The sequence below is a fragment of the Arvicola amphibius genome, chromosome 6 (genome assembly GCF_903992535.2).
Source record: "Arvicola amphibius chromosome 6, mArvAmp1.2, whole genome shotgun sequence".
Lineage (NCBI taxonomy): Eukaryota > Metazoa > Chordata > Mammalia > Rodentia > Cricetidae > Arvicola > Arvicola amphibius.
This window is the reverse complement of record NC_052052.2, coordinates 146,792,748-146,864,836: the sequence shown is the minus strand read 5'-3', so window position 1 is coordinate 146,864,836 and position 72,089 is coordinate 146,792,748.

Below are 72,089 nucleotides of genomic sequence, written 5' to 3'. Positions count from 1 at the left end.
AAAGGGAGTTTCTCGACCCCAGGCTGAGAGTTGTACTGATATGAACATAAATGTTTAGAAAGCAGTTGGACAATTTGTTTATTTAGGGCAGCAAATGACAATACTGAAGTCCCATTCTTAGATTTATAAGAAATCTCTATCCATACTGATTTCCAAAGTAGCTGTATCAGTATGCGTTCCTACCAACAGTGGCTAAGGGTTCTGCTTTGCCCACAGTCTCACTAGCAACTGTTCTCATTTTATTTTGTCCTTTAGTTTCTACGAATAATATTATTATCAACCTGCAATTAATAGAAATGAAAACACATCAGGTCCCTAACAAGTATTTTGGAAAACATCAATATAGACAGAAACAACAACAACAACAACAAAAACACAAACAACAACAACAAAACAAACCGCTGATGTCAGGAGATGGCGGTGCAGGAAAATTCCTCAGAGAGAGGTGAGGGGGACTTGGAACAAAATAACTAAAGACACAGAAGTAAAGACTAAATAAATGTTAAATGAAAAAACTCACATGGGAAAAATAAGCAAACAATAAACAAAGTAAAAACAACAGAGAGAGAGAGAGAGAGAGAGAGAGAGAGAGAGAGAGAGAGAGAGAGAGAGAGAGAGAGAGAGAGAGAGAGAGAGAGAAAGAGCTTTGACTTTTAACCAGTCGTGTTCAGTTCTCTCCTAGGTCTCTGGGCTACCCAGCCTCCATCCTCCAGGCAGTATCAGAGGTAGGCTTCCTATTGTGGCATGGGACTCAGGCTGGACCAGTCATTGGTTGACCACTGCTACAATTCCAGTGCCACCCTCACCCCATCACATCTTGTGGGCAGGACTAAGTGTTCCAATCCCTCCACTGGAAGTCTTGCCTGGTTACAGGAAATGACCAGTTCAGGGTACATATTCCCTATTGTTAGGAGTCTTAGCTAGGGTTACCCTTGTAGAGTTCTGGGAATTTTCATTGCACTGGGTTTCTACCTCACTCTGAAATGCACCCCCCATTCCAGTTATCTCTTCTGATAGATACTGAGTATCTTTAAAAGGTTTGTTTTCCTTATATAGTTGTTGAATTTTGGTCAAGTTTCTCTTCAGAATCTTGCCTGTTTTCCTTTCCTTACTCTGCTTTCTGTTTTGTTTTGTTTTGGGATTATTGCACATGCCACCATGCCTGGCTTGTTTGGGTGCTTTCTCATTTAAGGTTTTATTTTATTTTATTTTATTTTGGTTTTTCGAGACAGGGTTTCTCTGCAGCTTTTTTAGAGCCTGTCCTGGAACTAGCTCTTGTAGACCAGGCTGGCCTCGAACTCACAGAGATGCGCCTGCCTCTGCCTCCCGAGTGCTGGGATTAAAGGCGTGCGCCACCACCACCCAGCTCATTTAAGGTTTTAAAACCATTTATGTATTCTAGATACAAGTTATTTATCATTTGTGTGAAAGGCAAGTATGTATTCCATTGAGTAGTTTGGGTTTTCTTCCATAAGAGTCTTTTACATAGCATAGTTTTTCATCTGAATAGTATTTAATTAATCAGATTTTAAATGTTAAGGGCTGGAAAGATGGTGCTTTGTCCAGGGACTCACCTTCAAATCCGTCATCATGAAGATTTCCCCCTACACTTATTTCCTTGTGCTTTTAATGTTTTTCATTTTATGTTTCAGTCTGTTATCCATATTGAGTTAATTTCCACTTTTATATATATCATAACAAATACAGAGAGTTCATATGGTCACCTGCTTGTTCCAAGCTATCTGTTGAAGACACTCTACTATATTGCCTTATGCCCTTGTCAAAAACCAACTGACTGTATTTGTGTTTTCTCATTTTCGGACACTGAATTCTAGTTCAATGGTCAGTTTGTCTATCTTTTTGGAAAAAGGTCACTGTATCCGAGTTATCATAGTTTCTACTAAGTTTTGACGTGGGGTAGGGTGAGCTGCATACTTTCTTTTTGGGAACTACTCTGATCATCAGGTTATTTTTCTAGTCTACCACGCAACATCACCAGAGTCAAAGCCACCCTTGCAAAAGCCAAGGCAGCTGCTATTGTGTTCTGTGACATCGTTCCATTTACAATCCGCTAAAGAACAGCGCTTGTTAGCACACAAACTGTGGTAGAAGACTTTCTTCTGTAGATGCTAGCTGTTATCACTATCATACGATAGCATCATCAGCTCTACCCTACAGGACTGATAACAACAATTCAATTGTAATATGTCAAGCTGCTTGGAAACTGGAGGAAGCCATGTGAGTGCTATTTTTCTGTCTTCTCTTTTGAGATCAGTGCTTACCACATGCAGTTCATATATATGTGAATGGAAACAAATGTTCCCACTGATAAAGCAAGAGAATATCCTTAAGACTTTAGGGTGAGAAAATATTTATTGAATAGTTCACAAAATTATAATAATCTTGCCAAAGAAGAAAAACAACTGATAAATAGATGAGAACAGAAGTCAGAATTCTGTTCATTAAAATGTATTTTTGAAACCTTATGTGTATGTATCTGTATCCTTGTGTTTGTGTGTGTGTGAATGTGGGGGGGCATGCAGGTACATGTTGGGGTCAGAATACTATCTCAGGTGTCAGTTTTTACCTTTCACCTTGTTTGTTTCTTGTTTGCCATTGTTTTCATCAGGCTCATTGACCCCCGAGCTTCTGGAGTTTTTCTGTCTCCGCCCCCGACCTTTCTATAGGAGTGTTGTACTTACAGATGCGTTCCTCTGGACTCTGCATCCAGTTTTAGGTAGGTCCTGGGAACTCCTGTTTTCATGCTTATGCCAGTCATCCATTGGTATGTTTTATAGGAAAGTTATACTTTGGTAAAAGATTTATAGGCTCTTAATCATCTCCAAAGACAGCTTCTGTGGTTGGCTGCGCAGTCCTGACTTAGATATCTCTGTTCATCTAATGAAATTTATCTACCAAAAATTAGATGAGACCAATAAGGCAGGCTACCACCTTATAATCTTTTGTTGCTGCTATTTAATTTAAAATTTTTGAGACCATTTTTTGGTTTTTGTTTCTTTTTAAAGGTATTAAGCTTATTGTTATTTAAGTGTAGATAGATGCCACAAAGTAACTAATACATCAGGAACCCCTTATGTTTATCAAGTTATTTAGGTTAAGTGTTGATTCCACAGGTAACTAATACATCAGAAACTTTTGTGCCTGTCTTTTCTTTTGACTTGTAGGATGCTATGTGGACTTATCTTTGAAAAAGGAAAAGGCAAGAGAACCCATGGTCCAATTGGTGCTCGTCTGGATGCTACATCCTCCTCTAAATCTCCACTCTTCTCGTGGCTCCCTCATCTTTGCATCTTGTCTCTTTACATGTAGCCCAGAGTAGCCTCAACTCACGAACCTCATGCCCCTGCCTCTTGGTCTTTTAAATTTTAAATTAATTCCAGGGACACAACATTGATCTTAAACAAAGGAGTCCTTGGGACAGTGAGATGACTCAGTGGGCAAAGACACTTGTCACCACACCTTGAAGACCCGACATCAACTGACAGGACCCATATGGGAGGAGAGAGCTGATGCCTTCAGGAGTTCCTCTGACCTCCACCATGAACTGTAACACACTTACACATACACATACACACACATACACACTATATATGTATATATATACACATATATGTATATATGTATGTATGTATGTATATATGTATATGTGTATTAAAGAGTTCTTTTATTCATAAGAAACACTTAAAATTTAAATGAGTGTTAGCCAGTTTAGAAGCTGTTCCCAGAAACACTTCCATTATCTTTGCTGCCGTAGGAGTTTCCTGGTGAAAAACTGAACCAGCAATTAGAGACGTTACAGATGAGGAATACACACGTCCCCTGCCTGGTATCTGTTGCGGTTGCCCTTTCTTCAATCACCCACAGCTGGAGTAATTGGATCTTTAGGCACAGGTTAATGGGATAATTAGGCAAACACGATCAAACTTGTACACTGTGAGGAAATGGATGAGTGCTGTCTCCCAGCCTCCTGTTGGATGCCGCGCTTCCTGCAACCTGTTCTTCATTTCTATGGGCAATAAAGTAGCAGATGGATTAGCTCTGAGTGATTTCGTCTGTCAGTGGGCAGAAGTGGGGCTTGATTTAAATGATTTTTTTGTAAAGCGGTGGCTACTGGAAGAAGTAGCTGGAGATGAAATGGATGGGGCACACCTCGTTCATAAGGAAGCCAATGCAGTTTGGCCCCCACACTTCACAAAGTACACTGGATAGGATGCTCCCTTTAGTGTCATAGTAGGAAGCTTATCGGGGATGCTCTTTTGTCATAGGTCTTTCCAAAGAAACAGAAAATGACGCGATTTCATGGAAGGATGTTGAGTGGGCTCAGCAGCGATCAGCAAATAGAGCAGTTCATGAAGCAGAAAAGACCATTGGCTCTGTCTTCTGAAGACTAATATGTCATTACTTTCTCAGGTCTTTATTGCTGAGTTCTGACTACATAAGACTGTGTTACAAGACCTCTTGGGAAATATAGTGATTGAGTTTATAATGCCTTTTCTGAAAAAATCTACCTGCTTTGTGTACATGATAGTAGAAGCGGCATAGAGGCCAATTATCAGTCCATCTGAGTGTGTGTCTGCTAGTGAGCTCCACCCTCTTCTTCTTGTCTGACAATACCACTAAGGGAGTCTCTGAATGACAGAAACTTGAGAATGACGTCACTAGGCAAGAACAATAGACTCTGCTCAGAAAAAGGTGCTGAGAGGGGTCAGTGAGATAGGGTGTGTGTGTGTGTGTGCAAGTGTGCAAGTGTGCATGTGTGTGTGTGTGTCATGTAAAGGCTCATCGTATCAAGTTTACCAACCTGAGTTTGAGTCCCAGGACCCATACAGTAGAAGGCATGTGTGCTGCAGCTTTTGGGTGGAGGTCAGGGCAGCTTCATAGAGCTGGTTCTCTCCTTCCAACTTTGGGAGTGACTCAGGTCGACAGATTTTGCAGCAGGTGTGTTCACCTGTTGAGCCATCTGCTTGACCTCAATTATGAGCACTGGTCAAGTATTTTGTGGGAAGATCCTTAACTGGGACCATCAGGTGTCTTTCTCATGGTTGAACAGGGGTTATAAAATGTGATGACAAATCAAGGGCACATGCTGTCTGTCAATCAAACTTACCACTACTGAGGCTGACCTGAGAACGCCCATTCGCCAACTATAAGGTAGTATTTTTTCAAGGTTTTCCACTGTGAAAATTACTCTTTTCCCCTCTCTTACTCAGTTCTCCTTGGCTTGGAAGAAGGTACTTTGTATAGCTCACACCCAGAGAGTGAAATGTACTAGCAGGTACTTCTGGATAGTCCATTATATTTTGTGTTACTGTCAAGTAATAAGCCAATATCATTTTATTAACGTTTGGAGGGTTTTGCCCTCTTCACTCCCATCCTCTCCTCCCTCCTTTCTCCTCTCCCTTGCTTTCCTCCCTCCTTTCCTCTATGCCTCCCTCCCTTCCTTATCTCTTTTCTTCCTTTCTTCTTCATCTCCTTCCTTCCTTCTAATACAAGAGTCACTGTCATCCATACATGCTTTCATCTCCACTTTGAGAACAACCCATTTGCTAAGTAACCCTTTAATTAGAGAATTGCACTAGAAACATTATTCTGGGCGTTTGGAATGCTTGCTGTTTGTAGGTCGCCATTATTACTAGCACATTTCAGCAAACCAAGTAGGAAATAGGTATATGTATAGTAACACATTTACTTATGGATGTAACTACGTATCTGAGAGCATGCTGACTTTGTTTCTTTATTATGCTGTGAAGAGTCATCATGACCACAGTAACCTACTGAAGAATGTGTTCAGGCAGTGAGTCCTTGACCATCACAGTGGGACACGGCAGCAGGCAGGCAGGAATGATGCTGGAGCAGTATCTGAGAGTTTACATTTTATCAGTTTTAGGAGGTTCCATTTATTAATTGTTTCTATCAGTGTCTCTGCTACTGGGGTTATGTTTAGGAAGTGGTCTCCTATGCCACTGCATTCAAGAAGCAACCTAAATGCCCTTGACTAAAGAATGCATAAAGAAGATGTGGTACATTTACACAATGGAGCTACTACACTGTGGGAAAAAATAATGACATCTTGAAATTTTCAGGCAAATGGATGGATCTAGAAAACATCATATTGAGTGAGGTAACTCAGACCCAGAAAGACAAATATAATATGTACTCACTTATGAGTGGAATTTAGACATAAAGCAAAGAAAAACCAGCCTACAATCCATAATTTTAAAGAACCTAGACAACAAAGGGGACCCTAAAATGGATCTAATCTAATCTACATGGGAAGTAGAAAAAGATAAGATCTTCTGAGTAAATTGGGAGGGCAGAAGGGGATGCGAGGGTGGAGGAGAAAAATATATAGTCCAATGAAAACAATAAAAAGGTGGTCTGAGGATGGCCATGCTAAGCCAACACAGGGAAAGTTCCCTAGAGCAGATATGGGAACATTTCTTTATCTCAGCGTATAATTCCTCAGACTACAACAATCGCAGGCTTGCTTATAATGTACCCATTAATATATGCAAATATACCTATTGCTAATTGCTTCTAGACATCGGGCTAGAATATTGAGATGTATAAACTGGTCTCAAAATTGATGATTATCATTTGTTTCTAAGTTCTCTTCTAGAGAAAAAAATCCACTGTTTCCAGGGAAGCAATTATTGAGAGTGTACTTCTAACTGCAGGGGGAGGCAGTGTTCTGTTATAGAAGGCTGGGGTTGTGTTTGGATGTTTTGAAGTGAGATATGGGCAATACAAAGGACAGCCTGGAACGCTGGGCTTTCAGTAGTTTTTTTTTTTTTTTAATGACTTCTTATCCTGAGGCTTTTCAGCTGGAAAGACTGAGGCGAGCCACATCTGGATGCAGAACATTCTGTCTTACTTCTAGAGATGTTATTAACGTTCTTTCACTGACAAAAAGTGAAGTCCAGGCTGAATTAACTGACAAGATGCAGAAGTAACTGGGGCTGGACAGGGAGAAAGTGCAATGGGATCACAGGTTACAGCAGTCAGAGACACAATTGCAGACAGTCAGTCTACTTGTAGATAAAGTCCTAGTTCATTTCCTTTTTATTTCTTCTATTGGTTGAACTGTCCCTTTTATACACGTGGTACACAAAGGGCACACAGGGTAGTGAACACCTATAGAAGTGGTGTTTAAAGCAGAAGAGAGTGGAAGTAGATAACGTATAAAAAGGTCTAATAAACTATTAAAAAGCCAGCTAGCCCCTCTTTATTGCACACACGCATTAGTTCCTTTTTTCTCATCACTGAAACTCAGTACCTGGCAACTTTGGGAAGCACAGGTTTATTTGGGCTTACAGTTTGAGGGTATAGTCTACGACATTGGGGGAAGCATGGCCGGAGAAGGGTGCACATTGCAGTCAGGAAGAAGAGAGTAACTGAGTGCTGGTGATTTGCTCATTTCTCCTTTTTGCTCAGTCTGGAATCTCTGCCAATGCTACCCCCATTTATGGTGGGTCTCCCCTCTTCAGTTAAAGTTGTCTAGAAATTCTCTCGTAGATATACTCCGAAGTCATTCCCCATGGTGATTCTAAATCCAGTCAAGTCGTCATTGAAGATTCAGAACACGCAAATATCACTATTCATGCAGAAGGAGAGATGTAGAGATGGGGATTTGGCCATATTGGGGCCCGGGCTGGTAGGTTGTGCCAGTTTTAAGTGAAAGTATAATACACAAATGCAGGGCATTTGCACTGTCTCCAGCCTCCACGTGTTCGACACCAGAGTGCATTGCCAGGGAGGGATCTAAAAGTGATTTGGGTGCCTGAAATCACTCGTATTTGTAATTTTGTGGTCGGTTTATTTCACACGCAGTGACATCCTACAGGACCATCCGTGCTGTGACATGTGTGTAAATTTCCGTTACAGATCTCAGTGGTGGCCTAGTGCATAGATCGTTGCTCATTCATGGATAAACATTTGGGAAGCTTTTAGTTTTTGCCATTGTGAATAATTCTGCTGCAGATATGGGCAGACAAAGACTTTTGTAAGAACTCACTTTGTCTCTTTGGAGTTACTCTGAAACAAAATTGCTTAATCATATAATAATTCGCTTTAAAGTTCTCCTAGAAATGAATATGCTTCTTTCTCTAGCACCTCTACTGTAGAGGTACTCTCCTCTACAGTATGTACAGTATGTACAGTATGTACTCTCACATTCTGTTTGGAGAACTTTTATGTATTCTGGGTACATATATATTTTTTATGATATATTTTTTATGATATATTTGGCTTGCATCACTCAACTTCTCACGCAACAGTTTCTTCTGAAGATTAAAATTTTGTTAATATTTGGGTTGTATTTTCTTTTTTAAAAATTTGCTACATGTTATATACATTACCATATTCTGCTTTATAGCCTCAACTATTTCATACTCTTTTCTCCTACATGTTTTATAGTTTTATTTCTTGCATTTAGTTCTTGATTCACTTTAGGTTAATTGTACATCTGGTTTGTATGTATGTTAGTTTCTACCATCAAAGTATACACGGGCTTGCACATGCTTGCATGCATGTATGAGTGCATGTGTGCGTGCGTGTGTGTATGTGCGTGTGAAACACTGTCTTACGTATCCCAGAGAGGAGAGGCAGAGGAGAGGCAGAGACTGGGTTTCCCCCATCTCCTTAAATGGCAGCTGCCTAAGGATCTTCAAAACAGCCTTACTTGCTGAAGATTCCACTACCTGATGACTAGACCATTCTAAGGTCTATGTTTTATACACTGACTTGGTCGTTTAAGAGAAAAAACGATATCAGCTTGCACTCCCACCAGCATGCAGGAGTGTCCCCTTTCCCCACAACCTCTCCAGCATAAGTTGTCATCAATGTTTTTGATCTTGGCCATTCTTACAGATGTAAGATGGAATCTCAGAGTTGTTTTGATTTGCATTTCTCTGATGGCTAAGGATACTGAGCATTTCCTTAAGTATCTTTCAGCCATTTTAGATTCCTCTGTTGAGAGTTCTCTGTTTAGGTTTGTACCCCATTTTTATTGGATTATTTGTTCTTTTGATGACCAGTTTCTTGAATTCTGTGTATATTTTGGAGATCAACCCTCTGTCTAGAGTGCAAATTGGTACAGCCACTTTGGAAATCAGTATGGCATTTTCTCAGAAAACTAGGAAACAACCTACCTCAAGGCCCAGCAATACCACTTTGGGATATATACCCAACAAAGGATGCTCAATGATACCACAAGGACATGTACTCAACTATGTTCATAGTAGCATTATTTATAATAGCCAGAACCTAGAAACAACCTAAATGCCCCTCAACATAAGAATGGATAAAGAAAATATGGTACATTTATACAATGGAGTACTACACAGCAGAAAAAATGACATCTTGAAATTCATGGGCAAATGGATGGATCTAGAAAACACCATATTGAGTGAGATAACACAGACCCAGAAAGACAAATATAACATGTACTCACTCGTAAGTGGCTTTTAGATATAAAGCAAATAAAAAAGACAGCCTATAATTCACAAGCCCAGAGAACCTAGACAACAATGAGGACCCCCAAGACAGACATACATGGACCTAAAAACTACATGGAAAGTAGAAAAAGACAAGCTCTCCTGAGTAAATTGGGAGCATGGGTATCATAGGAGGGGTTAGAAGGGGAGGGGGGAGGAAGGGAGGGGAGCAGAGAAAAATATGTATCTCAATAAAAACAATAATAAATAAATAAATTCTAAATAAATAAAAGAGAGACAAGCTATACTGCATTTGTCTTTCTGAGTCTGGGTTACCTCACTCAGGATATTTTTTTCTAGTTGCATTCATTTGTCTTCAAATTTCATGATGTCATTCTTTTTGAGAGCTGAGAAATAATCCATTGTGGAAATGTTCCACATTTTCTTTATCCATTCTTTGGTTGCTGGGCGTCTAGGTTGTTTCCAGGTTCTGGCTATTCGGACTAATGCTGCTATGAACATTGTTGAGCAAGTTTCCTTGTTGTATGATTAAGCATCCTTTGTATATATGCCCAGGAGTGGTATTGCTGGGTCTTGATGTAGACTGATTCTCAATTGTTTGATAAACCACCATACTGATTTCCAAAGTGGTGAGGGAGGTCAAGATCATGATGGAGAAATCTACAGAGACAGCTGAACTAAGCTCATGGAAACTCATGAACTCTAAACTGACAGCCATGAAGCCTCTATGGGACCAAACCAGACCCTCTATGTGTGGGAGACAGTGGTGAAGTTTGGATTCTGAGGGGGCAATGACAGTAGGACCAGGCTCTATCCCTGGTGCCTGAGTTAACCTTGTTGGAGCCCATTCCCTATGGTGGGGTGCAATGCTCAGCCTTGATGTAGGGAGGAGGAGCTTGGTCCTGCCCCAACTTAATGTGCCAGACTTTGTTGACTTACCCGTTGGGAAGAGTGGATGGAGGGTGGCTGGGGGTGGCTGGGGATGGCTGGGGGGAGACAAGGCAGGGTGAGAGAGGAGCTGTGGGAGGAAGAACTGTGGTTGGAATGTAAAATGAAATTTAAAAAATAAATAGAAAGAGAGACAAACTACAATGGTGTGAGATACAGGTTACAGATTGAACTATAGTGTTTCCTATAGATGTTCAGTTGGTCCCACAATAGTGAACTTTTCAGACCACAAAAATAGTATATTATCCCTTGAAGGTACTCCTACATTCTCTTTCCCACTAATGTCTGTAAGTATGTATTTCATACATTTTGTTACTTATTTTTAAATATCTTATGCTTCTTTTCAGTCTACTATGACTTAGTCTAAAATTTTCTATTTTCCACACATGTGCTGCCAATTTATAGGCATACAATTTATCTTATATTTTAATCTGATCTCCTGCAACTCTTATAATCAGTTGCCATTCCAAGAAGATGCCTGGGATCTTTGTCCCTGATGATTATGTCATCTGCTGGTGGGAAAACAGAAAATGATTGCTTCTTTCTTCATGGTCTGTATTTGTTGTTATCTTATTGCAATGGCCAATGCCTCCACTTTTACAGATTCGTTTTTTTTTTTTATGCCTATGTGCGCACTGTTCATGTCAGTGTGGTGTCTACAAAGGCCAGAAGGTTGGGTCCCTTGGAGATCCAGACACAAGTGGTTGTAACTAATGTGGGTTCTGGGATGCTACCCTCTGATTCTCTGCAAGAACAGTACATGCTGTTAACACACCTTCCTTGGACTAAAACCACACATGGTGAAGCTATGTATCCTTGCCTTGTTTCTGATCTCAGGGAGCTGCATTTCGGGCTTTCGCCCACCCAGAGGATATTAGCTACCTGCATCTGAGGATGTCCCTTTTCACTTCAAAGCTGTGGCTACTGTTTACTTACTGGCTGAGAGATTTTATAATGAGTTTTGTTGAATAGTGAACATGCTTCTGTAGAAATGACTAATGGAGTTTCTCTTTCATCTTGCTAAAACAGTGAATTACTTTGATTTTCAAATGTCAAGGTGGCCTTGAATTCCTATGATTAATAGGAAGTCCTGGCGAGATGCATTATTAGATCAATTTTCTCCTATTTTAAGGAGTTTTATACCTATGTGCAGAAAGTAATTTGGGAACTATTTCCTCCTCTCTTTTATCATGAATTTGCTGTGAAATTTGTGCTTTTTACTTTGCTGTTTCCCGGAACCACCAGTGAATGCTTAGTACCTTCTCATTAAAGCATTTGATCCTTGTATTGTTCTGCTATTACCGGTGATTGAAACCACCGCTGACTTCCCAGTTGTTCAGACTGGAAATCAAAGATAATTGTTTTCAACATAACCACCGTTCATTTTAACCATGCGGCACTGGGTACCTTCAGCAGCATCTTCTGTGTGTCCAGCTTCCCTCCTCACTGCCCTCCCCATCAAGCTTGCAGCACTGCCAACTTGGGCTTAGCAACATTTTACAGACAAATTACCAGGTTTATTCATATAAAAAACTGATTCTGTACATTGCTATAGAGACATTTAAACCCCAGCATGGTTCCTCCATTGAATGTACATCAACCAGCATGCCCTTCCTGACTATCTTTACTTAGATGAGACATTAATGACTTTTATAACAAATTGATTCTAAAACTTTTTTAACTCTACCTTCTAAGTCCTCCTTTTCTTGTAACCCTTCATTCATCAGTTATTTGTTTGAATCCCTCAGGCACAGGATGGAACAGCACACATTAATGGCTTTGTTTAATTTCTGTATTCAGATTAATGTTGGATTTATTTTCCTTCAGCCCTCACAGATTTAATAGGCACTGCCATTATTTCAGTAATGCAGGACATCACACTCATAGTAAGAAATGTGATTGCTCATTATACCAACATTATTTCCGTGTATGGTAAACCTAACTTGTGTGTTTTGACCCCTGCCTGTCCCTAGCACACATTTTTCTTGAGTCTGACGACTGTCTATTTCCCCTAGAAAAGTCAGTGGTAGTAAATTGTTCCCTCTATGCAGACTGTGGTCCTCAACAAAGCCCATAACATGTGTTTAGCTTAATCAACTGTTATTGGAAATGGGAACCATTTTCAAATTGCTTCAAAGAAAAACAAACCAACAAACTGGTAAATATGCACTTGGCACAGAAATTCAGCTTCAGTGAACTGAACATTTAAATCGAGAGAGTCGAGAGAGAGCCCTGAGAAGCATCCATGATGAGGCCTGCAAAACTGACATGTCGGCAACAATGAACTTGTTAGTTAATAAGGTTAGTAATAGAGAAAGGCCCTTAAAGATGAATGCTATCACAGTTGAAGACCAGCTTATTAAAATGTTAGTGCCTGAGGCAGAAGCAGTCTGTCTTCTTAGTCTGCCAGAAGGACAGCCTTTTCAGGAATTGTCATAGCCTGGAGCACATGGAAGTTAGCACGTCAGAATAAACATGTTTGCGATCTGGACTAGATGCACAACCTAAGATCTGCACACGAGTGAAGTACAGATAGGATTCATGCACGCACTTGTTCTGTGGTCAATATTAGCAGTCTCCAGGACACTAAGTTTTTTGCATATGGAAATCTACTGAAAGAGGTTCAGATGGAGATGTAGATCCTCTATGTTTGCTGGATCTCCCTCTACCCTCCACCCCCAGTAGCTGGAATACCCCCTGAGCCCTTCTCAACCCTTCTGAGTCACACTTGCTCAGCTTTGGTCTGTTGGTTTCCTGTGTCTTCATTTTTGTTCCTGATCTGGGAACCAGGTCTTGACCTGTCCGTAGCTAAGATTCAGAATGCTAGAAAGCTCTTACGTCCTCTGGAAACCTGTTGGAAAAATTGTTTCTGAAACACTTAGATGCGGTTCACCGGAACTGGGGACAATTAGACCTGACACTGTTCTGTGACTTTGGAGAGGAATTTTTTTCAACTCTTCCCGCATTTCCAGCAGGATTTTCTCCCCATGGCTTGGAGGCCCCTTTCGGGAACTTCCAGGGAAATCTGTAATAGTTCGGTACTCGTGTGCCTGAACTGTTCTGCACATGTACTTGCAAGCTGATGGCATCTGCGGGGTGTTGTCCAATGGCGAAGCCACTGTGGCCTCTCTTGTAGCATTTTTGATTTGGGTTTGTTTTTCACTGCTGGGGATAAAACCCTGGATCTACATATAATAGGACACTGCCAGCTGACGTGAATGTCCTCTTCTTCCTTCCTGCCTTCTCTCTCTTCCCTCTTTCCCTCTCCCCTTCTTATCCCTCTACCTGACTCTTCACACCTGCCTAGCCTAACCTGGCCATGGAGAACTGTCTTAGTAGCTCATTGTGTTTTCCTTGCCTGTGTGTAAGTGAATCCTGGGACTTGCTTCTGGTTGTTGTGGTGGGTGGTTTCTCTGTGTGTTAAATCTGTTGTGGTGGTAGATTGAATCTACTCCTGTCCTTTAATACACTAGGGGCTCCCCTCTAACCAGGTTCTCCCCAGGACTTCTGAAAGAATACAAGATCCAGTTCCCAGTACTGCAGTGATGGGCAGGAAGGCCCTCAGTAAACACAGTTCAGGTAAGTTGTGAGAACATCCGTTTTATAAACAGTTTCCGTGTGAAGGGCCCCTGGTTGCAGACTGGACATTTAGACACTGGACCACCCACAAGTGTACAAGGACCCCGTGGGAAGACACTTGCTGCTTGTAACACAAGTGGCTCCTTTTCATTTCTGGTTGGTTACTGCAGCATTGCTACCTGCACCGTTACTTGAAGCCCAATTTACCTGGGGGCTCCCAAAACACACCATTAAAAGATTTTTATATCTTTTAGATACCCCTAGTCAGGTTAAGAGACTTTTCCTTCCTCCCTAGTTTGCTAAAAGCAGGCATTCAGTTGTCCTAGCCTGTGTAGTAAATGACTGTCACACACCAAAAATTTGAAAATACTTTTAAAATGCTGGTTTCACAACTTACATAAATTTCCTGTTTTTAAATTTGACCATATTTTTCAGGTGAATTTTGGTATTTTGGGAGTAAGCAAACATAAGCGTTTGAGGCCAACTTTTATCTTTAACCAAAACTCCATGCTATACAGTGGGAAACTAAAGTTAATGGACTATTAAAAAGTTTACATACAGGGCTTAAGAGGTGGGCGAAATCAATGACAAGTTTGCTTTAACCTGCACAGGTATGGTGCACACTGGTGTGTGCTCTGTCTCCATCATGTCTATGAACATTCAGATTCTATTTGTACCTTATGGGTCCCTCACCCCTCACACCATTAGTGAATTCATTATCTTTAGTCTTACCTCGATCCTCCTATTCCTTGCTTTAAGGATGCCCCAGGTAGTGGAGAGATGACTTGAGGTTTAAGAATTTATGTTGCTGTTCTAAAGAGACCTTGAGACCTTGTCTGGAGATTCTAGCAGGTGAAAGCCGCTCTACTTAGGAAAAGCATGCCACTTTGGGAGGGAGACATGTGGAACAGTGAGGGAGGGGGCGCCTGCCTAGCCAGTCACATCAAATGAATCAGTCCTGACGAGCAGGGTGACAGATGTTGCAGCCAGATTGCCCTAACATCCCAGAGTTTGCCTCCCAACAATCAAGTTACAATCAAGTTGAGAAGTTCACAACTGCCCATACCTCCAGATACCTCAGGTCTCTCTGTGTGAACACCCCCACACAACATGTGCTAGTACATACAAGTGCTAACGTGTGTGCACACCCATACGGGTACATAATTAAAAAATAATTTTAAAAGGATTCTTTGACTTTCAGCTGTAAAGTTCATCAACTAAGATGATTTATTAACACATTATGACTAAGTTTCTTTGCGACAGTCTGAAGGTTTCTGTATAGGTGTGGATTTTAAGTCTACAGTAGGTGAAGTATCCAGCGTGTTGTAGAAAACACAGCATTCGGTCAACCAATGTACTCAAAATTCCTTGAGGTAAACTACAGGTGTCAGAAACAGAAATTGTTCTATGACACCCATTGTCTTAACTGGTGATATAGGTTTTATTCTCCATTCCCTAAAGATTCAGCCTCTTTTTATCAAGATGGTCTAGAGGAGGGAGTGAGAGAACCCAAGAAAATCTCACAGGAGAAATGCTGAGCAGGTAAGTTAGAACTTAAGACCAGCACCTGTCCCCTGCACTCACTGGGGAGGCTGTAGCAGGAAAATGGCTTCAAGTTTTAGACCAGCCTGGCCCTATGTAGTGAGACCCTGTCTCAAATTTCCACCCCCAAAAGTAGAAGAGGGGGGACAGTGAGGGACAATGTAGATCCCATCCTGTGCTGGCAGCCACGGCCTTTGGTCAGATGGCAACAAGAAACTCCTGGTCTCCAAAAGCTGCCTTAGGTAACTGCTTCACAAGTATCAGCTGACTCTAGCCCCTATGGATGCCAGAATATATGTCTGTGCTATTTGCAGAAAGAGGAAGGTGACATTTGAGGAATTGGTTTTGACAATGTTTCTGAAGTCAAAAGGCATGAATGTTGACTCTGAGATCTTAGGGGACTGAACGAAGTTCAGACTCTGATTGATAATGCATGCTGAGGCCTGGTGTTTTGTATGCCTGGGAAAAGTTAATGGAAAGATGAATTTTAAAAGCAAGACAAACTGTGGAATCATAAATGAAAATATTAGGCTCATCTATTTATTCTGAAGTTTCTCACAGCATCAGGTGATTCTGAACTGTGTGGAGATCTTGTAAAAGCACCTTGGTAAGGGCGTGGGGCAGGCATTACCTTTCCAACTAACAGAGAGCACGCTGCAAGCGGGGGTGGGGGCGGGGTGGTGGGTGGGCTGTAGAAAAGCAGAGTCAGCCATTTGTCACAGGACATTTGAGTTAGTGCCGTGTCGGAGGCAGTAAGCAATGTCTTTAATAGGCCCCCAAAGAATGACATAAAGCTGCACAGAATACGTTCAACATACAATGTACTCACATGAAAATGTCCTTACATGACACAGTGCCATGCACAATGAATGTGCACAGTGAAATTCTTAACAAGTGGGGGAAATATGTGAAACTCTGTTAAACTCAGTGGGTCAAACCCAAGAAGAGAGAATGAAAGTGTGTGGGTGGGGGTGGGGGTGGGGGTGGGGGTGAGTTGGGAAGAAGGCGTAAGGGAGAGCGGAAAGGGGCTTAAAAGTCACTAAAATCTAGAATCCAAATGGATGAAATTGTTAAACAACAACAAAGATACCAATCAAAAAAGTAAGGAAAATAAATACAGTAAGTACACTTTTTCATCTAAAAATCCTCAGTTGTTCTCCTTATGCATCTGAGACGGGAACGCTGTAAGCTATGAATATTCTCTTTCTTTTTCTTTATTAGCTTATCTTAAAAAATTATTAGGGCAGAAAAAAATAAACAGGACTTTTTTTTTTAAGTGCCAATATTGGCAAACGCGGCACTGTGGTGATATGGAGCACAAAGATAGCGTGTATTCCCTTTAAGGAAGTATTTTGTCTTGAACTTCTCAAAAGCTGTAGTCTGGTGCTGCCTAGAGATCACTCCTGGGCCCAGAACATAGTGGTTTCTTTTTTTGTATGCAGCAACCCACAAACCACCCTGACCCCTATTCCTTACAGCCAACTAAATGCAAGGCAGGCGGCCATTGGTGTTCTGCCAGCAGGAGCTCCGAGATAAGAATTCCCACTGTGAACAGTGTGTTACCCTTTTACCACTATCTGCTGATTGAACCTCAAAGGCCCTTTCAACCTGCCAGGGGAAGCACACACAAGGCGTACTATGTGGGCATGCGTGACAGGGAAGGACAGGGCCTTCTCAAATTCTGTGTTTTGTGAAAACCTGACTTTCATCTTAAAGGATCTTGCGTCCCAGGCGCAGGCCCATGCTGTGAGGGAGGCTTCTGAGAACAGCGGAAACACCAGGTGCGCGCCGTAACTAGAACTCAGGGGAAATTATTGGATGCAGGCGTAGGAGATAGTGGAGGGTCAATTCCAGGGCTAAGTAGGTAAGAGCCTCGTGTTGATTAATAAACAACTCAAACCTATTGGGTCACAGATGGCAGGGAGACAGATTATCAGCAAAGGGAAATATAAAGCCCGTGGGAAGCACTCAGGACTAGAACCCGCCATCAGCTGTGAGTTTCTTCAACTTGACAAGGGTGGGGTGGGGAGAGAGTTGCTGAGAATTGAACCAAATTGTACAGTTAGAAGACCAGTTGTTGAATGGTTTAGCGCCAAGCCTTAACCAGATTTCAAATTTGTCTATGGTCTTGGCACAGGCAATATCATTTAGCAAGCTGGACCATTTAGTATCAAGAAACTGGTGTGTGTGTGTGTGTGTGTGTGTGTGTGTGTGTGTGTGTGTGATGATTAGACCTTTCTGCAGGAGGTTCTTAACTCCCAGAGGGGATGCCGGTTAGAAGGGTCTGAAGATGGACAAACAAACAAACAAACAAACAAAACAGAAAAACAACAAAAAAACTATTTTCCAGAGCACATGCTCACCTAGAGGTGGTTTTTGACTCTTGAGGTCTCTTTGAAGATGCCCTTGAAGACAAAACAGGTGTGACTTAGAAGAAGGGGCTACTGGGACGGGGGAGCAGCCTGACATTCTCTCACTAACAAGGCCCTGGTGGCCCCTGGGGCGGTTACTCCACCTGCCACCAAGCAGAGACATAGTTATTTGACCCTTCCTTACCTGGGGGTTTTGGAGTTGCTATGAGATCATATCTCTCTTCTGGGTTTTGTAACCCATGTGTCAATGAGTCGCTGCCATTGTTTATATAATTCTTCCCACCTTCTGAGTGACAGTTGCCAGCACAAAGTATCCGCTTTTTTCTACTTTATGAGCAATATGTGGCTTTTCAGACAGAGAGAATTATAACATAGGTTTATCTTTCTAAGTAGAAGTCAACACCTCTAGCAAGAGCCGCTAGCATGAGCAGGGCTCCTCCGACTCCCTGTGGCTGTGTCCGAAACCCAGAATGAGGGCTTCCCCACAAAGTATTACTCTGTTCAGTCTCTGCTGCCATGTTTGGCTTAAGGGTGGACTGACTTTAGCCGTGATCTGTGTGGAGGCCTGGACTGGAAACTTTGCAGTGCTGCCTTAAGGTCTACTGGAAAAGAAAAAGCAAAATAAAACAAACAAACCCCCAGTCGGTTAGCAATGACTTCCAAGGAGGAAAGCAGGAAATACAGCATCACACAGTCTTGACCTTGACTGGCCCTGTTGTCCTGCGCTCAGGATACGTCCAATTAAACATTGCAGCCAGAGAGTCAAGGAGATCTAATTAGAATCTGTGTGACTCCCTTGTAGCATCCACCTCAGACATCCATTTTTTGTTTCTTTGTAGAAGAGGTAATGAAATCCAGGCGTGCTTTGTTCATTAATATCAGACAGGCTGGGAAGAGAATATGGGGCCAGCTCATACCTACCTATCTCCCTTCCATTCATCTATCCTCACATGTTATTAGGCAAGTATTATATGGACCAGGATGTTCCAGATATGAAGACTCGATATTGGAATTAAATAGCTATGTTACCTTTTGGAAGCTAGGACGGGGCTGTGTCTTTCTGGAGGCCCTTGTTAATGGCCCGTTTCCTGAGGACACATGGCCAAAGGAAACTGCTGTGGTGCGGTGGGAAAGTGTTCCACCCGGAAGATGTTGTTGTAAATTACTGAACTGTCATGTGAATATCTATGGAATATCATTACTATCCCTGGTCCTCAGGTTTCTCTACAGGAAAACCTTGGAGGAAAAAGCTGTGTTGGATCTGAGAAGCTAACTCAGTGGGTAAGGTACTTGCTGTATGAGCATGGTCTTGTGTGTGTGTGTGTGTGTGTGTGTGTGTGTGCCGAGTTTGAATCACCAACAATCAAATAAAAGCCAGGCATGGACTGCATTTCTGCAGTCCCCATGCTCGAAATGCAGAGTTGTCGGATCCTGGGGACTTGCTGGCCAGCCAGCATAGCCGAAATCGTCAACTCTAGGTTCAGTGGGAGAATCTTACTCAACAAATGAGAGAGAAAGTTAACCACTGGCCTTCATATCACACGCATGCTCGAGCACATCTGCATACATGTGCACATAGAAATGAACATCATACACACATCACACACACACACACACATACACACACACACATAAACACTGTGCCCTTAATAATTTCTTTAAGGATTTACCTTGATGTGTATGTCAAGTTTATGGGAGAATGACTGATTAAAATAGCTATACATACATACTAAGCTTTGTCATAAAAAGGTTACATAAATTAATCAAAAGTAAAATTCCAATGGCAAGAATTTAGAGAATTTTGTTTTAAGAATCTTCCAGATGTCTTTAGAGATTTTTACAGTGTATTCAGAGTCACTAGAAGTGATTGTAGCCTTATCCAATGATTTTTTTTAAAAAAAATAAAGATTTATAAAGATATAAAATAAAATACAAAGACTTCTAGAAGTTATACCATTCAAGACCTACTAAATTAAATTTCCCCGGGAATTAGTGCTGGTGACTTGCATTAGACAATAAGTACTCTATCCACTTTGTTATCAGTCCCATCAACCTTCTTTCTGAGTGCCACTTCAACTGAGGAATACAAAAAAAGGGCCAAAAATCACCTTTTTTGTTTTTAGAATTGGGATTGCTTGCGAGAGACAATTAACACCTGTGGGGTAAACTTGTCTCTGATGCTGAGCCCAAGGGTTACACAAGTTCCCCTTTGGTACTGGTTATAATAAACCAAGAAGGTCTCACCAGAGGGCTCTAGACTTCTGGAATGAAGAAGGGTGCCATGCAAGCTTTCTAAGGACCTCCAGTCACACCAAGATATGACAAAATTGCCTTGGGCGGTGTGTCTCATTGTTCCTTTCAAAGTCATAAATAGATCCGCTTACTTCCTGTGGCTTAGTGAAAGGATTGCTCCACAGGACAAGTGTGTCACACTCAGTTACACATACAAAAAGAGGCTTTATTTCGGAGAACAAAACCTCAGGTCCCATACCTTGAAGACATCCTGTGTGGTTATTTCCCAATATTTTAGAGACTGAGCTAAAGGCTCTATGTTTCTGTGTAGTCAATGACCATGAATTGCTCAAGGTTCATCTCTGTCATAGAGTGAGACGTGACAGCCTGGAATGTTTGTGGGATTTGACTGTGAAACAAAGCCAGAGCCAATGTAATGTTGTGATCCTGAGAAGCCATGATGTGCCAACCCTCTTCCATAGCATCATTAGGCCCCTTGAGACGACTCAACCCTTAACCCCAAACTATGAGAGATCATGACAACTTAGGGCTTAATGTGACCTTGTAAATGATTATATTCCCAACATCAAGTTTGGTGTGTGTGTGTGTGTGTGTGTGTGTGTGTGTGTGTGTGTGTGTATGTAATATGTATGTATGTGTGTGGTAAGCTTTCTTGTTAAACTATCTTTGGAATACCAGCCTACAAATAATGACCCAGAGACTTATTATTATTTATGAAAGCTTGGCCTTATCTTAGGGTTTCCCAAACTAGCTCATATAACTTAATTAATCCATTTTTTTAAAAAAATCTACATTATGCCACATGGCTCAGTTACCTCTTCTTGGTAGGGTACATTCGACAGGTTCTGAGTCTGCTAGTTAAATCTACATGCCTAGATTTCTCCTCTTCTTCCTCTCTCTCCCAGGAAATCTGGCCTATTCTCTCCTAACTAGCCATTGGGCATTCATCTCTTTAATAAACCAATCAGAAGGTGCTTGAGACAGAGATGCATCTTTACAGTGTACATAAACTGCAACATTTCCCCATTTTTGTCTAAATAAAAGGGACAGGACTTAACTCTAACTCATTAAAACTATATTTGTTAAGAACAATTATCAGGTACTGTCTAAATAAAATGGAAAGGTTTTAACTCTAACATAATAATCTATATACAATAAGGACAACTATCAGGTGGAATGACATTCACAATGTCCAGTCCAAAAGTATTTGGCAAATTCAGAAAAAGTACTGTATTATCTATCCTACCTTAAGTCCAAAGTTTTATACCTAAACCACTTTCTATCAGAACTTGTATTACCATCCTAAAATATCTTTTTAGACCTTAAAACATCTTAGAAAAACAATTATGCTTTCGGGTCCCTCAGCTTTTATAAACATTTTATTTGTAAGCTTTTTTTTTTTTTTTTTTTTTTTTTTTTTTTTTTTTTTTTTTTTTTTTTTTTTGGTTTTTCGAGACAGGGTTTCTCTGCAGCTTTAGAGCCTGTCCTGGAACTAGCTCTTGTAGACCAGGCTGGCCTCGAACTCACAGAGATCCGAGTGCTGGGATTAAAGGCGTGCACCACCACCGCCCGGCTCACATCATACCTAGGATGTGTATGTATGTATGTATGTATGTATGTATGTATGTATGTATAATAGTCAACAGAAAGTCAGTGCTAAGTAGGCACAAAAGAAATGATCTGCTTTCATGAGGCAAACCTGAGTGGCTGAAAAATGTCTGCAGGGATGTTCAATCTTAGTGATAATTAAGCAAGAGAAAAAAGGATAAAAAAAAACTCCCTTGCACTTGTACAACTGGTAAAAGTACAAGGCTAGACAGTTTCAAGTGCAGGAAAAAAACAGTATCATTCATCACTGCCAAGTGACCTGAGGGCTGATCAACCCTATTAGAGAGCAATTTAATCACAAAAATTATGTTTAAAATTTCCTGAGCATCAGCAACTCCTGTCTAGATTTTTTTATATAGGGAAAACTTGTACCAGTACATATTTTTCCTTTAAGAAAACCTACACAAAGATCAAATAGTTTGTTCAGTTACTGCCGATGACTGGAAGGAGTTGGAGACAGACCGACTGACATTCTCTTACATAAAAGACAACAATGTATGAAGTATGCATGAAACAGACGTCACACAGAAAAACAAACTAAACTCATGTTTAGAAGCATGGGAAGACTTCACAAACATAAGGGGACATCTCCTTTTGATTTCTGTGTGAATGGTCAGTCACAGAGTTCCTTTGGCTTACACGGTGCTTGCTGATGCATTCACGGAACAAAAGTGGACATGGCCTACTCCACAATGACTGGACTGTTTTCCTTTTTCACTAAAGACTTCAGAATCTTGCTCTTTGCTCACTTTGGACTCCATTCCAGCATCTGCTTACCCACCCTGATCAGGGTCAAAGTCATAACCCCTTTCAGGATGCTCTGAAGGCACCTCCACATTCTGGATGAGAATGTATGGCATGGGACATGCTGTTATAGCCACATGGAAACAAATGCTTGCTCTACAGCTGCCACATCGAATGAGGTGAGTATCCCGAGATAATTCTACATACATGAACTGATCAGCAGTAAGCGTGTAAGTAGATTCATAAGGAAATGTCCATAACCATGAAGAATGAAATTTTATTCTGGAATATGCAAAGACGCATGGATTGTTGCCACAGTTGTAGAGATATGGTGAGCCTAACTTAGTACCCACAGATGTGTAGGTGGGGCCTGAATATAAAGGGGGGACCCAGAGGCACATGAGGGGCCTGCTGAAATGAACCAGAGATGACAATGATCCAAGTCCACTATATACTTGAATAGAAGTTTCTCAGTGAAGTTTCTTAGTTTGCACAATTATGGTTTAAAATAAGTAAAATGAAAACAAAGTAAGACACCACAATATGATGCCTAAGAAAACACAAAAATAAGGCTGGTAAAAGTGACAAGGTAACCCAGGACTTGAGAAAGGGATTTAATAGAGAGAAAGAGAGAGAGAAGCTTTGAAGAGGACTCAGGTTGCAATGAAGATGGAATTAAAAACCCCAATAACCCAATTAGATAATTCAGAGGATGGTTTTACAAGTAGAAGGAATCAAGCATTGGTTCTCAAAGATAAAGAGGACATAGATCAAATACGCAACAAACATGAAAAAAATACAGGAAAGGAACCCACAGGAAATGTGGGATACCAGGGAAAACCAAACCTTTGAATGCTATGCGTAGCCGAGGGAGAAGATGTCCAGGTCAATGACATAGAGCACATCATTAACAGGATCATAGAAAGAAACTTCCTCGAACGAAGGGAAGACACCCATACAGATATGAGAAGCACCCAGCACATCAAATAGATGATACCAGAAGAGAAGATTTCCATGGCATGTCATAGTTAAAACACCAAGGCCACATAACAGATGAAATGTATTGAAAGCTGCAACAGATAAAAAGTATTAATCTGATAAACATGAAACCCATTTCCATATTTCAAACTTTATCTACTTTAGTCTACTTAATCTTTTCAGTGAAAATCCTGAGGAAACAGAAGTCACATGACTGGGTGACTGCTTTACCACTGTGAGCCTTTGGTCCTTGTTCAGGCTGTCATTCTATATTCCACGTGTACTGAAAAGATAAAGAAGAAAGAGAAAGACATCCAACCCCAGGTGGTGTTGAGCTTGGAGTGGATGAAGTGGTGGATGTCCGAACTTCAACAATAATTCATAAACCACAGCTGTTTTGCCCATTTATGTTACTGTGACAGAACATTCAAGACAGGGTGATTCTGAGGGACAGAAACTTACTTCCTAGTTCTAGAGATTGAAAGGTCCAACATCACGGTTCCAGTAGGTTCCACCCCAAGTTGTAAGATGGTACTATTGTTGCATATTCTAGAGAAAATAATAAGTCTGTTCTTTGTGTGTGTGCGTGTGTGTGTGCGTGTGTGTGTGTGTGTGTGTGTGTGTGTGTGTGTGAGAGAGAGAGAGAGAGAGAGAGAGAGAGAGAGAGAGAGAGAGAGAGAGAGAGAATGATACAGGTATGTGCCTCTAAGCCTCAGCTTACAGAATGGTGCCAACTATATTCAGAGTGGAATCTTCTTCCCCTGGTCTCTGGAAAACCCTCAGAAAGAGACTAGCAGGTATGCACAAAACTCCTAGAAGATTTTAGTCAGGGTGACAATGTCAACGCTCAAATGTCACAGTCTCTAAGGTAGTATCTAGAGGTAAGGTTTTTGAGAAGTAACTTAATTATGTGGACTTTGACCTCATCAATAGGTTAATCCATGAATGACTTTATAATTTTATTAAGACTTACTTGGAAGTGGTAAAGAGTACTGGAGGAAGTGGGTGACCGAGGGCGTGCCTTTGAGTGGTGTGTCTTACCCCTAGTCCCTTCCTCTCAGGTTCTGCCCCTGTCCTGCATGGAGTGTCACACTTTGCCCCATAGCATCTCCCAGTATGATGTTCTGTCTCAGCACAAATGACCAAGGAGTGAAATCTCTGAAACCATGAGCCAAACAAATCTTTTTTCCTTCTAAATTGTGCTGTCAGATACCTTCCCTCATGAGTGAAATGCTGAGTAACCGTCTCCGTGTATTCAATAACCCGGCTCTACCAGTCACGAAGGAACTGCCCCATCTTCTCTCCTCACTTTCGTCCCACCCAGACAAAGTCTACTGAGATTTTTTTTTTTTACTGCTGCAAGAACTTGATTAAACTTCTAGATGCTTCATCAGGGATATGTCAATGCTACCTTGTTGTGGTGCCCCTCAAAGTACTTCTCCAGTGTTACGTGGTAAACCGGGAGATCTTATTTAGCCTCTAATAAATAGTAAATAGCTAATTACTCAAAGTAGCTATTTACACATTGAATTTATTTTTCTTGGCATCTTTAATGTCTGATTAACATTTTCTTCCTACACCTGGAAGATACTTACACAGAATAAAGCATTCCCTTATTTAATCTCAAGTGGAGTATACGATAAGTGTGATCACTTTCATTTGTGGCACTTATTAGCAGGAGAGAGGTGTTGTACAGGTGGGATGCTCCATCACACGCCAATTAGCAGGTGGCTTAGAGGGCAAGAGGGAAAACTCTGTTATCTGGGGGATTGTGGAAACCACAAAAGGAGAAGTTCAGCTATAGGAAAATAGAGAAAATGACATTGGGAGGCATGATTTTGGAGACTGGGGACAGAGCCTAAAAAAGTAATGACAATTCTGTATCGACATCCTAAGAGAATAGTCAGAATAGAAAGTCTGGCAACTTCTATGTAAGAGGCAGTTTCTATTTTTAATCACAAGTAAAAAAGGTGAACCTTGTTTTTTTTTTTTTTTTTTTTTTTTTGGTTTTTCGAGACAGGGTTTCCCTGTAGTTTCTAGAGCCTGTCCTGGAACTAGCTCTTGTAGACCAGGCTGGCCTCGAACTCACAGAGATCCGCCTGCCTCTGCCTCCCGAGTGCTGGGATTAAAGGCGTGTGCCACCACCGCCCGGCTGAACCTTGTTAATTTAATGAAATGGAATTGTGCAAATGAGGATGCTGAGACACAGCAATGTCCTGCCTCAGTCGACTGTAAATAATGCAGAAGGATGTGAAAGTCTCTTATTCCACTTAATGCCATAAAAACCGACATAGCAGGATTTCTTGCCTCTAGCATTTCTTTTTCTCAGTTGGTACCCTGATGACCAACCTTCCAGTGGTCCACTACATGACACTCATATTGGAGTGAGATCTAAAATAAATTGTATAAAGAGGGCTCAAAGACCGAAAGAAGATACATGTTATCTAAGATCACCGTGTTTCCAGAATTTGAAAATGCCCTGGTGGGACAGGACAGTGAAGTCATGAGAAAGACTATGCGGGTTTTGGCCAAGAGCAGGGCTATAGTTCATGTTACGATATTTGGCTTGCTGAGTTTCTTGTTGTCTTTGGTTCTTGGCAGCCAGTAGTTCCATGTTGAAGGACTCTGTATTAGGATTAACTCAGCATTCATGAACTATCCACCAATCATAGCTCCTTGTTGCCATCTCATCTAAATTGGAGCATAAAATGCTGCAAAAGCAATTGTTTGTTCATTATGGAAGAGATGTACAAAATAGGTATTTATTGGATAAATAGATGTAGATGCTTTTGCAATTATGTAGATTGTGTTCTATACACAGAGCCGAGTCAGGGGCATGAATAATTGCCGAAGTTCCTTCCTTGCTGGTGACCAAACCAGGCTTCCCAGGAATCAAGGTCTCTGACTGCTTGCTTCCCCCAGAAGGGGAACTGTTTCCTAATCACTTTAGCAGGCATCCTTTTGTTTCTTAATCTGTATAAAGTACTATATACATCCAGCTGCAAGCTCGAACTTGTGCAACCTGTGATGATGGAGGTAGAGACTGTGAGCTTTATAACCAATGATAGAGCCTTTTAAGGCTCTGTTACTGTGGAGACTCACAAAAGTGGGTCCATTCCACATTGACTGAATGTGTGAGGACCCACAGACCTGGGTCTGTTGCACATGGACTGAAAGTCAGAGAGCTTAAACCTATCTTGCTCTTTCAAGGTCATTGACAGGAGATCTGACTTAACTGTGGCTTCAAGCAAGATATCTCAACCTAGGGTGTGGTTACTTAGTATTTTGGGTATTGAAATGGCCCACAGAGGTGGATTCATTCCACCCCGACCAAAGGTCAGAGAATTTAAGCCTAGCCTATTTCTGCTCCTTCAAGGATATGACAGGAGGTTTGACTCAGGGAGTGGATGCTAACATGAGACTTGGTCTAAGCTGTAGTAACTGCATGTCCTGCCTAAGTAACCGAATGCTAAACTTAGGATGTAGTTACTTGATGTTTCGGGTATTATTGAAGCAAGTAATTACTGTTTGTTCTTTGTGTCATGTTAAAGCAGTTTTTTGCCTTCTCCCCCATTTTTGGATTGAGGTATATAAGTATATGGAAACTAAACACAGGTGTATTCAGTATTCACCTGATAGCCTTCCTGCTTCTATCCTATGTCTCCGTATTTCTTTTGTATCTCTGTTTCTCCTACCTAACTTTTCTAAACAAATACCCCTACCCTGGAATGTAGGAACCCTGTTGAGGCTGGCCCCCCAATACTTTACCCCAAAATTATCACTCAGTAACTGATAGGGGGATTCTAATAAGTATATGGGAATTGTTTTTTGCTTCCTGTCAATATGTTATTCCTCTCCTATGTATGCATTTTCCTTAGAAATAAACCAGTTCATTGAGGAATTGATACTATTTTTATTACCACAGGTTGTCAGTCTTTCATGAATATATAATATCTTCAAGACATAGCTGTATCTCTTAGTATGTATTGGAAATTCATCAAATATTCAGTAGTCCTATCAACACACAAGATTAGCATCCTTAGAAGTGAGAAGTAGTCAGAGAATTTTATTCAACCCTTTTCAGCTTTAGGTCCTGAGTTCAGAATCAATTTATTAACTATTTGGGGAAGCACATTGCACACTGAATGCAGCATGGAACAAAATCTTTGAAGGCATCAGACTTCTTCACTAGGTTGGTGTCCTGGGGGCTGATTTTCCTTGGTATCAAGGTGTAGATTTTCCTAGTGGTAGTATGATACTTTTTTGTATTACTTTTAAATTATTTCCTGAAATTATAATTATATTATTTCTCCCTTTCTATCTGCCCACCATGTGCTCTCATATATATATCCCTTGCTATTTTTTCAAATTCATGGTCTCTTTGTCCACTAATTATTCACACACACACACACACACACACACACACACACACACAGAGAGAGAGAGAGAGAGAGAGAGAGAGAGAGAGAGAGAGAGAGAGAGAGAGAGAGAGAGAGAGAGAGAGAGAGAGCTCAGGAAACATTGCAGAAAAGGGGGGCATAAAATTAATTTTTTTTCTTTTATTGAAAATAGTTTATTTTCTTGTACTATATATCCTGAAAATAGTTTCCCATACCTCTACTCCTACCAACCAATTCCTCTTCCCTTCCTTTCCCTTCCCTTCCACTTTATATAAATTCCCATTTTCTCTCTCATCAGAAAAGAACAGGCTTCTAAGAGATAACAACCAAATATGACAAAATAAAATATAAGATGAAACAGAAAGTGTCCTATTGAAATTGGACCTGGCAACTCAACAGGAGAAGAGTCTCAAGAGCAGGCATAAGAGTCAGGGACCCACTTGTTTTCACACTTAGGAATCCCATAAAAATACTAAGCAGAGTCAGGCAGACGCCTCATGCAGTCGCCATGACTCTCCTCTCCGAGACAGATGCAGGCTAAGATCCTTCCCGCTAAGCCACCACCTCGTGGTGCTACATTTAGATTACTAAATATGGGTTAAAGCATGATATGAGAATTAGCCAATGAGAGGCTGAAACTAATGGGCCAAGCAGTGTTTAAAAGAAAACAGTTTCCGTGTGATTATTTCGGGTGTAAAGCTAGCCGGGTGGCGGGACACAGCCCACCGCCTATTCACTACAGGAGGGGATGATTTGTAGGGTCCACAGGGAATGTAAGCAGGGGAGAAGAGAGGTTGTAGCTGGTGTTTTGTTGCAGTGCTAGGACCAAAGGATTAGATCTGAGGGAGCCGAGAAAGTGGATAAAGTCTATAGGCAGCCTACCTTGTTTTCTGATAAAGATTTATTTTTAAATATAATTTATCTTTTTTCATTTCAAGTACATTCATGTTTTGCCTGCATGCATGTCAATGTGAAGGTGTCAGATCGCCTGAAACTGGAGTTACAGGCAGCTATGAGCTGTAATGTGGGTGCTGGGAGTTGAACCTGGGTCTTCTAGGAAGAGCATCCTGTGTTCTTAACCACTGAGCCATCTCCCCTGCCCCAAGATTGATTTTAAAAACCAGAAAGACAAGAGAGTTTGCTGTTAGTCTTTGTCTCCTAGGAATAGTAGAAATGGCAGCCATAGTCTTATGGCTGTCTTTCTAAATGTCTCTCTAAGTATGACCTGAACAAGGATAATAGTAGACTGGGAGGAACCCAGGAGGTCTGAATTCTACACTAAGAACTGCAGGCAAGTAGGGAATGCTGAGGGCAGGAGAAATAGTCTCCCCCTGGGTCGTCTGACACTTAAAGGGAAATAGTTCCCACTGGGTTTTCTGCACTTACTCATCGTGACCCTCTACCCCCTTTTGGTCAAAAAAGCTTCCATATTCTCTGACTTGTGACATGGTTCAGTCAGTAGGGAAGACTGGGCAGGGATTGGAGGTGGGAAAGAAGTCTGAGATCTGGCTGTTTCCCCTTGTCTAGTTTCTTTCTTGCAAACTCATTTCAAAGTTGAATGGTATGGGCTCCTCCAGCTGAGATTCCATGTGACCCTTGAATCATGACTCCTATTTCTAAGAATCAAATTACTTTTGGAGTTTTCCTCATATTGGTCCTGCCTTTGTAAGTAGTTATTTTATTATGACTTCCTGGAGTGTTCCAATCCTCCAGATAACAATTGACTGGTTCTGTCCTAAAGCTAGTAGAAGATGTGTGGCCCCTGGGTTGTGCCTGGCATCTTTCCTACTGATGAGTTCTCCTTGGACAAGGTGTCAGTTTGGTCTTCTAGCCTTCTAGCCATTTCCACGTCTTAGCGCCATCTTCAGTTGTTGATCAGGTTTTCTCAATTCCCTCAGTTCTGAGGTCTGGTGCAAAATTACCTCCTTCCCCTGGGTTCCGTCATATCACTAATTATTTCAGCTCTGACCTTGTGCTCCCAGAAGATGGGACCCAGATTTTTTTTGGGTCATCTTTTTTCATGAAACCAGCTCCTCAAGATAGCGTTCTGCCAGGCTTCGATTGCATTAGGATTAAGTAACACGTGCTGTTTCTTGTTTATACGCATTAGGACTGTGCCCACACCATTTCATTTGTTGAGAAAACACTCCTTTCTATATTACATCAGCCAAAACTTCCATCTGCTCTTTGCCACCCAGGATTGGTGCCCTGGTGTACATATTTTACAAAGTTACTGGCCCTTGATCTTACAGGGTAATAACTTTAACAGATTAATTCCTTAAGTTTGGGACCTTGGGTTATATAAAACTAAATGAGTTCCCTGATGTTATCAGTCCTATAAATCCAACATTCTGTTGTATTTACATAAAATGAAGGTTCATTAAATTTTATCTTCCTTCTACTCTATCCCCAAAATGGTATTATAAATTTTCTTTTCCTGAAGTTCTTAATGATTCAAAATGTACTCTTTCAGAAGATTGACTGACAGCTTTCTGAAATATAGACATACTTTCCTTAACTACAGAGTGTTTTTGTAAAATGCCTGGTTGCTACTTTTTGGGAGTTTGTCTTACATCTATACATGTAAAATAACAAACATTGAACGGTGACACAGAATGGGTTAAAATTCCTACATCTTTATCTGCATGTTAGGGATGCGGTCTTGCTCAGGAAATATTCACAAGCAGTTAAAGGCCATTGAAGAAACTGGGCTTAAATTTCAAGTCAGAATCAATAATAGCTGGAGATTTGATCTTTGCATGACTGGACTATGAGAACTAGACACTGTCTAGCATGACTTAGGTAGTGAGTGGGGGGTGATGGATGAAGACTTGTCAATAAAGCATGTACCTGATGTTGAGCTCCAGAGTAGTAGTTATGAGTCACGAGTGGATTTTGGACAGATGTGCAAATAGAGAATACACTAAGGGTCTCACTGAAGATAATGTGTGTGTCTCAGACATCCTTGGAGAGTCTGATGATTCAGAAAATGTCCCTATGTTCATTTGTTTATGAGAGCGATGTCCTCGTGAGAATACACAAGGGAATTTCAGACTATCCATAAACTACTTTATCTTCTAAAAGTTTCCAATCCATTAAACAGTCCCCCGAGATGACTCTACAAAAGTCATTAGAACTTTAAATTGTCAGAGCATGTCATTACCTGACACATGCCAGTCTTCTTTCTGATTTGATAATGCACTAGAATGGACGAATAGATAAAAATTCAAATGATAATCATCAGATTACTGAATCTGATCCTGACAGTTGAAGAGCTGGCAAGGCTGAGGTCTAAAGGTGATGGTGGTGCTGCTATTGGCTATGGATTGGAAACAAAACACACAATTTATTTCAGATTAAATCCTTTTATAATTAAATTATTACACTGTTTTATCAGCAGCTCTCTCTAGTTCCATCCAACTGTCATCACTGAGTCTTGTAACTTCTTGTCTTTCCAGTCCTAACTCCACCCAGTCCTCTGCAGAGCCTACTAGCTACTCCCACTGGAGCCAGGGCATGAACTTTTCATTGACACTTATTTTCCTATTTTGCACATTTAGATGATTTAAATTAGATTATAATCTCATTAAATAACCATTGAAATGTCTCTGCCTTCTTCAGCTCTCCACTGTAAGCTTTGACTATGTCCTATAATAAACACTTTGACCAACAGACTGATAAAATAAAGTATAATATGGTTTATTAGGTTTAATCTGATGTTGCCATTGTATTCTAAGGTATTCTTATCTGAGAAAGCCAGGGCAGTTAGGCCATTAGCATTGCCTGGTTATCTTTATTGTACTAGACATATGATATTACAGCCACCTGGTACATACTATATGTGTATTAAGCTTGTTAAGTGTCCTGTGGTCTGATATTTCACCATGGATATATTGAATTATTGAGTGAAGATGAATGCTTTCTTTCCTAAGATGACCTATTCTGTGAATAAAATGTGAATAAATCATTCATTGCTTACCAAATACTTTGTACCCCTTTATTCATTGAACCTGAACCTTTTCCATTGTAGCTTAAGCATTGTGTCAGACTTTAAGATGCATGTCAGAGTAACAGAACAATCAATAAGAGATCTCAGACTTATTATTAAGTTAGTCCATCAGTCGTGCTTAGAACTGGGTGCTGTTTCCCATTACTGTTCCATGCTGTGTTCGAAACAGGATACCCCATTTTTGAATTTCAGGCTTCTTTAAATTAGACCTCTGATTGCTGGTGCTATGCTTCCTAGTACCATGTGACCTCAGTTAAAGGGATTAAGTTGGTTGCTAACATCCTTGGTAGGTCTTGAAGGATTTTAAAATTGTGTGCATCCTTCAGTCAAAGGCCACTGCTATTTGGATATATGCCCAGGCCTTCATCCAGATGGGTGCAGAAGAAAACCAAGACCCCCTCCAATGATGCCCTTTCTTTTCTTACCCTTCTCTGTATCTTCAGTATGTCTGTGATTTTCTGTTCTGTTACCCCCACTTACTATTAGTTTGGGACCAGTTTCTCAATGTCCTTCCTATAACTTCTACTCAGTTCTTAGGCATAATTTATGTATTGTTCTGCTACTTCCTGTGTATTTTCTTTGGTATATATCCCAGGTCCTAAGCATCTGCCCTATCATATAACATTGCACTTAGACTTGTTCTTCACACTGATTAGGTTTCTCTTTAACCATTAGACATGAAGTGTCTCCAGTGCCTCCTATACCATTCAATTGTTGGCTTCATTTTTTAAAAGAATTAATATGTGGATGGGTGGATGGATGGATGAATGGATGGATGAATATCAGTTTCTCAGCTTTTTAGATTCTCTCTGATTTTATTTTGGATTCCCAAGATAATAAGAACCCTAATTGGGATTTAGAAAGGACGTATGTATTTGGTTTACTCTGTGATATTTGGATGGGTACATGCCACAATAGAAGAGGGAAGGGGAGTAGGAGGGAGGAAGACTGGGAGAAAGAAACAAATTGAAGAAATTGAGAGAATATGTATCTATGTAACCGGAGGTGTGTTTTCTAGAAATGTGCTTGATAAATCGAATCGTTACTAAGGGAAGTGTTGAAGCTACTAAACATCTGGGGGCATCTGACAGATTCTTATGATGTGATGAGTCCCGCTGGAGCCCGGGTGTCTCCTTGTTTGCCTGCCTCCTCAGTGTGTGAAAAATCACTCAGAAACACACACGTGTGGACTCGTCCACACCTGTACAAACTTGTCAAATTGCAAGAAACCAAATGGCTGAGGGAGCGTGTTCAGATCACTGAATTACAGGGTCTTGTTCTTTAACGAAACCAAATTCCACTGTTTTGGGGGTTATAAATTTAGGGTTTTGCAAAATAGTTTTTCATGAAAGATTTCCTGATGACTTAGAAAAGTGTATTAAATGTATCGGCAAATTGGTGAAGGAGGAAAAGTCAAAGATAAAACAGATGTGGGGACCAAGCATGAACACAAACTCTGTATCTCCCCAGATCCCTGCAGAGGGCAATCAGAGATCGTCCCTTCCAGGTCCCACTTGACTTTAGAATGGAGAACTCCCAGGTTCTCAGCGTGCGGGGGCCACTGGACCCTGTGAAGAGGGGACTTAGTTCTGAAATGAAGAGAATCGGAGCTTGCCTGGGTGACTCTAATTTTCCCTGTCATAGGTGGAGCAGCTTCACAGGAGCTGTTCCTGGAACCCATCACAGGACTGCTTTTTCAACTTACAAGAGAACAGGCCACTGAGACCCACCTCGCTGTAGCTCATGAGCTGGCCATGTACTATGCCGTGCGAGGAAAGTGATGTCCTGAAGGGGAGATACATTAGTGCTTTGGTCTTTGGGATTCTTATAGCTTTCACCTCTCAGATGCTAGAAAGGCTGGTTTCCCACACACTTCTCGCTTTGAAATGGATGCCTACACTGAAGCCTTAGGGCTCTGGGTTTCCTTTCTGACTTGTCATTTTGTTTGTCTTCCTCAGAAGTGTGAATCTGGGGGCCTGGCAGTCTGGAGGAAGTGACAAAGGCAACTGCCCAGTCACTACTGGCTGCAAGCCAACACCTCACCCCCACCCCTCCCACCAACCCCTCCTCCTCTACTGTGCTCTAAATTTAGGTGCAAGCTGCCAGTTTCCCAGAGAAAGAGGCACTGAGCCCTACATGGGACTCCCAACCTGCCTTATAACCTGGCAGCTTTACCCTCTATATTTTTGTTCCAATGAGTAATTCCAGTTCACAGAACCTAAGGGAAAGCTAGGATTCCAAACTGAACATGGCATTGATGGCGCCCAGTGGGTTTCCTTGAGATGTAAGTAGTAAATTCGTTTTGTCTGCTTTCAATCTGGTTGGTCTCTGGACAGTTCTGTCAGAGGCCAGATGCAAGAGGAAAACGTGATTGGATTAGTGTCCCCGTTCTCTTTCTTTAAGGTTTTCCATCTCACTTTCGTGCCTGGGTGGTACAATGTTAAGGGAGAGATTTGGGGTACAATGACTCTCACTGTGGACATAAATTGCAAAATTGAGGGTTCCCAAGGCCATTCACACTTCTGAGACGAGCTGCAAGCTCACAGCCCTCCAACGCTGTCCCTACGTTCAGATACATAGATGGATTCAGACTTACTGAAGTCTGTTTTATGTTCATAGCCATGGCTTATTAAAATAAAAAAGATGCAGATTAAAGGCAGACAGGGAAGAGGGGCATAGGACAAGGGTCCAAGACAGGTACAAACTGCCCTCTGTTGAGTTGACTTCAGTCTTCAGCTCCTCTAAAAGATGACAAGAACATTTCAGCGTGGCTTTAGGTCTCCAGAGACAGAGACACTTATTTTGATGCTTTTGTGGTTCTAGGATCCGCCCCAGGGTCTTGCACATGGTAAATAAGCACTCTACCGCTGGACTGCATCCACAACCAAGGACACTCTCAAGAGGCGACACGTTTCAAGGCTTAGAGCTGACTTCCTAGGAGGCAGATGTGTCACCAGGTGAGTCAATCCTCGATTGTACACTGCTCTACACGCGCAACTGGAAGTGTGTGCTTCACTGGCTGTTCCGTTAGCTCGAGTGTCTCCTGCCCCTTGTTTTCTTTGCTTCTGTTTATTTTCCTTATTTTTGTTTTCCTGGGCTTTGTGAGGAAATAATTTTATTCTCCAACTGTTCGTTTTGATAGTTTTATTTTTCAACCAGCAGAAGCTTTTTTATAATTGGAGATAATGAGGATTTGGGGTTTTGCTCTTGACCACCTTGTTGTTAGGCAGTATGGTTTCCAAAAAGAAGCTTCGAAATGAATGCCCACAGATGCAAACCCTTGTGAGCAATTGGGGAATAATTTACTTTTAAAAATAGTAGCATGTTTTTTTTTTCCTTGTAAACCCACTCATGGTGTTGGTTGTCTTTGCTTTCTAAGCTTGTTGCCAACCTCGAGCAAAAGGCAGAGATGTTCTGCAATCATTATTTGGTTAAGCAGGGACAGACGGCACTCAGGGAAGCAGGGAGAGATGGCAACACATGGCACCTGAGCACAGTCTCACTGTGCACAGTACCCTTTCTTAAGGCTGCCTTTCTGTGGAGAGCAGTCATTCAGTCTAGCAATGGCAAAGGTATTGGTGTGCCAATCTTGAGTGTGTCCCACCAGAGAAAAGCCATTTTCCCACCTCATGGACTCTGGGTTGTCTTCCACACTCACTAAACACTGTGCATTGATTAATGTTAGAGGGTCACACCTAAGCTGTCCTGTATCTCGGGCACATTGTATGTGCTGAAATATACAAAACTATGTCTCAGACACTTGAAGAGACACTGTAAGAAAGCACTGTTTCTTCTAGGCTGGTTTTCTTTGCTTTATGTCAAAAAGCCACTTATGAGTACATATGATATTTGTCTTTCTGGGTTTTAGCAAGCTCATTCCCAAAGGCCCACCTATTTCCCTTTATAAACTGTCACTACCCTACTGTCTCATGAAGTCATTTTGAACCTGAGCGCTGGAAAGGAAAAGGTCTCCCAGTCTCGCCTCTCTGATGGGCACGTTCTCCTTAGAGCATGAAAGCACCATGCTCATGTCTTCTCCACTCATTCAGGGATGTTCCTCAGCAAGGAACTTTCAGTTTTTAAGAGAGGAGTTTAGAAAGAGGCTGTTGGCAACTCCTGGACCTCAGGGCACGCCAGGGGACACACAAGTCAAAGTTATTTTTATAGCAATGCTGTAGCATTCTATGACCCTTTCATGGTGTGACGTGTTGATACAAAAGCCAGAGGGGCTAAAACTTCTAACATCTTAACACGAGTTAAGGGACTTTCACCAAAACCAAGAGTAGCCATGGCAGTGTCTACAGACCCTAAGAAGATTTTCTAAAAAGCTGGTTTTTAAAAGAATGTCTACAACAAAACTATGCAATTTATTGTTTGTATTGGGTTGATCCTTTGTATTTATATTACATGTGTGAACTTGCACACGTGTTTAGATGCTCGTGGAGACCAGAAGAGGAAATTAGTTTTCTTCCTCCACCATGTGGGTCCCAGGGATCAAACTCAGGTCTTCAAGGTTGGCAGCAAACATCTTTTCCCATGGAACCATTGTCCCCTGACCTCCACATATACACACAAGGAAGGATGAAATAAAAAACTAAAAATTTCATCAAGACACAAAGAAGAACACTTAAAAATTTTTAAATAATGCTTGGTCTCTTCTTGGCTCTTGTGTCTGAGTGACTTTGCTCATTATACCCTTTTCTGTATTGTCACTTTCTGGGCTTTCATTGATTGAAGCTGTGTGTGTTTATGTGTGCGTGTGTGCGTGTGTGTGTGTGTGTGTGTGTGTGTGTGTGTGTGAGTGAGTTTGTTTGTGTGAGAGAGAGGGGGTGGAGAGAGAGAATACGAGTGGATGTGTATTTTTCCTTTTACTGCTTGGGAGCTCTTTTGGCCTCATTCTTTCTTTGTATGCCATACTACATGGTTTCCTGGTTGGTTCTAACCTTGTGGTGGCAGTATGCATGTGCCTTTAAATCCCTCTCTAGGAGCTGCCCCTTCCCTTCTGAAGCCCTGTTCCATTTGCTTCCAGCTGCCACATTTCATGAGCTCTGTTAGAAGGCATCAAAATGGCAGGCACTATCTCTTCTTTGTGGTCTCCAAAGCCAGAGAAGCTGAATCACAGGGGAGTTTTACCCTCTGGGCCTTATGCAGAAGGAAAGTGGAAGAGTTCAACTCTTCCTTAGCAATTTGAGGAATTGAAAAGCCCATCTCTGTAGGTTTGAAACAGACTCTGGAAGTTTGACAAGGAATGCTATGTGGTACATTTTGATTAGCTGCTTCTGATATTGAAATCTATGGACAAATTTCAAATGTGTGTTTATTTATTGACTTTATTTTCTAAGTCATTTAAAAATCATAATCAAGGCACTTTTATTATTCTAGTCTTCCCTCACCTTTTTCTCCAGGACAGTGTGGGTTTGGGGAATGGGAAATTCCATGACAACAGGGGAATTCTGTGTTACCCGTGTCCTTCTTGGGCTCTGTTTCTTAGAAACCTCCTGGATGGAGCATTGGCATTGATGTTCTGAGACAGTTAACCACAGCTGCTTCCCATTCCCACTTCAGGGATATTTGCCAGACATGGGCCCATCCCAGTTCTCCTGGTCCTCACCAAAGCTCAGCCACAGTATTTATCCATCTCCTGGCTTTGAAGGGAGTGTCCTGCACCCTCTATTAAGAGAGCCCTCCCGTCTACCTGCAATAGAGAATCGCTGGGAGGAAACTCTACTTGGAATTCTTAGAGAATGTCTGTGTCTATGTTTCCATTTTTGGAGGGTGCCATGGAGTGGGCAATGACAATCACTGACTTGCTGGTGGACTGGGAGCCATGAGACTGGTATCCAGAGGCCTTTTCAGGTTCTTATTGTCCGCACCTGCTATCCAGTGCATTTGGATTGCTTGTTTAAGGCTGAGCAAAGCCTAGGATGAGCCCTGTCATTTAAGAGAGGCAAAAGATTTGCTTTGACTGGCACACTCAGATCTCTCCATAGGAATCAGAGCGAGATATTTCTAGTGAAGATGAGATCAGGGCCTCAAGTACACCTCAAACTTGGCCAATTGTGACTTTCAATCAAGCCACGTGGTACTGTCATATCTTCTGAAATTTCAAATGAACCAAACAGCTTCCATTACAATTTCTGTGTTCCTGAGATTGCAGTGAAGGCTCCTTGGAGAAGGGCACTTTCTATACAAACATTGGGACTGAGTTTGGAACCCCACAGTCGCATCCCTAGATCTGATTGGTCAGACAGTCTAGGTGAGAAACTGGAGCTTCTGGTAAGGAAGGACCTTGTCTCAAGGGAGCAGAATGGATTGGATTATAGAGCAGATAATGTCCTCTGCACTCAAGTGCACGTAACACACATATCTACACACACACACACACACACACCACACACGCGCGCACACACACACAAGAGAGGGAGAGAGAGAGAGAGTAAAGGAGAGAGAGAATTCATTGTAATTCAATTAATTTTTGAAAGTTTGCTTTTTCAGACCTGGGGTCTTGCTTGTACTCCAGTCTTTCCTGAAACTCACTATATAGCTGAGACAAATCTAAAACTCAAGGTCTTTCTGTCGCTGCCTCCCTCTTGGCTGGATTAAAGTCATTTACCTTATTATCATATTAAGCACTAAGATTTTGTTTTAAAATGTTTAAATATCCATGATTTAGTGTTTTATTATTTTTTTGTAATGGAAGTAATATTTAAGGCCTCTGTCCATTTGTCTGGGAGAGAAATGAATTTCTGCTTCGCTTGGTCTCATATCAAATCAGTTCTCACATAGCAAGTTACATAAAAACAATCCATCCCAGTGGCTGAGGAACCAAAGGACACCTGGATCAGAACATGACAGAGGCTGGTGGAAAGATTCTGAGGCTGAGAAGAATATCCCCTTGGTCCCAGTCTCGCTCTTATGACTGGCACAGCCACCCCTCTCATTAGATAATCCCACCTTCTTATCTCATAAGCAGCTTCTTCATCCTGTTTTCTGAACCAGAAAGGATATAAGATGAATCAGAAATAAACGTGAATCCCACAGGAAGAGAGCAGCCTCCAATAACAGGGAGTGGCTGTGTGTACACAGTGGGCTTTACCTCTTAGGGAAATAGGGTGCCATTTTTGCTTTCCTTGCTGGAAGATAAGAAACATTTGAGGATGTGTACATTCCTAAACATCTCCGTATTTAAGTGGAAGAATATGTTTATTGCTATTAGAATATTAACTGTAAGACCATAGCCAATTCAGAGCTGAAAATTCTAAATCAGTGTTCTGTCCCCATATACAACTTATAAAACATAACTTTCAACTGATCCCCACAAGAACATTTCGAGGGTAGTTAGAGCCCCCTTGTTTACTTGTGAACCGGCTGTTGTGTTACATTTATGAGGTAAATCAAGTAGGACATTAAGAGGAGATTTGCATTTTATAATAATTATGTGAATCAATTTCCTAATAATATGCTTTTGGGCACATTTATATACATTTTTATCCAGTACTTTCAAAGCAATGAAGTGATATCATCTCTATAAAGCAACTTAGCTAACTCATATTCACTTCCTTTAAGTTTTATTAGGAAAATTTTAAACATGTCAAAAATAAATTCAGTCATATAATGGACACCCAGCTCTTATCCAGCTAAATTGAATGGCTTTGTATTTTCCATCACAACAGCTTTATAACTTTTATATTGTTTAAACTAATCTGCAGACTTTGTCATATTGTATCTACAAATGCTTTTAAAAATCATTGTCCAAAACACATGTCCCTATTTAACCATCATTGTGATCCTCTCGTTCCTAAGCTATTAATATTAATGAACTGCCAGTCTGTATTCTAATTTCCCCCACAGTTTTAACATGGCCTGTGGTATCGCTGTGTTCAGGCAAAATCCCAAGCAACCCACAAGTTCCATTTGGTTTTATCTCTTAGCTTTCCACTGGGTGTCCAAGCTCCTTGCCAACTCTGTTTCCCAGCAGCATATCCTTGTCGAGCTGACCCAGCCATTAAGCCATAGAAAGCCCCACACTCCAGATTTCTCAGACTGTTGTTCTGTTCAGCGTTTTTCTCTCATGGCTGTTGCTCCTGACAACTGGAAGTTAGAGTTACAAGCTTATAGAGGTATAAGGGAGCCCTTTATGCAGTGCCTCAGGAGTGAGGCAGAGAGAACACAGTTGCCTTTCCCTCTATGCTGCTGCTGTGGGTACCTGTGAGAAGGGACAGGCATTTGCTTCTGCAGGATTGCAATTTCTACAGTTGTTTTCATGTTTTCAACTCATGACCACTATTCTGGACTTAAACTGATCAGATGTTAGTCAGCTCTTACCAAGGTAAATGTCACAGAATACAGTTTACAAGCATGCCACCAACATGAAAAGAAACAGAGTTGCTTGCCGATAAAAGCAAAATTACAATGGTTTCAAAAAGAGACATTGCTGATTACAAAAGAAATAGTCGCATCTAAATGACAAACTTTCCTTTCTGTTACCTTCCTGGGCAGTGTGTATCTGAAATCTATCCCACCTGGCCAGCTGCCTTAATGTCTGATTTATTATGAGCATTGATTGGGTGATAGATTGTGTGTGTGCATGCATGCGTGAATGTTGTGTACCATGATGCGCATGTAGACGTCAAAGGACATGATAAATCAGGGGAGTTGGTTCTCTCCTTCTACCATGTGGTTCTTGGGGATAGTAGAACTCAGGTCATCAGCCTTGGAGGCAAATATCTGTTATCCACTGAGCCATCTTTCCAGCTCCAGCGCGTGTGTGTGTGTGTGTGCACGCGCACACACACACACACATATTTGAAAAATAAGAACAACCAATTTATTCAATTCTACACCACATTTTCACTTAACATAGAAAAAAAATGTTCAAAAGATGTTTCACTATCAATGTGTATATATATACATATATATACATATATATATTAGTACATACTCATGTTTCTATGCATCTATTCAAACTTACAGACACACATACATGACTGCATTTATTTCTAAAAGCAAATTTGCTAAAGTGTGCCTGTACATTGACTGCCCTTTAGAATTAAGGGCGTGTGTAAGGAAGACTGCACTGGGTTGGCTAAAGTGCACAAAGAAAATTCTCTGTCTTACGTATTGTGTAGACTCGTGTCCTCTTCTGCGCAGCAATGCTGATGTGTTAATAAATTTTAAGGAGTTTTGTTTTCACTGAGAGTAGCACTTTTAAAGCTCTTTGGTGGAGGGACATGTGGCCTGGCTTCACTGATCTGCAAACAACACCCCCTCTGAGTACTATTACCATCCAGACGGTTTTCTTACTGAGCAGTTATGAAGGTTTATGAGCAAGTTATAAACAGGAGAAGGGAGCTTATGGTAATGAGGTCAACACTGTTTCTGTTATGTCTTTGACTTATTAAACAGTCTCCCAAAGAGAATACCTATTCCAAATGGGCTAAAACAGAGAGAAACTTTTACCAGCTGAAAATGTAAAACTACAGCTCTGCTTTAAGAATCCCGCAATATCTAAATGTACGTGGAGCCATTCAGTGGCACACAATTCACATCAGCTACCACATTAATATTTATGCATCTGTATGCACAATAACTTGGTCCAGTCAGCTTGGTCTGTCGTATAGACTGGGTAGCTTAAACAAAAGAAAATTTTCTTTAAATTCTAGAGGCTAGAAACACAAGATCAAGGATGAGAGCTGATTCACCACTTCTTGTGGGTTCTCTTCTCTTGCAGATGGCTACATTCTCACCATGTCCTCACACGTAAGATGTGAGGAGAGGCGAAGGCAGGGAGAGAAGAGGAGAGAAAGAGAAAGAGCGAGAAGGGTGGGGTGAGGACTCTCTGCTACTTTTCCTGTTAGGATGCTAGTCACATCATATAGGCTCCACCCATGTGGATCTCTTCTGACCCATGTTGTCTTCCAAAGGCTCAGTCTCCTAAAAAATTCCCTTGGGAGGGGTGGAGGATGTCAGAGCTTCAGTTTTTGAATTTTGGAAAGATACACAACTTGGTCCATAATAGCCTTCCCGTGGGAGGAAGAGTCCGAGGAGAAAGAATTCTTTGTGAAGGTTAGGGTCAATCTCTGAGAAATTAGGTTGCATGCATTTTATTTCCCAGCAATTAGGTCTTGCACCCAAGGAGATGCCTACTATGGCAAAGGTTGTTATCAGATGAGGGTGTGTGCAGCAGCCCAGAGTTAAAGGAACATTATAGCACAGGCCAAGCACTGCATCTGATTGATAGCTGATGTGGAGGAGGCCCTTCTGGCTGAATGGGGAAGACTGTGGTGGGCACTGTTGTACTTCCCATGCATTCTCAAGTTGCAATTATTCTCTTAGCCAAGGATCCGTAAAGCCTTTAGTAAGGAAGTCGCCGGCTTGATGATGGGCAAGGTGGGTAACCAGGCAGCTGCTCTTGCATATCAATGAGGGGTTTGTGAATGCAAATTTGGAGATCCCTTCCTTTTAAAATCTAGCCTAAGTGTCTACTTCGAGTTTCAGTGTGATACGTGATATGAGACCACTTAGCCAGCAACTTTACCTCTAATTTTAGCTTCACCTGATTTAAAGCTGGCGTGATATTGCATACCATCGTAGACATTAGCAACTTCAAAGAGCAGAGAGGAAGAAACTGAAATTAGATGCTGTCCGGAGGAAGAAAGTGTTGTTTTCAAAATCCCAGGAAGTCTCTGGTGAATATTAGGGCAAAAGAGTTAATTTGCTTCTTCACAGGAAAACATTTTTAATGCCACTTATTTCCTACTTTGGCAGCTTAAGACAATCAGCCCACATATAAAGGAAGCAAAACAAAACAAAACAAGCTGTTTGGGGAATTGGTTTTCCAACAAATCCCTTTCAATGAGCCAGCATCCCCAGTGTGGAGGAGAGAGACTGATGCTTCCCAGCTATGGCTGTTCTCCTCAGGCCCAGCATCCCCTGTGTGGAGGAGAGAGATAGATGATGCTTCCCAGCTAGGGCTGTTCTCCTCAGGACCACTATCCCCTGTGTGGAGGAGAGAGATGATGCTTCCCATGTCCTCCTCAGATGCCTGGTTATTGAGATGCTGAAATGTTCTGGCAAGCAAGATGACAAGTCATCATTGTCCTGTTTTGGTTTTGTTATTTGGCCAGGACAGGGGTGTACATTTTGTCTTTTCTATTTTATTGTTTGCTTAATTATTCTATTTTATTTCTTCCCCTTTCTCCTCCTCTCTTCTCTTCTTCTCTCCTTCCATCCCTCACTCTTCCACCTCTCTTTCTTTCTTCCTTTATTCCTTCCTTCCTTCCTTCCTTCCTTCCTTCCTTCCTTCCTTTATTTCTTTCTCTTCTTTTCTGTTAGGTAGTACTGACTGCTTTGGAACCTCCTTTGGAGACGAGGATGGCCTCAAACTGCTGATAATTCTCCTGCCTTCTTTCCGAGTTCAGGGATGGCAGGTGCAGATCACCATTCCCTACAAGCTTTATTTACAGAACAAGGAAGAATCACCAGCTTCTCGTTTCCATCTCTGAGGTATGAAAGAGAACACTGAACATGCTGGCTTAAAATCTTCCTCTGCACGAATCTTTGACACTCACATCCATCTAGAAGCTTTACCGTGTTGAGACTCACGTGCCAGAGATGTGGACTGAGCCTCCCTCCCATGTAGTTACTTTGCAGTAATGGCAGAAAGAGAAGGAGGGAACTAAAGTACAATAGCCACAGAGCAGACATCCAAGAGCAAGCAAGGGATGTCTAGGCACAAATGTGATTGTGTTAATTAATAAACTGAATATTACATCCGGGAAAGTGTTGTAAGATTTAAAAACCTAAAAAGGAATTTGCTGTACTTTCTAGGATTGGGAGAGAGAGGGAGGGAGGGAGGGAGAGAGAGAAGGAGGGGGAGAGGGAGAGGGAGAGGGAGAGAGAGTGAGAGAGAGAGAGAGAGAAAGAGAGAGAGAGAGTTAACATGCAAATAAAAGCATTCCCTGTCCTGAGATAGAGTTTACCATTGGCAAAGGAAGCGCCCTTGGGAAGGTTAGAGAAAGTTTCTGAGGAGAGAGAAGTCATGACTTTGAGGCAGGGGGATGGCATAAACATCAAAAATGTAAAATTGAGAAAATCGAAGACTCAGTGGTGCTTAGAGAAGGGAAAATTGCTTTTGTGTAGAGCAGAGGAGAAGGTGGGCAAGGAAACTGAAGGAACCTGGCTATACTCGCAGTATAGTTTGAAGGTCATGTGAGCATCAACTTAACTATGCTCCTTCTTGTGCACACATTTTTGGGCCTAGGCTGTGTGGTTCTTCCGGATGTGTGTAGAGATGGGAAGTATTGGGCTAAAGGAGTCAGGGCTGGTCCTGTAGATGGCTTTTGCTTTCTATTCTACACATCTTTTTCAAAGCAACAGTAACACCTTTTCATGGAGATATGCGTACAGAATGAGTTTCTTCCTGATTTGAGTTCAGCTCCCTTTAGTATGTACTAGCATGTGGTGAGAGCTGATGCCTGTCATGGGCTCAGTGACTGCTAGCATGTGTGAGACCCTGCATTTGATCTGCAGTATGTGGTACCAGCAATAAGCCTGAAAACTACATCCCTGGCAATGTTATGATGCTACAGGGAAATGAGAATGTGAAGTTTACTTCTTTGGGATGTAAACTGAGGCAGGGATCCAAGTGTTTACTTTTGAGTCTGTATTCCTTAAAATGGTTCCCAAGAATTTTGGAAGGAAATGAAGTTTTTCTTTTCCTTTTATCTTTCTATCTTTGGACTCCTGGAGGAATTATTATTCTTTCCTGTATGTCAAGCAGGACATTCTTAACACTGTGTAGAGTGCTGTGGTGCTCAGTGTTCATTGTCAGGGTGGCAGAAACTAGAATCACATGGCAGATGGACTTCTGGGGAGCTATGGGCTTAACTTGTTGGGATAATTGAGGTAGGAAACCTGCCCACTGTGAGTGGCACCAATCCCTTTGAGGAACTTGGGCTGCACAGGAGGAGAAAGCAAGGTTAAGCAGCAACAAACATTCACTGCTCTCTGCTTCCCAAATGTGGATGTCATGGATATGACCAGCTGCTTCAGTTCCTGAACCCTGAGCAGAATAAACCCTTCCCTCTTCCTCCCTTAACTTTCTTTTATCAGAATACCAAAGCAACCAGGAAAAAAAACCAAAACAAAGGACTTCCCAGTGGAGAGAGGTCCCTAGGCTGTTGTGAGGTGAAGAGGCTTCTTATTTTTTTTTTCAATCTTCATATATATTTAGTTCCAGCTGGGGAAATTCCCTCTGGTTTGGCAAACCTTGACTTACATGTACAAGACCAAATAGCAAAGTCTGGATATGAGCATGTTGCCAGGATGTCTAAGGAACACAATCAACAAACAACCACTGAGATGCTTGATGCATTTAGAAAGAGGCTTCACCTTGTCAATTCCTTCTGCTTGATCTCAGGATGGCTCATTTGGAGACCTTCATAGGACCAATTTGCTATCTGGTAGAAAGGCACCAGAGCTACATGTAGCCAAATGTGTCTTAAGCGGTATCCTGAGATCTCCAGGAGCCACCTCATTCCTGGAGACTTGGTTTTAATAGGTTTTAGGGGGTTGTTGTTATTTATTGTTTTGAGATATGGTCTTGTGGTGGCCAAGGATTCCTGGAGTTGGTAACTCTCCTCCTTCAACCTCCTGTGTGCTGGAATTACAGGAGTGTGACCCCCTATTTGAGTGTTCCCTTCTTTTCTATGTGAGATATTAGACTAGAGACATACAAAAGTCTTTAGTGATTGGGGATTCTAGCATGGTCCTAATTTCAGAAAAGCAGTTTTTCATAAATTCATCTCTATTCTGTCAGGCATTTTCGCATCACTGGATCCCTGCAGCATCCTTTCTGCTTGACTTCAAGGATACACTGCCCATTTTGTTGTGGTGAGACTGGGGATGCTGACAATAGCACCCAGACTCTGATGCTGCGTTATTTAAAACAGACGGGAAGATATGATTTACTTAGTAGTTAGACTTTTGTGGGGTACTAAGCCTCTTCCTAGGAGAGCCCTTTCTCCTGCCTGTTCTTGGTTGCCCCTAAGTACTTTTGCCTCTACTATCATTTCTATTATCTGTGTTTATGTTAGGAGGGCAGAAAAATTAATATGTGATGATACCTCTTTGATAAGTAATTTTGATAACTTTGGGTGGCTCTGTTATAAAATAGGAAATGGTTGCCAGGCTAAATCAAGGCATTTCACACCATTTGTAACCTGAACTACTTGATAATCAATGTGTGGCATTGCTTTATGTATTATTAGAAAATACAGACATGACCCTTTTTAAAAGGAGGTCCAGTCAGAGAAATTCAGTGTATGGTAGGAACATTTATCTAGTTACTTATTAAATAGTATTTGAAGGCTGGGTATGTGTTCACTAGCAGAATGCTTTCCTAGTCCACGAAAAACCCTGGTTTGACCCTAGCACAGCATATGGGCATGGTTGTACGTGCCTGTAATCTCAACACTCAGAAAGTGGAGCTGAGAGGATTAGAAATTCAGGGCTAGCTTTGGCTACATAGCAAGTTTGCTGCCAGCCTGGGCTACAAGAGATCTTATCCCAAAAATGATTTGAAAAGAGAACCACATACATTTAAAAATATATACATGCAAGTTTTACTATTGTTGTGGTTATAAATTACCCAACAGACGTATAGAATAATCATAGAATCAAATCATATCCAAAAGTAATATTAAATTGTCTGATAAACAATGGCTGGTTATGGTAAGAAACCCCAAGTAGATCAGTTGCCATGGGTAGGACCTCAAGTGGCTCATGGAAATATTGGCATATTAGAACTGCCTCTTCATTTAGCAGGAAATAGCTAATGTAATTTTTCTCCAACTTGAAACATGCAGGGCCAATTATAACACACCATTTCACTTCTTAAGAAATTTTAATTATTTGGCTCCCATGATTCCCTGTCATTTAAAATAGTTCAACCCTGCAGCTTTTTTGCTGTTCAAGTCTAATTTCAAGTCAGAGTGTGAGGTACTGGCATCTTTGATATTGATTTTCAATTACGGTTGAGGATGTGAACAGCAAGGGGAAATCAGAGTGTCCCTTTTCATCTTGGGAGGAGAGAGAAACAGCTGAAGTTCTACCGGGAGAGGATTCGGGAGTTCTGAAACTCCTTTATTCTATGACAGTCGGGGATATTGAGAAACTGTGGGCAGGATTTTTGGTTCTTCTATCTGTGTGCAGTGTATGTGTGTGTGTGTGTGTGTGTGTGTGTGTGTGTGTGTGCGCGCGCGCACGCGTGCACACGTGCACGTGTGTGTTGGTGTGTGTGTAGAGTGGTGTGTGGGTGTATATGTGTGTGTGTGTGATGTGGTATGGTTTGTGTGTGTCTGTGTGTTAGATAAATGTTTATGTATGTGTACACATATGAAGCAGGGAATATACTCAGGTCTGTGAGCATGCCAACCATAAGTTGGCACCTCTCTCCTCTGTCTCCTTTACTGTTTGGGGAAATGTAGTCTCACACTGAACCAGAGCTTACTGATTTAATTGACCTGGCTCAATAAGCCATGGATCCTCCTGTCTCCAGCTCCTAGTGCTGGGATTTCAGAGTCGTGCTGCTTGGTTGTTGATCTGAATACGGGTCCTCATGCTTCCACAGCAGGTGCTTCACCACCTGAGAATATCTGATTCTTTAATTTTTATGTTTTTTATAATTATTTAAAAATGTTGGCACTAATTCCTTGTGTCTTATTGCTGTTGTACAGAAATATAATAATTCTATTTAAAGTATGTAAATGCGATATACAAAAATCTCCTAAAATGCCTGACGTCTTTCTACTAAGGTAGAATACTGAGGTATCCATGCCTTGCGGTAACTGTTTAAAACCTGGTGCTCTTTACCAGGTTCGAGGAAGTACCAGTTCACAGGCTCGGAGGTACGGGAGGCTGCGCTGTCATTTCTGCCACCCTGATGCTCTTCTGCAGATCTCTTTTTCTGCCGAACAGAATTAAGGGATTTGCATTTCATTCTCTGATAGCTAATTTTTACCTTAGACAAACAACACCCTGCTCTATTAAGCCAGTAGGCATTCATTTGCATTTTCCTCTTGCATTTGTGGACAAAAGTAGAAATCAGGTGCCAAAAGTGTCCTTAAATAGTGCGTCGTAGAAAGTTAGCATAACCTATTTCTCGTCCTGTAGATGCCGGGGACTTTGCTAGCCCCCAGGGGAAGTTGCTTGCTCTTATTCTAGAAGCCTCCCAAGGCAGGTTAGCCAGGGACAGCTGTTCTGAATGGCCAGGACCTTTGCAGCAGTGGAAGGAAGCAATAGTGCCTTCCTCTGAAAATCATTCCCCTTGAATAGATTCTGATTTGAGAAGTTTTGTTCTAAAGTTCTTTATCTTCAAGGATTTTGTACAGAGAGTTGTGATCATATTCAGTTCTTCCCAGATCTGTTATTCCCTGTTCTCTTTCCACCCAACTTTGTGTCTCCCCATTTTAAGGAAAAAAAACCCATGGGCAGAATAATGCACATACATGAGTACTATAACTCACAACCTGTTTTCCATGTAAAAACAGAGTATCTCAAGAGTTTTGCGATTTAATGGATTAAATAAATTAACTGAGGTGAAATACAGACAGCATGCCCTTCTTGTCCCTTTCTATTTTTTAGCCTGCTTTTATATATGACCATGGAGTTCTGTTGTTGTTTTGCACAGGATCTTATGATGTAGCCCAGGATGTAGTTAACCATGCAATTCTCCTGCCTCAACATCCCCAGTTCTGGATAGCAGATGTGGATCAGCGTGCACAGCTATTTAGTAGGTTTTTAATCTCCTCCTTTCTTCTCCTCTCCCCTTCCCTACCCCTCTTCTCTTTCCTCTCCTCTCTTTTCTCAATTTCATTTTCCTTCACCTTCCCATCTCTTCCCCTCCTTCTTTCTCTTGACATATAGTGATGTGCTTAGCATTGTCTTGTCCACATTTGGAAAAGAGGACTCTGCTCTCTGGAGTTGTGTACACTGTATGTGTATAACAAGGCAGTGTACCTACTCCATGACTTGGAGAGAAAACAGCTAAACTGTTGGAACACCAGCCCTCTCTGAGAACAATGCTTTTTCCCTTGGTGCTCTTGGGCATAGGCAAAAAGTGTTTACACAACTATTCTCACGCAATTGTCAGAGACAGTTGTCATTTCAAATGGCATAGGAGAAAAAGATTAGGGAAGGACTTGAGTGGGAGTACTTTATGTGAAGTGAGCAACAACTGGAAGCTTGACAGGTAGTTTGAAATCCCTTCTTTCCTTCTCAGGGAAAATCAGTCCCTGCAAGATCATCCCACCAGAAGACAAACTCTTTCCATGTTACACTTTAGCCTCGAGAGCGGAGCAGTTGGTTGCACCAAAAGAACATTTGTGGAGTAGGATGGCAAACAGGTTCACATCCAGTTATTTTTCCACGTCCCAGGGTGTGCATCCAGAAGTCATTTTTCTGTAGCTGTAAAAGTGGAAGTACAGCGAGTGGGCAGTTTGATAGGACAGAGACAATTTATACTCTGCAAATCTGCTGAAAGAGCTAGTTTTCTATTCTTTTGACCCCTGTCCCTCCCCCTATTCATTTATCTTAGGTGGAATACCATGCAGAAATCACCACAAATGCCCTTCGGCGAGGCACACTGGAGGACAGGAGAGCCATCTACGCCGACACAATGCGCGCAGTGGCACAGAGCACTGAGTTCCAACTGGTCATTTTTATTGGAAAGCTTCACGGAGCAGATGGGGTTTTATGAGTTTTCTGAAGTTTGTTGTTCTAAATCGAAACTGTTGTTCTGAGGATTCTTTACTCGGCATCCATTTCAGCACTGCTTCCTGTGTTCGGTGTCTGTGAAAGGCAGACACCATCTGAGGACACTGTGAACTTCCCTTACCAGCATCTCCAGATAGTGCCTGCTCTGGGAGCTCAGGCTGCTCGGCTGGGGGACGAATTTAGCAGTAGAGTCTGTGACCAAACCGTGCGTGCTTCCAGGGGAAGATCACGCTGCAAAAATGCATTAGCCCCCATGTCTAATATAGCATCTGCCACAAACAGCATACTTCATTAAATTTATTGCACAGTTCCATATGTGTACATAAGGTATTTTGGTCACATTCACCATCATTACCTTCTCTTGTCCCTCCTTCTCCTGCTGAATCTCTCCTACGCAGATAGTACCCCCTCTACTTTGATGCTGTGATCCTCCTTCCTCTGCCATCCTAAGTGCTGAGACAGAGCATGGTATGATTAAAACAAACAGATTTGGGATATATTGAAAACATGGCAGTGTGATTTCCCCCCTCCCAAGGTAAATATTCTAGCAAGCAAATATTAAACTAAATAAACTAAGGTATTTGACATTGAATGTTATAACTCTGTTTTTCTTTGTTTTGGTCTGTATCTCTCTCATGGTCTGTCTCTGTCTGTCTTTGTCTGTCTGTCTTGGTCTGTTTCTTTCTGCCTGTCTCTGTCCCTTTCTTGGTAAATTCCCTTGCCTGTTCTCCAGTGGTGAATTCACTCAGAAGTTCTTCTTATTGGAGAGTCTCTCTTGCCAGTTTCAAATAAAAACTCACAAGTTGGAAGTTTAGCACATTTTCCACTTGCATTTTAGTGGGGATTTTGTCACTTTTTAAAAGCCTGTGCAGTATTAGGGACCTATTATGTCATCCTGGAGAGCAGAACAGTGGCCGTCTCTTCCAGATCCCATCATCTGCAAGTTGACCAAAGGAAGGTGTAAGGCCCAACGTGGGCTGCACCAGAACAAGTGGGTGAGTGAGGTACCAGACTCACGAGCTTAACACACCCACCAAAATATTAATAAGAAAATGGATGTGTGTGAGTCTATGAGCCTACCTTGTTATGGATACAGGCTTTTAGTATAAAAGTCATGATCAGATGACAGCTCTACAGCAAATCTTAACACATTTCATGATTTTAAACAATTCTTTGTAAAGTCACATGGCCATGTAATTTAATTCAAATAAACTCACCATGAGATACATTAGAACATTATTAACAATGTCTCTTTTGATGGTTTCCTAGAAACAAAATGTTTTCATTATTACTTGATTTTCCTTGTATTTCCGAACTACCATACACTCATTTAAGTGATCTACCTGGAATCCCGTGTTTCTATGACTCAAGTACCTTGCTATCCCATCTCAAGTTTCCCATTTATTTGAGGATTTTGCTCTAAAAAGATGTGCAACAAATACTCTGCATCCTTGAGTTCTTAGGAAACCAGGGCAGCAAACATGTTCACTTCATTTCTATGACGAAATGGAGAGGTACAGACATAACTTCTGAGAAGCCATGAAGTCCTTTGTGGAATTTGAAAGGGGAAGACAAAAAGAATCACGTGTGGATCACAAACCATAGATTATCAAGAAAGTTGGCATGACTTGTTTGTGAGACCCTGATGCCTAGGTCAGTGGCAGACACCTGAGAAGCATCTGATGTCTGTCTTCTCAATACAGGAATGAATAGCACCTCTAAGAGTCATATGCATGGAATGGGGAGCAGGTAAATTGATATTATTCAGTGTAGGCGAGATCTAGATCGTTCTAGATCGTGATTTCTTAAGAAATATCTTACCGTCTGTGACTTGTGCCGTAAGATGTTATGATTTGAGGACCCATGTGGACAAATGGTAAGGAGAGATGAGAGGGCTGGTGGATAACTCAGTGGGTAAAGCACTTGCCATTTCAACTTTAGGATGTGAGTTTGTTCCCCAGAAACCAGCTAAACAAAAGGTTGGACATGGTGACACGAGCTTGTCATCCTAGAGCTGAGGAGGCAGAGGCAGCCAGATCTCTGGGGTCTCATGCCTATTTTGTGAGTTCTAATTTAGTAAGAGATCCACTGGGGGGGAAAACAAAAACAAACAAAACCTGGTAGAATATGCCTGAGGAGTCTCTCTCTCTCTCTCTCTCTCTCTCTCTCTCTCTCTCTCTCTCTCTCACACACACACACACACACACACGCGCGCACACACACACATACCAGTAATTAATAATGAGTCAAAATACTACATATAATGCTACAAAAATATTTTACTTTCAAGTAGATGAGTGGGGGGAAAGAAACAGAAGCCGAGTGTGTATTTTTTTGGTGTCATTGTGTGCACTCTCTTCTATCCTAATCAGTGTTTAATAGGCATGAATTCATGTAGTCTTTGTCACAAGACATAATTTGCGTCTTATTTTCACTTTAGTGGTTTTTTTTTGAAAACAAAGATCATTTAGGTAACTCACCCCCAAACAAATGGAGCAGCTGGGGTTTGAGCCAGACAGTAATTCTAGGATCTTTAATTTCAGTTCCTATACACACTCTGGTTTTGGCAGATGATACTTTTGTGAGCTCTTGGTTAGATTATTGCACTTTTCACACTATATTGGAAGGTTGGGAATTTAAAAAAAAAAGAGTTGGAAAACAAAAACTGTTAAAATGGATTTCCCCGTGGCTCACTGAACCCAAAACTAATTTTCTAGAAATATGACTAGAGGAAATTATCTTTGAGAAATAAATAATAATCTTTCTTCATCTTGGATTCTGAAAAGTGCCGTTTCACTGTGTTATCAGAATGTTCTAGTATCTCTGTGCTTTAATTAGCAGCTGTTTCTAAGTGTGATAGGTGATTCATGCTAGTCTTGATATTGTATATAATTGGATCTCAAAGGCAAATTTATCTGTCAGAGTAAAATTGATCTACAAGTAGTTCCCTCTAGCTAATACCTAAATTAGTTTCACCTGGACCCTGCCCTCTGCTTCCTTATGAATCACACCCACCCAAGGAGGAAAGCTAACAGCTGGTGTGGGAAGCAGCGTTGTTAACCAAATGATTCTCAGGTAGGTCCAGGCTAACTGCGAGAGGAAGAAGAAATCAAAGTGGGTTTACAGGCAACACTGGGAAAAATCAAGCTTAAAACCCATTACATTTTCATGTATTCAGAACCTGCCTTTCTACATGGATGCTTTATTGCATTACTGGTCAAGACTTCACATCAGTGAGAAACAGAATTCAGGAAATTTGGGATTGTAGTGTTGAATGTCCATCACATACACATAGACCCGTTGTGGTGGATTTAATAAGAATGGCCCCCATAGGCTCATATATTTGAATGCTTAGTCATTAGGGAGCAATGCTACTTGGGAAGGATTAGGAGGTGTGGCCTTGTTGGTGTAAGTCTGGCTTTGTTGGAGTAAGTGTGGCCTTGTTGGAGAAAGTGTCTCACTGGTACTGGGATTTGAGGTTTCAAAAGCCCAAGCTGGGCCCAGTATCTCTCTTCCTGCTGTCTGCAGATCCAGATGTAGAACTCTCAGCTGTTTTTCCAGCACCAAGTCTGCCTGTGTTCCACAATGCTTCTCATCGTGGCCTTAATGAGAATGGACTAAACCTCTGAAACTGTAAGCCAGCCCCAGTTAAATGCTTCCTTTTGTAAGAGTTGCCATGGCCATGATGTCTCTTCATAGTCATAGAACAATTACTAAGATCCTCATCCTGTAGGCCCTTTCCATAATACAGCTTAGTCTCCAGAATCTTCAGAGACCGTGTAGTTGAAAATAATACTATCTGGGGAACTAATAAAATGACTTAGCAGGTAAAGACATTTGCAGTCAAGTCTGATGATCTGAGTTCAATCCCTAAGACCTATATGGTAGAAGGGAATAACTGATTCCAGCAAAGGGTTATCTGACCTCCACATGAATGCCATGGGGTGCATGAGCAAGCACACACACACACACACACACACACACACACACACACACACAGAGATAATAGCATTTAGGGTTAGCTTTTTGTATAATAGTTACCCTAATTTTTAGACTATGGGGCCCTCTTTTAAGAAACGTTAATATCCAGGCTACTAGGAGTTTAGGGGAGAAAATAAGGGACAGCCAATGTGAAAACTGCCTCCCAACAGTAAACCCCAAGATTTTGACTTATGTAGAGTGTCTATTATTATATCAAATATACCTGCAGACATAGCACATTAATCTGCTGCTGCCTCTTAGCCTGGCATTTAATAATATCCTTTTTACATACTGGTCAGACACTCTAAATTGGGCCTTTGTATTCATAAGTTCCAAAAACATGGGTTCATGTGATATGGTTCAGAGATATTCAAACATATTGTGTCATTGTTGAACGTGTGTAGAATTTCCCTTGTTCTTATTGCCTAAACAACATGGTAGAACAACTGCACACACATTTGTGTGCATCTGGTATTGTCATTTGTTCAGAGATTACAGGTTTGATTTGAATGCTATTCCTTATTATTGAAGGGGCTTGATCACCCTTAGAACTTTATTTCTGCAGCAAGTCCCAGAACCAGCTGGCATTGGTACTAAAAGACAGCTGTGTTGGAACCATTGATCTAGAACTGAAGTCCTTCCTTCCTGAGAAGGCATAAGCACCAAGTACACAAATGTTCTGGGGGAAGTATATACAGAGACCTGGAAAGTGGAGACCCGAGGGATGTTTGGCTAAGTCAGGGGAACTATGCTGTGACTCAAGTGGGCATAAGGAGATGAAGGATCAGGGGATCCAGGAATTCTCCAGAGAGAGCAAGTGAATTTGTGGAAGTAGATTTTAGACAACGAGATGGAGTGAGGTCAGCCATCAGAAAACTGCTGGTGGAAGGGAACGGAGGTCACAGCATTTACAGGAAGGGACATGTGGCTCGGAGGCAGGACAACCAGAAAGATGCCTGGACAGGGCAGAGGACTGTAGGACATTTCTCTACGGAACAGGCTGTGGTTAAAAAAAATATTGAATTCCTATTTTTAACCCTAATTATTCAGAAAGCATGATTTTGATGATTTAGTGTAAAACAAAGGCATTTAATGCAATTGTTTCATAAAAATTGAAACTTCGCTTTCCTTTCTGTCCAGGGCATATGAACACCTTGAGGGTGTGTAAAAGCTTTCAGAGCATGTGTATAAAATGCTGCCCCAAGGTAGATGAAGCAACATCTAACTAGCACAGAGGCCTGCCTCTAAATCTTTGTTCCTAGGGAAAGAAAAGGCATTTCATGATGTATATTCCTGGAGAGGAAGCATTCCCAGAAAAGCCTATATTATTGTAAATGCCAAGCAATCCCAGTTCAGTGTATTCTCCTTACGATTTATTTGCCTCAAGTTGATAATAATAATAATGTTCTTACTTTCACAGTGTCTCAAATCCAAGTGTGTCTGAGTAGTTTGTAAATATAAATCAATTCTTAAGACACTCTGGTGAGACAGGTAAAGACTGTTGCTAATATTTTATGAAGAAAGTAATAGACAAGAGACTCACCAACTTCACAGTTTCTTATTTGTTGGTGCCTACTATTCCGGAATGAAACTCTGCACATGCACAGATGTACCTGCAAAACACACACACACACACACACACACACACACACACACACACACACACACACACTACCAGATCTTCTCTCTCTGGGAAGTCACAGCTAGAAAGAGACATGTAACTTGAAGGACTTGTGCTTCTACGTGATCAATACTGAGATAAATTAGATGTAGACCCTAATTATTAATAAATAATAATTATTTATTAGTAAATTATAGTCTTTGTAGTGCCAAATAAAATTCTAAACAGAGGATGTGTGATGTGTCTTCACCAGTCTTAATTTCTCTGGCTTGGTATATATTTAATTTGTTCTCCATAGAAGGATAGTGTGTGGCTGCCTTACTCGAAGCTATTTATTGCTATAGTATCTACTACCATGGCAATTTTTCCTCCATAATACTTGTCCTGTGAATACAATTGATGAGCTACTCTGCACAAATAGCGGAAGAACAGATACAGGCACACCTAAGGCATCACGGCATTCCTTACTTTGTTCTTCCATCTGTGGATAGCTTGCATTGCTATTTTGCAGAAGGCTTAGTTTTCTTGCAGGGCTAGAGATTGGACCTAAGGCCTTGCACACACTAAGCAAACACTTTCTAACTGAGCTACACCCCAGTTCCTAGGAGCCACCTTGTTACCATTGAGTCACATGGGTCATTGTTATATTGTCTTAACCAGATTGATTTTTCCTTCCTGTGGTTTCTAATCTGGAAGCTTCCGTGTCGTCTGAGGACATTCCATGTGTTTAGCAAACCCAGATTCAAGCTCTGATCAGAGTCTGGGAAATGTCTCACTAATGACATTGAACCCGTCCTTAATTACAAGTGTTCTTGGGAAGGGGATGTGATTTAGCTCACTGTTTATGACTTTCTCCGTGTTCTTAGGAGAAGTACTGGGAAGATGGATTAGGAAAAGAATACCAATCTAATTTCATTTATAGAGGAAGTTGTATATAGTCCATTTTTCAAACAAGGGAATAACAGATATATGTTTTCCGAAGTGGTTTCAAGAAGGTTCTACCCTGTGTGTTCTGGGACAAAATCTATCAAATCTATCAGTCGTATGACTCATATTTAGCGCTAGTGCTCAGTAGCCACCTCTGGTGAGTGGCTACTTTATTGGATGCTTCTGTCACCATAGAAGTATCCATCCGACATTGTTGTTACCAAAGAATCATGGCTTTAGTGTTCCCACAAATAATTTATTATTTTCTACTCTTATTGAAAATAAATTTTTTATATAATATATTCTGATTACAGTTTCCTCTCCTCCAACCCCACTCCAACTTCCAACCTACCCGTCCATGTTCTTTCCTTCTATCTCTCAATGGAAAACAACAAGCATCTAAAAGATAATAATAAAATAAAATAAAAAACAAACTAGAATAAGAAAAACAGAAGATAAAGAGCCAAAGAAAATTACAATAAATACATGTGGATTCAGAGACACACATATTTGCACACAGAGACATCCCATAAAAACACAAAACCAGAAACCGTAATATATATATATATATATATATATATATATATATATATATATATATACAGAAGACCCATATGGTAAAGAAGAAAGAAAGGAAAGAGGAAAGGAAGGAAGGAAGGGAAGAAAGAAGGAAGGAAGGACAGGAGGAAGGGAAAAATGCCCTAATAAATCATTATGGGCACAGAGCCACCAAAAATACCACGGAGATAATTTTGTACCTACCCTTAAGATTGGTTTGTATACAATATGAGACTCAGTTGGAGAAAATTAATTTTTCCTTAGCAAGCAGTTATCAATTAGAGATATCTTATGGGCTAGGGATAGGGGCATATGTCTACTTCTCTCAGTTCTGGGACCCCATCTGTCTTAGACTTCTACAGGCCCTGTGCATATTGCCCGAGTCTCCGTGAGTTCATATGTGTTTCAGTCTTGCTGTTCTTAGAAGGTCTTATTTCCTTGGTGTTCTCTATATTCTCTGACTCTTATAATCTTCCTACCTGCTCTTTCTCAGGGTTCCTTAAGGGAGGAATTTGATGGAGAAATCCCATTTGGGACTGAGTGTTCAAGGTCTCTCACTCCTTGCACATGGTTCAGTTGTGGGTCTCCTTGTTTGTTTCTGTCTTGCAGGAGCTTCTCTGATAATGCCTGAGCAAGACACTGATTGGTGGGTATAGTATAGCAGTCATTAGGAGTTATTTTATTGCCTCATTCTGTTAGCAGAATAGTACTTGGTTTTCCCCTAGGTCCTTGGCCTATCTAGTCTCATATTCTTGGCCAACCAGTGTTGGGGATGGGTTTCATATCATGGAATAGACTTTAATTTCAATCAGATATTGGTTGGTTACTCCCACAAGTTTTGTGCCACTATTGCACCAGCATAACTTGTATGCAGATCATCATTGTAGATTGAACGGTTTGTGTCTGGGTTCATGTTTCTGTTTCTCCTCTGATAGCATGCAGAGTATCTTCCAGTGCCATAAATGCTGGTTAGTAGGGGTGAAAGCTCTATGTAGCTTGTCATCTCCATGCTCAATAAGTTGTGTAGGTGTTGTCATCAGCAAGACAGCCTTGCCAGCAGTTTGCCCAGATTAACTGATAGCCCTGGCAATAGCCTAGGTGGTTTTGGGGGTTTCCATGGAGCCCTCTTGGTCAGTAACTAACCGATTTCCAGAACAGAAGGTTTCATTTAGTGATAAGTGATGTCTAGTTGGGGCTTTGTCTTCCCCATTATTTGGTAGTTACATCTAGATTTCTTTAATATATATTCTATGTTTTAAGAAGTTTCTACTGTATTAGGTTTCTACATGGCCCCTCAAATGCCCTTAGTTTTAGTTGTCCCTCCTGGTATTTCTTCTCTTACCCCCATCTTCCCTCCTGCTCCCAGTTTGGTCTTCCCATTTCAGCTGACTCCCCATCTTATCCAACCATAGTTATCTATTCTATTTCCCCTTCCCAGAGAGATCTATCCATTCTCTATACCAGAGATAGAGATAGAGATAGAGATAGAGATATCTCCTTTACTCTTTACCTAACCTCTGTGGTTATATGGACAATAACTTGTTTATTGAGGGCTTTTCAGCTAACATCTCCATCTAACTAAGCAAATGCATGCAATGCATGTATATTTTTCTTTGGCGGTCTGTGTAACCTCATTCAGTATGATTTTTTTCCTAGTTCCACCTATTTGCCTGCAAATTTCCTTTTTTTAACAGCTGAGCAGTATCCCATTGTGCATATTTTCTCTACCCATCTTCAGTTGCTGGACATTTAAGCAGTATCCAGTTTTTGGCTACGTGAATAGGTAGCAATGAACGTGGTTGAGCAAGTGTCTCTGCATTAGGATGTGGAGTTCTTTGGGAGTATGCCCAAGAGTGGGGAAGCTGGATTTTGAGGGTGATCTATTCCAAGGTTCCCGAGGGACAGCCACTCTGGTTTTCCTAATGACTTTTCAAATTTTCACTCCCACCAGCAAATGAATGAAGTTCCTCTTACTCTGCACCTCGCCATATGAGCTGTCATTTGTTTAATTGATCTTGCCCATTCTGACTAGAGTAAGTTGAATCTTAAAGTCATTTTGATTTACATTTCCTTGATGATTAAGGATGTTGAACATTTCTTTAAGTGTTTTATTTTAGATATTTGTGTTTCATCTATTGTGGATTCTCTGTTTAGATCTACATTGTGTTATTTTCTTGATATCCAATTTTTGAGCTCTTTATATATTTTAGATATCAGCTTTCTAATGGATGGCATTTCTTTTAAGCCAAAAACCAGGTGTCCATGGATGTGTGGATTTATATCTTGGAGTAATTTAAAAGTAAGGGCATTGCTTACACTGATGTCAGAGTTGCTTTTGGGCAAGACTTCAGAGAAGGAGTCCTGAAGGGCATGTCTAGAAGCAAGAGGAAGTGCCAGCAGAAAACCCTAGCAAGTGAGAAAATGCGTGTGAAATGTACCGCCATGGCTAGAGTCGGAAACCTGCAAGGACTTTTCCTTTTGTGGTGATGGGCATTGAGCTCGCGGCCTCATGCCCACTAGGCTGCTGTTCTACCACTGAGCTATATCGCAAAGATAATTATAGAAAGCGATAACCGAAGTGACAAGAGTAAGATTGTGCCAATCATGCAGCCTCAGTCATCAGTGCGTCCAGTTTACGTCATCGTTAGGTCATCTCTCTTTGTCTTGACTCATTACTTCATTAGTTTGAAGAAACTCTTACATGATATGGGATTCCCCTCTGTATGCTGCGAATGTGTTTTATTATCATTGGTTAATAAAGAGGCTGCTTTGGTCTATGGCAGGTCAGAATATAGTTAGGTGGGATATCCAGACAGAGATAGAGGGAGAAAGAAGGCTGAGCCAGGGAGAGACCATGTAGCTATTGAAGGAGAAAGATGCCAGAACCTTACCAGTCAACCGTGAGCCTCATGGTAAAATAATAGAAATGGGTTAATTTAAGATGTAAGGGCTAGTTAGAAATATGCTTGAGCCGTTGGCCATGCAGTGTTGTAATTAATATAGTTCTTGTGTAATTATTTGGGTCTGGGCAGCTGGGAAATGTAAGAGCAATCTCTGATTATGCTTACAACTTGGGGTCATTTTATCAGAATGACTGTCTGAATCATAATATTCAGGGTAGCTGGAGAAATGGTTCTGGGCTTGAGAGCCCTTGCTGTTCCAGAGGACTGGAGTTTGAGTCTTAGCATTCAATGTTGGGCAGCTCGTACCTGCCTGCAACTCTAGTGCCAGGGCATCTTTTGCCCTCTTCTGGCCGCTGTGGGCAGCTTCACACATTGGGCATATAATCACTAAGACAAACGTGCTCTCACACATACGCCTTCACATAAGTAAAAAATAAATCTTCAGAAAATTACATAATTCGAGTTCTTAACATAAAAATAAAGGGTAAAAATAATTAAACATTAAAATTCAGAATGTTGAAATTTTTTATTAAAAGTGTGTTGTTATCTTTAACAAATACATTCTACTGGATTAAAGCCACATTAGGGGGGAAAAGCCACAAACTAAGAGAAACTAAGTTTTGTTCTACTCAGTGATTGTAAAACAACTGGAGATTAGTGACCAGAAGGGACATTTGAAGGTATTATGTAATATGGGAATTCTAAATTCTTTTTTTTAACTTTCCTTTTTTTAGGGTAGGTAAGATTGTGGTTTCATGATCATGGCAAAATTTTTTCTTTAAAAATTTTTTTTCATACAATATATTTTTGCCATTTTTTAATGTTTTGAGATTTTATGTATGAGTTCCCTGCATTTGCATAGTTTCTACCCCTTCTGTTTGCCTCTATTTAGTGTCAGTTGTGTATATGAGCACTTAGGGCTATTGACTTGGGTTTACATAACACACCAGGGGCTGGTCCCTGAAGAAGACCAAGTCTCCCTTCCTCGGCAGCCTCTGATATTGGCTGTAGCTCTTCATCTGAATGTAGGGTCTTGTTAAATTCACCCCATCCACAATAACAAGTCAACTGGTGGTGTTCCTATGTGGGTCCTAGTTAGGCAACCATATTGTTGAGATGTTATGGGTGCAGCATCCCTGTCCTGGTCTTCTGGTTCTTGCAAGCATCTACATCTCTGGAAAAGTTGGTAAAACTTATGTGACTTTTAAAGGTATGAAAAGGTGTAAGCCACTCTCATTTCTGTTGTAGTAACTTCTATTTCTCTCCCTCCCTCCCTCCCTCCCTTCTCCCTCCCTCCCTCCCTTCTCCCTCCCTCCCTCCCTTCTCCCTCCCTCCCTCCCTTCTCCCTCCCTCCCTTCTCCCACTGTCTTTTTCTGGCAGGAGTTATTCTGTGGTGCAAACTGGCCATGAGATCGTAGAGAGAGACTCTCCTGCATCTGCCTTCTCAGTGTTATTACTGGCTTATGTAATAACACTTGGCTTAAATAACACAAAATGATCACAACAAAAGCAAACGAGTTTATGACATAAAAGACGACCTAAGTTCCAAGAGAAGTCTTTTGATTTTATTTCCTGTGTTTTGAGGTACTAAGAGCTGTTTTCCTGGGGCTATTATTGTGCAAGTGAAGTTTCTCAGACAGATCTAGCTAGAGCCCAACCCTGAGCTTAGCAATTCGTCTCAGCTTTTGTGTTGCCTTTGTGTTTCCTGTCTTACTGAAAGAAGAGAAACCTGCTGTTCTGTTCACACACCCCTCTGTTCTAAAGGAGTGACAGAGGCCATTGGAGAGGGGCAGGGAAGAGTCACTGGGTGTCTTTTCGACCTTTTCACACTATGCCATATATGTAAATAATGGGTTGAGATGGGAAGTGATGAGTCTCTCAAGGAAATAAATACTGCACACTCATTAGGAGGCTCATTAAGAATAAAGTGCAGGAAGGGGGCTCTGAGAACAGGCTGCTATCCTGGTATTTACTGGGACAAAGCACTCTTTTTAATAGGGCACCTGAAAAGCTCTCTGCTGCCGTTATTAGCCATGGCTGCTTTTTACTAACTTCAGCTTTGCCCTTTTCTCTCTGCCTTAGTAAACAGTTGACAACAGCACCCTTGGGTTCCAAGCTCCTACTGTGAATGTGTCCTCACTCTCCTCCAGTGTCCCAGGTTTCCCATCCAAGAGGGCATGTGAAAGCCAGTCCTCCCTTTAGAGACGACTGAAAGCCACCGCCACACCTTATTACCTTTCTCCTCTGGCAAGTCTCTCTCCCCGCCTTGCATCGCACAGACAATTCTCTAGGTCTTTCTCTCTCCCCTAAAGGCAGACCTTGCCAAACCTCTGCAGAGAACTAGTGGTTCTGAACCTTACTAATGCTGAGACCCCTTAATAGAGTTCTTCCTGTTGTAGTGACCTCCGACCATAAAATTATTTTCATTCCTACTTGATAACTGGAATCTTGCTACTGTTACGATTGAAATGTAAATGTTTTCTGATGGTCTTAGGTGACCTGAGAAAGGGTCATTTGACCCAGAGTGGGTCACAACCCACAGATGGAAAGCCACTTCTGTAGAGGATTGAGCACTGCAGATAAGTGAAGATGGTAAGATTAATGGCTCATAAGGTCTTTGTTGCAACTCTGCTGCTGGAGGGCAAATGCAACCATTGATGAGTAGGTATGATTGTGTTACAATAAAACTTTATTTTCACTGAGAAGTGGTGGGCCAAATTTGATTAAGAAGTTAATTTGTGGGCTTCTGGTTTCGTGTTTGTTCTAAGAAAGAAGGTTCTATTGCACTTACAGAATACAAGGTAGTGTGTGGTTTCCTCAAGCACCTTTGACTTATTCATTCAATGACCCATCAGTTAAAAGGTTTTCATATCTACTGTTTGTTAAGCTCTAGGCAGCATGAATATATATAAACACTAAAGGAGCACACAGTCTTACGGTTAGGTATATATACAGATAGGCAACACCTGCACTGTGATAAGCTTAGAGCTATAATGAACACCTGGAGATAGAGACCATAAAATAGAAGGAACATTATTTAAAATATCAAGATTTACTAGACTGGGGTGCTTTAAGACAAAGCAGTACATTAAATGTACAGAGTCCTGAGGAAATATATCTGATTTGGGAGCTTTTGAATGTGTTGCATGTCTCTACTGCAAAGGATAATGTGTGTTCTTATGGGATATAGCAGGGATGAAGGAGAGGATGATGGAAGAAGGAGTTAGTAGGAAACTCTTGTGTTCCATGGAAGGCAAAACTTAGGTTTCATTTTGGAGGCCAAGGGGGCCAGAAGACAGTTCTCAGCTCAAGAAGGCAAGCCTGGATTTACATGTATGTTCATGGGAAACAAGATAGGATATGTGACCCATGAGCTCTAACTTTCAAAGCCTTGGTTCTTCCTCTGAGAAGCTGTCGAAAGTAAGCAAAAGTTTCCAGAAGCCAGACCAGGAAAGTCAGGGATTACCTTCACAGAGGCCAGGCATTTTGCCTAGTCACTTGCTGGCCCACTGCATGGGCATTGGGGCTGGTGTTTATTTCCCGTGGAAACAAAACTCTTAATTCTGTGACCGGAGGAGGGGTGTCTTCAGGGACAGCAGTGTCAACATCTTCGGTCCATAGCTTCCTTTTCAGTATGATTTGAGGGGAGCCAGAAGTTCCCTGATCAGAAATAGCACGTCCCTCCTGTCATTTACTGAATTTTACAGTCACTGGCATTTACAGTCACACAACAGATTCTTCTAGATGGCACGTTGCCCGCCCCGAGCAACATCTTTTAAAACACAGGTACGTCCAGATAGAGCGCTACACTATGTCAGTCATAACTAGGTGTAAATGAGACTATAAATCTCAGATTGACTCAAGAGAACCCTTGAAAGAAACAGGGGAGATGCGTATATAATACAGAACCAGGAATGGAGACACTCAGGACAAAACGCTACCTCCGTCTCCTTCTCAGTCTTGCCTGGGGCAACCTGGAGCCTAATGAGGTGGACAAGGAAAGAAATGAAATAACTAGAATAGCATTTGGTTAATAAACATGAGCTGGGGAAGTGCGTATTTTATAGAGTCAGAATTCTTACAGCCTCATGATTTCTGAGCCAATTTGTAAATCTGTCTGGGAGCGTTCAGCCTGTAAGAGACAGATGCGGGAAAGGGGAGGGAGACAATTAGGAGGCTAAAGATGCTTCAGACAGGGGATGGGCTACCAGTGACAAGTGAATGAACCTTCCTCTGTTACTTCTGGCAGCTCTTATTCTTCCCCCAACAAGCTCCTGCTTGCTGCTTTGTCTTCAGAATGCAGAATAAAATCACTTGGCTGACTAAACAAGATCAGGCTTTGTTGAGGAGAGCCAGCGCCCAGTTTCTGCAGGCTTGGTGCATATTCCTGAGCAATGCCTATTGATTGCAAGCTGGTGAGGGATGCAAGGGGACAATTTCTTGGTGATGACAAAGCCACCACAGAGGGACCGCAGACCGAAACTTACCAGAAGTCTGGTTACTTCTGGCATCACTGTGCTAAACTGAAGAAAGACTTCTCAAGTTGCTTCCTGCTGAGATCAATCCCCAGACAAGCTCTATCTTCTCTTGATGGACTCATTAATGCATCAAACATTTAACTGAATGTATTACAGATCCAGTCTGTTGCCAAAGGCTCGGGTTAGATGCTAAGAAGATTTGAAGACACATACGTGAATAACTGTGGCACATAACAGAGAAATGACGGAGTCATATTTTGAAGACCACGAAGGCAAGCCTCTTGTCTGCAAGTGAACATGAAAAGCAGCTGATGCTCCAGGAGACGGTGGGGGTTTGAAAGGAGAGTTTCTGTCACAATCCAACCCAAATCATCACAGTGACTGTGAGGTAAAAAAAGATAAGAATCCGGAGTAATTAAGGAAATTGCACCCACCCCCCATACCCACACAGACTGAAAATGCAATCACCCCTGTTCAAAGAGCAGGGGAGACATTTTAGTGTCTTTAAACATACTAAAATGTGACTTTTTTTCTTTTCTCCCCTGCCCCTCTCTCTTTCTCTCTCACCCTTCCTTGAGGTACTGTGATATGAACTCACATCTTTGGAAAATCTACTTTCTCTGAGTCAAAGTCCCAGACTCTCCATCTTTATTTTGAGTCTTACTGGGTTGCATATGCTTGCCTCAAACTTGTCTGTAGATCAGGCTTGCCTTGAACTTGTGATCCTCTTGCCTGGGACTCCCTAGAGCCGCACTTAAAGGTCTCTATCAGCTTCACATACGATCTATCTCTTACTCTGTTTCGAAACTTATTTATTCTTTTCTAAATTTAATGTCATAATTTTGGGGGGTACCCACACGTACACACACACATGCACACACAGAAGAGAGGGAGGGAGGGAAGAAGAGAGGGAGGGAGGGAGGGAGGGAGGGAGAGAGAGAGAGAGAGAGAGAGAGAGAGAGAGAGAGAGAGAGAGAGAGGAGAGAGTGTACAAATCCTCATAGACATCAAGAACTTTCTGGTGAAACTCAGCACATGACAGCACAAAGACTTGGGCAACCAAGCTCCAAGCACCACTGCCAACCCCCACATCTCACATCTGCAGAAACAAGCAGATAAGCATTGCACGAAGAGGGTGTAGTTACAGCCAAGGCCTCCTGGTAGATGGAAGAATGCACCCTCTCATGTCCACATCTTGTATTGTTACCTTATTGGGTTATAAGATACAAAGGGAGGGGGACACAGATGGCTTACGGTTGTAACACAGGAGTCCTTCAAAGTCTAAGGGGAAGGGAATGGATGCAGAAGGAAGGTACAGAGGAGATGCACTGCTGAGCTGCAGGCTTTGCGGATGAAGGAAAAGTGATACATATCAAGGAATGTGGCAACATCTACACACTTGGAAAGATCAGGGTGCAGATCCTCCGAAGAGTCACCATGGGAGCTCCGACCTAGGAAGCAGTAAGATCACAAAGCATATTGATATACGCCATAACACTTGTCATAGTTTGTCATGACAGCCACGCAAAGCAGCTATGGCCTCTAAACAGAAGTGCATCTGTTATCTGAAATGAACAACTTGAGGGACTGCTGTAGAAAAAGTTGGATCACTATGGTACGGTGTGCCAAGTTTTCCAATGCCTCGTGGCCTTTATATGCCTGTTAGAAAAATCCCCTATGATAAAGAGTTCCAAGGCTCTTCCTGAGTTGGGGATCCTTTGGGAAGCTAGGGGCAGTCCATGATGCTGACCATGATTACTTTCCATGGTTCAAGTGGTTTTGCCTATGCCCATGTACATACAGGCAATACTAATTAGATTCATTAGGTGTGGTGTGTGTGTGTGTGTGTGTGTGTGTGTGTGTGGTGTGTGTGTATGAGAGAGAGAGAGAGAGAGAGAGAGAGAGAGAGAGAGAGAGAGAGAGAACAAAATATCTCCTTTGAAGCTATGCCCAGGAGTAGGCTAGCTGCATCAAATGGTAGCTGTACTTAAATACTTTTCAGGGGTCTCCATACTATTTCCAAACTAGCTGCAGTGACCTACCTTCCCACACAGAGCATAAGAGTTTCCCCTTCCACACCCTTGCCAGCATTTGTTTTTGGTCATTTTGATGACAGCTAGTCTGGCTAGGGTGGGTTAATATCTCATTATGGTTTTTATTCACATTTCTGATGATTAGTGGGACTGAACATTTTCATATTCTTATCCATGTGTTTTCTCTTTAGAACTGTTTATTCCTTTAGTGCATTTTTTTTTGTTTTTTTTGTTTGTTTTTTTTTTTTTTTTTTTGTTTTTTTTTGTTTTTCGAGACAGGGTTTCTCTGTAGCTTTGAAGCCTATCCTGGAACTAGCTCTTGTAGACCAGGCTGGTCTCGAACTCACAGAGATCCGCCTGCCTCTGCCTCCCGAGTGCTGGGATTAAAGGCGTGCGCCACCACCACCTGGCTCCTTTAGTACATTTTGGAAAGATTTATTTACTTTTATTTTTACGTGCGTGAGCATTTGCCTGCTTGTGCGTTTGTGAAACACGTATGTGCACACAGTGCCCTCTGAGGCCAGAAGAGGGTGTTGGATCCCCTGGAACTGCCTTTGCAGATGGTTGTGAGCTGCCATGCAAGTGTAATACAGCAAGAACTCTACCCATTGGGCAATCTGTCTAGCCCCTTCTAACAACTTTTTGAAATTCTATAATATAGTACTAGAAGTCCTAGCAAGAACAGCTAGGTAAGAAAAAGAAACACCAGGCATCCATATTGGAAAGGAAGAAGTTAAATTGTTTGTATTTGTAGATGACATCATACATAAAAACCATGATGGCTACAGGACGTGTTATTATCAAATCCCCAGTCTCTTGGTGGAAGGAGTGTGCTAGAATCTTCCTAAATACAAGGACATCTCCACACTGTGAATGTAATGATGAGGTAGTTTTGTTTGGGTGGTGGCATTGCCTGACTTTGTCGAAAAGAAATACCATAAATACTAAGTTTTCTGAAATTCCTCTCTTGCCTAAAATTTTTAAAAAGAAAACACATTATTACAATAGTAAGTAGCCATAGGCTTTGTAGAAATGAACCCCTATGAAAACAGACCTGATGTCTTCAATGTGCTCTTAAAGCCCTGTAGGATATTAAATAGTTACTTTAATTTGGGAAATAGTTTGGGTTCTAGTGAACTTCTTCTTACACGAAGTTATTAAAAAAGGTTTTTTCTTCCCTAGTGTTTGGCCCTGCATTGAGAAATCTCTCTATTTCAGAAATTAAATGGGGGGAAATGATAAATGACGGTCCGTGGCACTGGGTGCATAGCAAGCTATCTCTGCTGCCCACACACACACCACATTAGCACAGACTCATCATTCAGTTAATTGCCTTTTGCTACAGTGAGCTTCTAATCTCGGAAATGCAGCGATCATACACACAGAAAACCAGATAAGCTGTTTGGGCTGCATTTTAGAAATGGAGAATCGAGTTGCTGCTGCTGATACATATGGGATTTCTCTTGGAGTGGCCGGCAGATTGCTTTTGTATCAAATCCTTTCAACTACTGCCATATGCTCAAAAGAACACAGGGGTGAGGTCAAGAAGGGAAATTCTCAGTCTACAGGAGAGTATTTAAGTCCTTGTTTGTTTCCATTAGATTAGAGACCCATTAGGATAAAGGAGGAGATGAGAGACTACCCATGGAGCCTGCACAAGAGTCTGGCTCCCATGGTGTTTTAGAAAAGGGCCCTGCTGATCTTTATGATCAGATATCCCAGGTAATATCTCTTACTGTCTGGTAACCCTTACCTACATCTCCTGTAATTGTCTTATGCTGTCTTTTGGCCTCTCTATTCTTTTTTCTGACGATTGAAAATAGAGAATCCAACATCCAAGGGAGGATTTTGATACGTTGAAGGCTCACCAACAAAGCCCCATTCACTGTCCTTTTCCCTTTTTTGTTTGTGTTTGCAGCAGTTCAGTTAATGTGTGACTTGATTTATGTTGATTCTCAACGTATTTGAATCTTTCTATATTGTATAATTTAAAATGTGAAAAGTAAGGTAGTATAAACCTCATTCAGTGTTCGGTATATTGCTTGTAAATTGTGTATATCATACAAATATCATGTGAATATATATCCCAATGGCTTGTGCAACTTTTCTCTGCAGTACTGATATTGCCCACCATTCAATTATAAACTACACACACACACACACAGTATGTATCTATATCTATATCTATATCTATATCTATATCTATATCACCACTCAGTGTCATGACTTTTAGAGTCACTCTTGTGTTCAAGTCTCTATACTTGTGAGAGTCAGTGGGTTAGTTCTTTATTTTAATACTAAGTATTTGCATAAAACATGGGGATGGGTCTCAGGTCTATATTTGCCCTGAGCTTTAAAAGTGAAAGTTGAAATCAGCCATAAAAATATAGCTGGAGCCAGGCGGTGGTGGCTTGTGCCTTTAATCCCAGCACTTGGGAGGCAGAGACAGTTGGATTCCACAAGTTCAAGGCCATCTTGGTCTGTCTACCAAGTGAGTTTCAGGACAGGCTGCCAAGCTACAGAGAAACCCTATCTCGAAAAAACAAAAATCAAAAAACCACAAACAAAAAAATTACAACTGGATCACCTTGGCCTTTTGTCTTAATAAAAAAAAATTTCCTCTAGTATATGAGACAGAGATGGGCACCTCTGAACATCTGTCTCTGCCTGTGTCAGATGGCTTCCTGAGCAGAGGACTCAAAGTCATCTTTATGATTTGGGTCATAATACAGACTTAAGATTACACTACAGAGAGGAGCTGTGGACTCTGCTAGAAGCAGAAAAGACTCACTGGCCTCTTAGAGCTGGAAACTGAGTCCTTGGACCTTGCTCATGCAAAGCAAGCACTCAACCAGTCTTACACCCTTAACTCCTTAGAGTTCCCTGATAGAAGTTCAACTGAGACCAGTACTGCAGTACACAGTAGCCTTGAACATATTATAAGCTTAGGCTAGCCTCAATTAAATACATAAACCCCTTGCTCCAGACTCCTGAGTGCTGGGATTGTAGGTATGTGCCACATGTTTGGCTGGAATCAGATTTAAAGTCACACACATGCACTGATGTTTATAAACTTGTCAGCTTTCTCAACAGCTGTGAGGCCCCCATAGCATGTTGGCCCATGTCCCGCAGGGCAATTGTTTGTCTTGGACACAGGCAGTGCTGTTTGTGAGGAAGTGGTCTTTAATATCATGTATGAGGATGCAGGGAAAGTTGTGAGCTCTCATCTCAGAGGAAACAACAAACACATTTCCCAACGTTCCTGTGGCCTCTAGAAATCATTTGTAGATTCTCATGTAAAAAACCGACTGACAACATAAGCTCTTTACCTTTAAATGGGGCTCACATCACATTCCCAAATGAGGCTTCAGGCACCAACATGGGAGTTCAGGGGGTGAGTGGGGTGTGTTAAGAATCAGGAAACTTGCTTTCTCTTTCTTCATCCAGTAATAAGATGGAAGAAGCAGAGAGGACCAGTCCTTAGGAAATTCATTAGTTAGAGTTCAGAATTGCCTTTTATTGAATTTTGAGCTAGGGGGGAAAAGAAGATCTTTGGGTTTATATACTGTTCTGGTGCACCCATTCCTGAGATAGTGTAGTGGAAAATTTGAAACAAAAGGTCAGGTCTTCTGACTGTTCATCAAATACTCAGAGTAACTCCAGTGTGCCTAGTATTCAGGCTAAGCAGTATCTGGTCTTATTACCTTTCTTCCTTTATAACCCACTCATGAGTCCACTAAAAAAAAATAAATAGAATAAAATTTAAAATGGGAGGTGCTGAAATTCCTAACCCTAAACATGCCTGACATGACCATCAATAGATGCTCAATAAATATTGGTTGATTGATTGGTTTACGACTTTCCCCAATGCATGAGGTTCATTACCAAATCACAGAACAGCTGGGGTTAATAAAAGTTTAGTTTTGAATGGGGCACATAGCTACATATACGAATTATAATAAAATATTAAAAAGCTACTCAGGGTAACACAGTTATGAACACAAAATGCATACTGATGTGAGATTCACTTTGATGGAAAGCATTCTAAAAATCAGCTATCTATCCTCAGAGTGGCCAAAATAGGAGTCCGGAGACGGACAAGGAGCATTTCAAATTCAGCAGTATGCGCTCTTATTGGCCCAGGGATGGCAATAATGCCAGTAGCAGCTGGTAGGAATCCGAGTCTATTCTGACTAGATCATGCTGCCTGAGAGTCTAATTTTGCTCACAGTGAGAAAAGTGGAATATTCCTTTAGTGTCAACAGACCAGATTGCATCTCCAGTTTGTTTGATGGGGGAACTTGGTCCTGTTCCCAGATACGGCTCTCCTTCATGGATCATTGGGTTACACCAAGTGTTCCGAACAAAGTCAGTTTCAAAGCATCCTGCTTTCATCTCAGGTCTTGCGATTCCTCTTCACACTAGAGTTCCTGGAGCCCGGGTGCATGGAAAAGGGAGCTCCTGCGCCTACGGGTCACTTTCCTGCTGGTCAGCAGCTCGTTTCTTTGTGTATAGCCGAGCCCTAAAGATTTTATAATGGGTCCTGGAAGCTCAGAAATTCTGGTTTGGGCATAGGTCTCTCTGTGTCTCTCTGTCTCTGTCTCTCTGTCTCTGTCTCTCTGTCTCTCTCTGTCTGTCTCTGTCTCTGTCTCTGTCTCTCTCTCTCTCTCTCTCTCTCTCTCTCTCTCTCTCTCTCTCTCTCTCTCTCTCTGTGTGTGTGTGTGTGTGTGTGTGTGTTGGATCTACAGATTAAAGTGAATAAAATTGTAAGTGCTTCCTGTCTAAAATACACCTGGATTTAGGTGAGTTATGTTCTGCTCTGCCCTCAGGGGACTATGGGTGTTTTCTGAGTCTTTTTCTTTGTCCCAGGAAGTAGCTGCAGGTAAAAAGGATTTATTGTGCTGCCTTTGTTTTGCCTTAAGAGTGTTTCCTAGTGAGGCTCATTGCCCAGTTCTAATTCACTTAGTTTTAAACCCTCAAGTCCTAAGTAATGAGCTGTGAAGGAGACCAGGTTAGAATGACCCAGGAAGGACTTGCCGCCTCCCGGGACCCTGGGCTCAGAGCCGTTCTCTGGATGAGGTGTCCTATGTCTCCAGCTCTGCCTCTCTGCACAGCTGTCTGGGGCAATGACTAATCCCAGAACCTTGCTCAGGGCAGGCTGTATTCCACTGCGAAGCTGGCTTTCTTAAACATGAGACTGGAACAGTTTTTCCATCCCCTCCACACCCCAGGACCCTGAGACTAGCGGAGAGTTCCGGGTTCTGGTGCGCAGCTCGACCCACCTCTCACGAAACAGGCTAATTGCTTACACTCACCTGGAGAGGACCTGGGATTCTGCCAAACCCAGGGACCTTAGCCTTGTCTTTGGTGTCAAGTGTCCATTTGGACTGGAATGTGGTGTTAGTCTGCTTCACTTCTGGGGGAACGGAGGTCTACTCCATCTTGGGGAAGGTGTTTCAATGGAAGACAAAGAAGGGCAGCAGGGAAGAGAGGCTGCATCTGAAAGAAACTTCAGGGAGAAATGTGGGCAAAGGGTATCCACCTCCTTTTCAATAGTACACATGTATATGTGTGCACATCTGTATACACATGTGCATATATTTTCTTACATCCCATATCACTTCTTGAGTCCTACTCCTTTAATTTTTTCGATTTCCTTTTTTTCAAAGTTCAGGAAAATATGTCATCTAGCCTGGTATGTTATAAACATTTTTAACTATAAATGGCTTGCTTCAATTGGTGCCATATAGAATGGGGTCCTTTTACATGGTATCTGTGAGTAGGGTTTTACTCTCTGGCCCTTTCTGAGATCTGATGAATGTGGGATTCTTGGCCCATTTCCAGATTTTTTTTTTTTTTTTTTTTTTGGACAGGGCATACCCTCTGGGGGGAAAAGAATTTGGA